The 72,089-nt window shown below is 34.7% G+C and overlaps 2 protein-coding genes across 2 annotated transcripts; both read left to right on the forward strand.

Moving 5' to 3' along the window:
• Positions 1-7,450: 7,450 nt before the first annotated feature.
• On the forward strand, positions 7,451-27,549 carry LOC131851051 (uncharacterized). Its single transcript, XM_059201474.1, has 2 exons — positions 7,451-8,354; positions 27,405-27,549. The coding sequence occupies exons 1-2, from the start codon at positions 7,462-7,464 to the stop codon at positions 27,547-27,549; spliced, it is 1,038 nt and encodes a 345-aa protein (XP_059057457.1). The 5' UTR covers positions 7,451-7,461.
• A 32,492-nt stretch (positions 27,550-60,041) lies between these two features.
• Positions 60,042-63,986, forward strand: LOC131851087 (circadian clock-controlled protein daywake-like). The gene is made up of 5 exons (XM_059201516.1): positions 60,042-60,126; positions 60,625-60,844; positions 61,564-61,694; positions 62,508-62,663; positions 63,504-63,986. The coding sequence occupies exons 1-5, from the start codon at positions 60,072-60,074 to the stop codon at positions 63,656-63,658; spliced, it is 717 nt and encodes a 238-aa protein (XP_059057499.1). The 5' UTR covers positions 60,042-60,071; the 3' UTR covers positions 63,659-63,986.
• The last annotated feature ends 8,103 nt before the right edge of the window (positions 63,987-72,089 follow it).

The following is a 72,089-nucleotide window of genomic DNA, read 5'->3' on the forward strand; positions in this document are numbered from 1 at the left end:
TATATTACTGTAAAGTTTCATAAATATCTGTTCAGTAGTTTTTGCGTGAAAGAGTAACAAACATCCATCAATTCTCACAAACTTTCGTGTTTATAATATTAGTAAGATTTCGAATATTTACCCAATTTTTGTGAGTGAACAACTTACAAAGTATAAAATAAATTAGTCAAAATCAAATTTTATATATAATGTAGCTTGTAATTAATTAAGGAATTTAACCAAAGAAATATATAGAATATATATAATAAATACATAGAAATATATATGTAAATCAAATAGTTCCTCTTCATACCTTTATATATAAAAATTACGTGTCTCGTTTGTCCGCGATTAACTCCTAAACTACTGAACCAATTGCAAAATTGATTTGCACATTGTGTGCAATTTGATCCAACTTGAAAGATAGGATAGCTTACATCTCAATTTATAGTCGCAATATTATTTTATTCAAGAACCTTAGACACAGCAACGGGTGGCCAGGTCTGATAGTTATTAGTATAGTTTCTAGATTTATGAATAGAATAGAATAGAATAGAAAAACATTTATTCAAATAAACTTACAATACACTTACACTACTTATAAACCTAAACTTAAGCAGTTTTGTGAAACTTGTGTGTTGCTCTTTTAAATAATCCTTGTAAGTTCACATTTTACAAGTCGAAACGTGTGAATACCAACTACCAACCAATATTAACAGACCGATACTAACAATCATTTAAATACAAATGTTTCTACCGTGCGGAACCGAACCCATGACCATTGAAAGCAAGGCGGTGTGCTAAACTTCTAGACCACTGAGGTCTTGAGTACTTATATGTAAAATTTAAATTTAGAATACCAGGTATATGGAAAATAAAACAGATACTTCTATATGGAATACACAATATTGTGATTTATATTTGTTTCTTTAAAAATATTTGTCCAAGGCTTAGATAATCATTTATACAGAAAGAGGAGTTCAAAACTTTTAATTGTATTTATTGAAGTATCGAAGTCTCTTTCACGCCCAAAATTTTATTATAATTTTTATTTATGTCACTGTGAAATTTCTAAGTTTTTCTCTTTATACATTGTACGTTATGTTTTGACAATAAATATGCTTACAATATATAGAGATATATGTAAATACATATATACTTTTCAAATTCAAAAATTCAAAATATTTTATTCATGTATGTCTATTACAGACTCTTATGATATGTTAAATCTACCGTCAGTTCGGAATGATTTCGAGATGAGAAGAACTGAAAAAAACTCAGCTCGTATTTTTTTAAATTAAACATTGTACATATTTACAATAACACAGATTCATTTAAATTCAAATTTGGGAGAATTGAGTGACCACCAGCATATGCTATCGCAAAAAAACAAAAAATCTAATCAGTGTTCGCAACCTGAACAGACCGGTACAAGCAGCACCTGTTCACGAGTATGACGGATGAGCCAGCCATCATTGCACTAATTTTTGGTATTGCAATATATATTAGAGGGAGCACATCGACCGGCCCACCACACCGCCACAAGTTTGAACTTTATAGCGAGCATGACTGTTTCAAGTTACTCCACTACGTCATTTATATTATTTACAGCATAAACTGTACCACAGTTTTCACCCATTACAATATTTAAATTACAACATTTCATTACTAAATTTACAATAAGTTTCTTTAGTGTTACTATCTTATTACTAATATTATAAACACGAAATTTTGTGAGTATGGATCCATTACAGTAATGTAGCCTGAAAAGTTTCACCAAAATGCGTTAAGTGTTTTTTGCGTGAAAAATTACATACATCAGAGTAACATATAGGCTATAAATTTCACGCGAATAAAACCGCAAGCACAGCTAGTATTATATATATATATACTTCGTGTGGTCGTGAGTTTGACTTCTCACACAGTATGAAGATTTGTATTCATGACTATGAGTAAATAGTGTATTCATATTTGTATCGGTCTGGATGTTTTCTATGTATATTATGTATATATGTACAGAAAACTTATGTATCTAAGTATTTTTATAACTTGTCTAGTACCATAACACCAATTTTTTTTTAGCTTAGGATTAGGCGCTGTGTGAATTGGCCAGGGTTATTATTAATATTAAAGTTACATCAATAATTCTGAAGAAACCTAATTTTTCTAAAACAAAAGCATCATTGTCTTAAATCGAAAACTTTTTTAATATTATATATATTCTTTATTGCACAGATAATAAAAAGATATTATAATTTAGAGACAATGTGAGCAAAGGTGGACTTATCCCTAGAAGAGATCTCTTCCAGTCAACCTAAAACAGTGGGATATATGGTACTGAGTGGGTAATAATTGGTGCAAACAAAAAAAAAATATTTATATAATATTTTTACTTTAATTTAATATCTTAAATACCCTGAGTAGTAATAGTAATCTTTACTTGACTAAAAAAAAAACTAATACAATTGGCGTTTATAGTAAAACTAGCTTTTGCTTATTCTTTATTGCACTTAAATACATTTGTAAGTATATTAATTACAACTTATATTAACAAACAAATTTGTCCGCTTGAGGTTGAATTTATCAAAATCCTTTCTTAGGGGATGCCTACGTCATAGTAGCTTTATGCATGCAAGTCTCAGCCCGATTGGTTTAAAATTGACAAAGTTTCATAAAAACTTTCATCCCCTATTTTATCCCTTTGGGGGTAGAATTAATAAAAATCCTTTCTTAGCAGATGCCTACGTCATAACATCTACCTGCATGCCAAATTTCAGCCCGATCCGTCCAGTGGTTTGGGCTGTGCGTTGATAGATCACTATGTCAGTCACCTTTGAGTTATATATATTTAGATTTTAAAGTTGTAAACGAGATAAAACGGTCTATAACTCAGAGGGCGCAGTTAGTCCACCCTTTACCTATTCTGTTATAGCCTTTACTAGTATACTCGTTTAGGTAGTTATATGATACATTAGCTATTCCCGCAACTTCGCCCGCGTGGACTTTAACTTTAGTTTTTGAAATAAAAAGTAATAATGTAATAAGGAGTAACTTAGGGAAGTTACTCCTTATTACATCAGCTACATGCCGAAAAAAGTCCCATCAAAATAGGTCCAGCCATTTCAGAGATTAGCCGGAACGAACAGGCAGATAGACAAGAATTGTAAAAAATGTTATTTTGGTGTATGTACCGTATTTATATTCATATGCATGTAGTACAAAACGTATATTTCAATATTACAAACAGACACTCCAATTTTATTTACATATATGCAAAATATCAATATATCTTTACTTTTACATTGCAAAAAGTGCCCATATATCACAAACAGACAGACAATCCGTCCTGTTCAGTTTAATAGCGGACCATTACAAAAACGAGGGCGTTATAAATTACTGAAATGTATACCATATACCACAAACACGTTCATATCTATTACAATAGCACCTAAACTGAGTTTGAAGCGTCAAAAAAATTGAATGAACGTAAAAATTTTTATGAATGAACAATCGAATGGGAGACATTCCGGCGTCGGTTGTTCAGTCACTTGAAGGTGATTTTTTTTCGGTACGCACTTTTGTCCGGTTGGGTGATAAGTCGATGTTATTATGTTAGGTTGGCCATTGTTATTTAGTAGTAGTGGTAGCGAAATTTCTTTCATTATGTTTGGATTGGATATTGGTTTTTTATGAATGATACGATATTTATTGCAGTGTAGGCGTTTATTAGTTTTGCGTGTATAATAATACTTTTTTTCTATAATAATAACCTATTAATAATAACCTGGTCTATTCAGGTTGTGAACACTGATTAAATTTTTTATTCTTTGCGATAGCATATGCTGGTGGTCACTCTATTCTCCCAAATTTGAATTTTAATAACTGTATTTATCATAAACATTTTCCACTATTATTTGAAAAAAATACGGGCTGAGTTTCTTGTCAGTTCTTCTCATCTCGATATCATTCCGAACTGACGGTAGATTTGACATATCATAAGAGTCTGTAATAGACCTACATGAATAAAGATATTTTTGAATTTGAATTTGAATTAATAATAGGTCGGGTAATCTAAAATAAAAGTAGCCTAAGTTACTCCTTATTAACATCAGCTACCTGCTAAAAGTTCCGTCAAAATCGGTCCAGCCATTTCATGCCACAAAGTCGCGGGAACAGCTAGTCAGTACATAAAAATTGAAATATTATATGAGTTATAGCACTCATAACATAAACTCTGTTTGGCTCGAACTAGATGGCGTTGCGTGAATTATCAAGGCGTATTATTATTATTATATACTTAGGATACCCTAAAAAAAGAAACATCAAAACTGGACGGTGTGAAAAGCATTGCATGGTTGCCCGTCTGGATGCTGATTTTAAATAGGGGTTGCACTTACGGTGCCGCCCCCTTCGTTCACAGAGACTGTTTGTGACACCACTTAAATTATATATGAGCGATAGTCGATAAACATTAGTTGTTAATAACATTGCTATAAAATACACTTATTTTTTATGTTATTGATAGAAGCTGTTTACTGGACCTCTAAGGGTAGGATCTGTCTTTTTTATTATTTTTTTATATTTTTAAGTATTTATTATATTATATAAAAAATTAAAAAAGTTATTTTTTTTATTATTTTCATACATTTTTTTCAATTTCTTGGATGAAGAAGGATTGTTCACCCCTAATTTTTTTTTATTGCTTGGACTAAAGTAAAAAATACTTTTTTATAATGTGACATTAAAAACATATCGGTTCAACCCTAAATTTTCACCTATCTACCATAAATCCTTATTTTTTAATAGCGATGTTTATTTACATGGCAAAACGCCACTTGCAAAACTTGTAAAAACCCTCAATAAAATGAACATATGCACTATAACTACTTATAACATTTGTGTCACAAAGTACAACGGTTTAAATCAATTAAATGCGACGTGACCACAGTCGTGAGTGCACTTGGGAATTCACGGATGCACTGGTAACCACACAGTAACCTCTTGAATTAATATTGTCAATTGCATCCACTTGTTTTGGATGATGCAATTCGTAGTCACATATGTCAGTTGTGATTAGAAGAGTCCTGGGATCGATTTTTAATACAATAATAGGTAACAAACTAATCTGTTTAAAAAATTAAAGTGGATGACCTATGCTGATATGACCACAGTTGTGAGTGTACTTGGGAATTCACGAATGCACTGGTAATACACGAATTCACGAATGCATTGGTAATACACGAATTCACGAATGCACTGGTAATACACGAATTCACGAATGCTCTGGTAAACCACACAGTAATGGTAGTTTTGTATTGTCAATAGCGTACACTTGTTTTGAATGATGCAATTCGTAGTCACATATGTCAGTTGTGATTAGAAGAGTCCTGGGATCGATTTTTGACACTATAATAGGTAACAAACTAATCTGTTTAAAAAATTAAAGTGGATGACCTATGCTGATATAACCACAGTTGTGAGTGTACTTGGGAATTCACGAATGCACTGGTAATACACGAATTCACGAATGCACTGGTAACCACACAGTAATCTCTTGAATTAATATTGTCAATTGCATCCACTTGTTTTGGATGATGCAATTCGTAGTCACATATGTCAGTTGTGATTAGAAGAGTCCTGGGATCGATTTTTGACACAATAATAGGTAACAAACTAATCTGTTTAAAAAATTAAAGTGGATGACCTATGCTGATATAACCACAGTTGTGAGTGTACTTGGGAATTCACGAATGCACTGGTAATACACGAATTCACGAATGCACTGGTAACCACACAGTAATCTCTTGAATTAATATTGTCAATTGCATCCACTTGTTTTGGATGATGCAATTCGTAGTCACATATGTCAGTTGTGATTAGAAGAGTCCTGGGATCGATTTTTGACACAATAATAGGTAACAAACTAATCTGTTTAAAAAATTAAAGTGGATGACCTATGCTGATATAACCACAGTTGTGAGTGTACTTGGGAATTCACGAATGCACTGGTAATACACGAATTCACGAATGCACTGGTAACCACACAGTAATCTCTTGAATTAATATTGTCAATTGCATCCACTTGTTTTGGATGATGCAATTCGTAGTCACATATGTCAGTTGTGATTAGAAGAGTCCTGGGATCGATTTTTGACACAATAATAGGTAACAAACTAATCTGTTTAAAAAATTAAAGTGGATGACCTATGCTGATATAACCACAGTTGTGAGTGTACTTGGGAATTCACGAATGCACTGGTAATACACGAATTCACGAATGCACTGGTAAACCACACAGTAATGGTAGTTTTGTATTGTCAATAGCATACACTTGTTTTGAATGATGCAATTTGTATTCACATATGTCAGTTGTGACTATTTTTATGAATTGATAATGAAATGGTACACACGCCAGCGCTGTCAGTTTACGCTGGCGGAGCACCGGAGGATGATAAGATGAGTATGAGGTCAGGTCAGTTAGTCCATCATGGTAAATTGACTAGTAATTTCTTTTCAAGATTTTCTTGAGAGACTACAGCATGGGGATTCCAAGAAGGGTATAGGTTTTTTAAGAGTCGGCAACGCGCACGTGACAACCCTGGTGTTTTAGGTGTCTATAGGCTACGGTAACCATTTACTATCAGATGGGCCGTATGCTTGATTGCCACCACAGTAGTATAAAAAAAATTGTTACGATGGTTTCCAGGGGAAACCACGTACATTGTTATGAATAGGATTATAAGTCCACATTACTATCCTTACATCCTTCCCCCTGTCTGTGACGATTAGAAAAACCGAGTCGTAGGTTCAATTTATGACACAATAATAAGTAACAAAGTAATCTGTTTAAAAAGTTAAAGAATAGAATAGAATAAAAAATCATTTATTTAAATAAACTTAATTTAAGCACTTTTGAATAGACATAACAATTTGTTTTTTATCTACCATTCGTTCGGAAAGTTGTCTCATCACAAGAAGAACAAGCAAGAAACTTGTGTGTTGCTCTTTTAAATAATCCTTGTAAGTTTACATTTACAAGTCGAAACGTGTGTATACAAACTAGCAACCAGCACAATTTTTTTGGGTCAAATATAAAATCAAATATATAATATATAAAATGCATTATATAATCTGTGTATACAGCATTCTTATCTTCCGAATGCATTAATGAGGACTATTGTTGTACCCATAGCAAAGAATAAGACTGGCGATCTCTCAAATAAAGAGAACTATAGACCCATATCGTTGGCTACTATTGCTGCGAAGGTGCTTGACGGTGTTCTTGAGAGACGAGTAGGCAAATATTTTAATATACACGATGCGCAGTTCGGTTTTCAGCCAGGACTGTCGACGGAGACGGCTATTATGGCGCTCAAGGACACGGTCAAGTATTATACTGATAGAAGTACACCTGTCTATGCAGTTTTCTTAGATCTTTCCAGGGCGTTTGACCTGGTTAATTATGATATATTATGGTCAAAAATGCATCGCCAAGCTGTACCTTGTCAGCTGGTTGATTTATTTAAGTATTGGTATGATCATCAAGTTAACCAGGTCAAATGGTCGGGTTCGTTCTCGGAAGAGTATAGGTTGAGGTGTGGGGTGAGACAGGGGGGACTGTCTTCTCCTGCACTCTTCAGTTTATATGTGAATGACCTGATTGATGGGCTTAGCAGTGCCAGGATCGGATGCTCCATACATGGAAACATGATTAACAGTATAAGTTACGCGGACGATATGGTGCTGCTGAGTCCATCGATTAGTGCACTTCGTCGACTGCTGAAGACGTGTGAAGAATATGCGGAGTCACATGGCCTCCGATACAATGTTAAAAAGAGCGAGGTCATGATATTTCATGGCAAAAATAGCACACAGAGAAGTATGCCGGCGGTATGTCTTTATGGCACACCATTGAATCGGGTGTCGCGGTTTAAATACCTGGGTCACATTGTATCGGGGGACTTGAATGATGACTATGACATAGAGAGGGAACGAAGAGCGTTGTCGGTCCGATGTAATATGCTGGCCCGTAGGTTTGCACGGTGTAATAACGACGTGAAGACAACGTTGTTTAAAGCGTATTGTCAGTCGTTTTACACGTGCGGCCTATGGTTTGGGTATACGCAGAGGGCATACAACGCTCTTCGTATACAGTATAATAATGGGTTTAGGATGTTGTTGGGGCTCCCTCGGTTCTGTAGCGCATCAGAGATGTTTGCAGCAGCGCGGGTAGATGGATTTGAAGCCATAATGCGTAAAAGAGCTGCATCACTGATGTCTAGAATTCGGGGGAGCTCAAACAGCATCCTAAAAACTGTTGCTAGTATACCTGATTGTCCGCTCCAGAGGCACTGGATAACGTTGCATTGTGGACCCAGTGCTTCTGGACGTGGATACAGGTATATGAATTAAATTTATCTACGTATATGTATATTATAAGTTACTAACATAGTTTTATAAGTTTTTTACTAACACTATATGGATGTAATTCCGAATTAAATAAATAAATAAAATAAAAAATAAATAAATATGCAATAAGATTAAATCAGTCGTAGTGATAAGAGCAGACCAGTCCCTACAAGCAGCACTCGTTCACGAGTATGACGGATGAGCCAGTCATCACTGCGCTCGACTATATTTTGGGGAGCCCAATGATCCGGTGAGTCATAAAGTGTGATCACCTATGTGATGGTAGGTATGGTAAGGGTCGACGGCTAGCGGTTCACCTAACAACAAACAGGATCTATAATTATAGATATGGTTCAAAAGTGTTTAAAATTAAGTTTATTTGATTCAATGACTTTCTATTCCATTCTATTCTATTCTGCAGAATGTAATTTCAATAACGTATCTCATACCTCTTACACAGATAAGGTGTATCATTAAATAGTATAAAATAAAGTCGCTGTCGCTGTCTGTCCGTCCCTATGTATGCTTAAATCTTTAAAACTACGCAACGAATTTCGAAGCGATTTTTTTAATAGATAGAGTGATTCTAGAGGAAGGTTTATATATATAATACATGTACACCCGGGCAAGTAGCTAGTAGCATAATATACTACAATATATTACAGATTACTACTTACAATGTCTACCTCTGTTGCCATTCATTTTATTCTTGTTATATACAGCTTTGGAGTGGAGTCCTAAAATACCAAAATATTTTCTAAACATTCATATATCTAGTTATGAAAATGGCACTAAGTGAAGTCGAATTATGGCACATGTCAACGGAAAGAGTAATTTTATTTGTTAACAACAATTTTTTTGTTGCCAGAAAAAATAATCTCATATTTTTGTCACGTATAACGGTAAATAGGTTTTAGGGTTCCAGACCATAAATTTGTACCGAGCAGTATAATATATGAAAGAGTAATTAAAAAAATAAAATCAATCACGGCAATTTTATCTCGTTGAAGACCACATTGAAAAAAAATAATAATAATAATCGCAGGACAATTCACACAGCGCCATCTAGACCCAAGTTAAGCTAGCTAAAGCTTGTGTTATGGGTCCTAGACAACTGATACAAATACATAGATATATTTTTTTTTTCGTAAATACATACATATTATACATAGAAAATACCCAGACCGATACAAACAATCGTACTCATGAATACAAATGTTTGTGCCGTGCGAGGAATCGAACCCGCGACCATCGGTCGTAAAGCGGTAGATTAGACCGATAGACCACCGAGGTCGTCAAAAAAAAAATACATTTACGTACGCTGTCTCGTGTGTGGTGGTTACCACTGAAAATCAGCGCTGTGGTATAACTATACTGCAGTATAAATGCTGAGTGAGAGTCACATTCAGCGTTACTAGTATGTTTTAGCTTTTAAGTTGTACAGTAAAAAGAATACTGTAATGCTGAATAAAGTCTTTATTATTACTGTTATTTTATATACATACTAGCTGTCCAGCCAAACGTTGTTTGCCTTAAAATAAAAAAAAAATTAGGGGTGGACTACCCCTAACATTTAGGGATGAAAAATAGATGTTGGCCGATTCTCAGACCTACTCAATACGCTCACAAAATTTCATGAGAATCGGTCAAGCCGTTTCGGAGGAGTATGGGAACGAAAACTGTGACAAGAGAATTTTATATATAAGATCTGCAACATGTTTGCTAAGACTTTTTGGTATAATTCCTGTGGATGACAAAATTATGGGTACTATGTGGATGGTGTGTGCTTTCCATTGTTTTTTAATTCTATTGCTAGAATACAGAATACTTTGTTGATTTTTCATTGACAGTGCTTTGTATATTGTGTGTGTTTGGGATGGCTATATCTTGACCCAAGTTAAGCTAGCTAAAGCTTGTGTTATGTGTACTAGATAACTGATACATATACATAGATATTTTTTTTGTAAGTACATACATATTATATATAGAAAACACCCAGATCGATACAAAGAATCATACTCATGAATACAAATCTTTGTGCCGTGCGAGGAATCGAACCCGCGATCATCGGAAGTAAGGCGGTGTGCTAAATCGCAAGACCATCGAATCCATCAAAATATTCTTCCCATGATCCCGTTCATTTAGACCCTTACCATCTTTTTTAAACAGTTTATATAAATTACCCAGACGATTATCATAAATACAAATATTTGTACCGTGCAAGGAATCGAACCCGCAACCATCGGTAGTAAGGCGATGTGCTACCGCTAGACCAGTGAGGCCGTCAATTACATAAAGATATCAAAACGGATATCATAAAACGCAGACAATACGATGGAAAAGAATACACTACCTACAACCTTAGAAGCGAGCATTAGCAAATACAACGCTAGAGGGCAATTTCTTGCTCCATTTCAAATTTACGAGCTTAACGCAAACATCCGCTCATCTCAATAGATGTTACCCTATTTATATTACTATCAATTCATAATTCTGTTTAATTTTCTCACAGAGAATACCAAAAATGGCTCAGTTATCACCGTAGTGGATGGAGCCAGCAAAATAGCGGTTTCTATAGCGATTTTATAAGTGGCAGCGATTTGTCTGATGTGCCACGTATGATTAAAATCATTTATTTCCTTAATTTTTTTAATTACACTTTCTCTGTTACATATAAAAAGAATTTTAATAATGTTATCTATAGAAAGTAAATTAACAACCTCTATATTTTGATATTCGACGACCTCGGTGATCTAGCGGTCTAGCACACCGCTTTACGACCGATGGTCGCGGGTTCCACAAACATTTGCATTCATGAGTATGATTGTTTGTATCGGTCTGGGTATTTTCTATGTATAATATGTATGTATTTACAAAAAAAAATCTATGTATTTGTGTCAGTTGTCTAGTACCCATAACACAAGCTTCAGCTAGCTTAACTTGGGTCTAGATGGCGCTGTGTGAATTGTCATGGGATTATTATTATTATTATTATATTCCTGTGTAAGAAAATTGACAGTTTATTAGTTATTTGACAGTAAATACATACATATTCAGGCTTTTTTATTATTCTGTTAAACCTTTAACTAACTAAATTGTTAAAGGTTTTGAAATTGTTAATAATTTCATTTTACGACAAATTTTCCAATTTACAACTGTTTAAATGTGTACAAATCAATAATTTTTACTCAAAAGTCGACTAATAGCTCTGATGAGTTTATTTGCAATTATAAAGTAAAAGTGCAAACATTATGCTTTTATTACTATTATACAGAAGATAAACTGCGGATCTATGCATTAACAAAAAGAATCATTTACCATTTATAAGTTATATTATTATAAGTGGACGTTTATTATATCATAGTTTTCCGAAATTAATTATGTGAGAATGAAAAACCAACTGAGAAATCCATAATACTACCCGTATTATGAATTTCTCAGTTGGTTTTTATGGTGATTGTAATAAAATTAGGTAATTGTGGATAAATTAAATTAATTTGCTTCTGTATATTGTGAAAGATCATATGAAATGAAAAAAAAGGAGAACATTAAAAAGTATCTGGGAACTAAAACTGTGACACGAGAATTTTATATATGAAAATCTCGTGTCACAGTTTTAGTTCCCATACTCCTCCGAAACGGCTTGACCGATTCTCATGAAATTTTGTGAGCGTATTGAGTAGGTCTGAGAAACGGTCAACATCTATTTTTTATCCCCATAAATGTAGTAGGTAGTCCACCCATAATTTTTTTTTTTATTTTAAGGCAAAACAACGTTTGCCGGGACAGCTAGTATGGTTATAAAAAGTATAAGTATATAAGGTAATAAATTTAAAGTCAATAAATTTCATTCAAATTCAAATTCAACAATCATTTATTCATGTAGGACATTTTAGCCGCTTATGAACGTCAAGTTTTTACATTATATTTTTTTTCCCCTACCGTCCAATTCGGTATATAGATCCAATTGATTGTTAGTTGTAAACCAGTGCAAGAGACGCCGCAAATCACTATTTACATCGTCATAATGATTAGTCATTCTATTAACTTTAAAAATCAATGAAGTAAAAAATCTTTAAAAATAATTCTATCTTTCTTTATCTATATCCGCTCGTTTCCTGGCCCTCGACTTAAATATGACAGCTATATTTCAGCTTAACATTTCAATCGCGCCTCAGTTTATATTTCGGATATAATATCCTTCGTATTATTACTACTGTGTATTTAAAATATGTTAAACACAGTAAAATATTGCTCCGCAAACATAGGGATTACATTTCGGTGCTGCTACAAGGTTCAATCCAGTTTTGAAAGTTTAATAAGGGTTAAAAATTACATGTTAAATGGTTTATCTTCATATTGTTTGCTTTATGGATTTATTGTAAGGGACATAAATGTATAGTGTATTTTTGTGAGTTACTAGCTGTTACCGCGACTTTGTCCGTGTGTGATTTAACTTTATTTTTCTAAAATAAAAATAGGCTATGTTACTCCTTATTACATCAGCTACCTACCAAAAAAAGTCCCGTGAAAATCGGTCCAGCCATTTCAGAGATTAGCCGGAACAAACAAACCGACAGACAGACAAAAATTGTAAAAAATGTTATTTTGGTATATGTACCGCATATATATTCATATGGATGTAGTAAAAAACGGTTATTTCAATATTACAAACATACACTCCAATTTTATTTATGTGTATAAATGTATAGATGTAGTAAAATTAACCTTACTAATAGTATAAACGTAATAGTTTCTGAGTAGAATGGATAGATGTTTTGTTACTCTTTCACGTACAAACTACAGAACGAATTTTGATGAAACTTTACAGTAATATAGCTTATACATCAGAATAACATATGGACCATAAATTTTGTGCGGGTGAAACATGCAGGCGCAGTTAGTATAATAATAATTCAAATTCAAAAATCATTTATTCATGTAGGCCATTTTATCCGCTTATGAAGGTTAAAATTTGTTATATTATAATTTTAATTTTTTCCCTACCGTCCAGTTCGGTATATAGATCCAATTGAGATGAACTGGCAAGAAACTCAATTCAATTACTTTTTTTTTAATCCGAAATTAAATTTGTTTATTTACAATGTATATAATAACCTTACATAATTAATACTTCACATAGCACGTCTTTTGTTATGCTGAGGTTGATGAGAGAGAAGAAGGGTTAAGCTTTTTAAGGGTCAGGTTAGGATTGAGTAAAACAACATTTGCATGATGACTAGGACCCTCGCAGCAAATTGAACAAACATATGGCAAACTTAGGCCTATGAACAACATTAATCAGCAGATTCTGCCAAACTGAAGAGGAAACGCCACTACACATCCTATGTGGTTATATCCCACTTATGCAGAAACGTAATAAAGAAATAGCTTCTTTGGAAAGTTTACACTCTATCGTGAGGAGATAAAAACCATCGCTCCTAAGAATATCCTTCAATTCTTGTCCCTGACGGGTCTAGGTAGCGAACTCTGAAAAAGAGCGAGCATAATAGATCTATGTAGGTCGCAGTCGCAGTGCTACTGGTCCAAGCACCAAAAAATTGCCCAAACAACCTAATAAAAAAAAAGTGTCAGGTCACGTGATATCTGGATTTTCAGGCTTCCATAGGTTACGGTAATCATTTACCTTCAAATAGGTTGTATATATTTGAAACCTTATGATAGTGCATTAAGGTACATTGTAGTTTGATAGTACAGACTACTACATAGGATAGTTAAAAAAATATGCCTTACAGAACAAGCTATTATTTACTGGAGGTAGTCTGTAAAAATCTTCTACGTGGGTACTTCAGCCTCACCTATTTTAATCAAGGAGCTTGCTTTCAAAGCAATATTTCAGTTATAGGGCCAGACTAGGCAGTAATAATTTTTTTATTAAATTTAGTACCAAGCTAAAGCAGAGCTAGTGGGCACTCCAGACTCGTCATTGCAAATATTTGTACCGTGCGAGGAATCGAACCCGCGACCATCAGTAATACGGTAATCGTGTACTATCAAATAGGTAGTGTGCTTCGGGCCCAACAATACCCTATGATAGTGCATTAAGGTACATTGTAGTCTCTTTTGTTATCAATATGAAGAAAATTGCAAGCAGTCACGAACGAATCGTATTGTTGGTCGGATCAATTTAGTAAATGAACTCTTTTAGGGATATTAAACGTAATGTGATGATAAAAGAAAGTAGTAGTGTGTTAGATTTAAAATTTTTCTTGTAAAAGATCCAGACGAATGAAGACAATAATAATATTAAGACAATTCACACAGCGCCATCTAGACCCGAGTTAAGCTAGCTAAAGCCTGTGTTATCGGTACTAGATAACTGATATAAAGACAGATATTTTTTCCTAAATACATACATAGAAAATACCCAGATCGATACAAACAATCATACTCATGAAATGTTTTTACCCCTTAAGGAATCGAATCCGGAACCATCGAAAATATCAGTGTGCTAAACCGCTAGACCGCCGAGTTCGATTCCCAAGTCATCCCAATAACTTTAGAGTCAGTCGACATTTGTCAATGAGGAATCGAACCAGAGACCATCGGAAGCAAAACAGTGTACTAAACCGTTCGATCGCGGATTCCCAAAACATCGCATTAATTTTAGAGTCAGTCGACATTTGTCAATGAGGAATCGAACCAGAGACCATCGGAAGCAAAACAGTGTACTAAACCGTTGGATCGCGGATTCCCAAAACATCGCAATAATTTTAGAGTCAGTCGACATTTGTCAATGAGGAATCGAATCAGAGACTATTGATAGCAAAACAGTGTACTAAACTGTTCGATTGCCGATTCCCAAGTCATCCCAATAATTTTAGATTCAGTCGACATTTGTCAATGAGAAATCGAATCAGAGACCATCGGTAGTAACGCAGTGTACTAAACCGTTCGATCCCCGATTCCCAAATCATCCCAATAATTTTAGAGTTTTGTCAATGAGGAATCGAACCAGAGACCATCGGAAGCAAAACAATAAATATTTTAGTCAGTCGGCATTTGTCAATAGCAAACATACATTCTATTGTGATCTACAATGCGCCACACTCGTTTAGCTAATCGTGAACACGGGAAGGATTGTACTTTTTTGCCGGCCCTGTTTTACGTGATACGAATCTTGATTGTCCAAAAAACATTTCTGCCAACACACTTTTATGTGAAAAGGTTGCTTTAAAAATACCCGCGTTGGGTATAGTATATCTGTTTGGAACAATTACATCTATTTGTGTGTTACATGATATTTTTTTAATGGTTAAATATGGAATGGTACTCTCGACTGTTCTCCTACAGTGAACATTCTACTATAACGAGTTTTTACTGCGATTTCGCTGTATCAAATTGCAATAGGAGCTTAAGAATTTATATATGCAAATAATATATACATCATTATATAGTATAAAATAAATTCGCTGTCGCTGTCTGTCCTTCCCTATGTATGCTTAAAGCTTTAAAACTACGCAACGGATTTAGAAACGATTTTTTTAATAGATAGAGTGATTCAAGAGGAAGGTTTATATGTATATGTACACCCGAGCGAAGCCGGGGCGAGTACTTAATCTTATATATAAAATTCTCGTATAACAATGTTAGTTACCATACTCCTCCCAAACGGCTTGATCAATTTTTATGAAATTTTATATGCATATTCAGTTGGTTTGAGAATCGGGTACTATCTATTTTTCATGCCCCTAAGTGATGGGTTGATCACCTCTAACATTATTTTTTTATTTTTTGGGCAAATTTTTTTATTATGTGTCATTAAAAAATACATACAATCCTAATTTTTCACCTATCTCCACCCTTATTTTTTATAGCTTTATTAATTTATATGGCAAAACATATAACGTTTGCCGGGACAGCTAGTAAAATATAAATCATCATTGCCTTGCCTTTATCCCATTATTTGTGGTCGGCGCAGTATGTCATTCTCTTCCACTGCTCTCTATCGGTCGTCATATCTGAACATACTCTTCTTTTATTCATATCATCTTTCACACAATCCATCCATCTTTTCTTAGGGCGTCCCCTCCCTTTACATCCAGTAGTAAAATATAAATATAATAGTAATATAGCCAGTAAATATATATTATAGAAACTACACTTTAATATTATTTTCCATACAATTCCATATTGTCATTGTTCAATCTAAACTAAAGCGTGCTGTTCTTCCATCAATAATTCAGTAATTACTATATGATTGACAAATTCCATTATCTGTCAAGCTAAACATACCATTAGAGGATAATTGTCAGTCCGACACACGACCACAATGGTACTGATCTGATTTTGGGGACAATTCCCGTTTTTAGGGAAACCGAATAGCTAAATAATGGGGATTTATTGCACTTTTAGGGCGGTTTTTTGTGTGGATTAATAAAATCTCTTCATTGTGAATTTATTCCATTTAGATTTAAGTTATTTATAATCATTTATTATTGAAAAAAATAAGAGTAATCAGTTTTTTTTACAGTGAAATGACATCTAGTTATTAATTACTGGCTACTCGCCCCGGCTTCGCCCGGGTGTACATGTATTATATATATGAACCTTCCTCTTGAATCACTCTATCTACTAAAATAAACCGCTTCAAAATGCGTTGCGTGGTTTTAAAGATTTAAGCATACATAGGGACGGACAGATAGCGATAGCGACTTTGTTTTATACTATTTAATGATTATAAAGTGGTAAAGTTTGTGTGTTCGTTTACTCGGGATAATCTCCGGTTCTGGTGATACGATCTTAAAAATTCTTTCACTGTTAGAAAGGTACATTATTCCCAAGTATTATAGAGTATATAACATCACGCTACGACCAATAGGAGCCGAACAGTAAAGTAAAATGTGGCAAAAAATATAAATTCTGAGCGCTTCCGTTGTATTCGCTGCGTAAATGGTTAAAGTTGCGTAAATAATATGTATATATATGTACAATATGATTATATATGTACAATTGACGACTTCGGTGGTCTAGTGGTCTAGCACACCGCTTTATGACCGATGGTCGCGGGTTCGATTCCTCGCACGCTACCAACATTCATGAGTATGATTGCTTGTATCGGTCTGTGTGTTTTCTATGTATAATACGTATGTATTTACAAAAAAAAAATATCTATATATATGTATCACTTATCTAGTACTCATAACACAGGCTCTAGCTAGCTTAACTTGGGTCTAGATGGCGCTGTGTGAATTGTCCTGAGATTATTATTATTATTAATATGCTGAAGTAACCAAAAGATATACTAGAATATTCTTTAAATAAATTTAAAATATCTATTAAATCATATTATTTACTAAACGATTACTTAAATGACAAACGAGCATTGCAATATTTGTTCATACAAGAGATTTTCATTGAATGTTAGACATAAACATATTTCTAAGTATGCAATGAAAATAAACTGAAAATTGGATTTAAAAATAGCCTGAATTAAATAAATAAAATAAAAACAATAAATTAAAAAAAGTAAGAACCTTTATTCGAAGTTAGTCAATAAATTATCTAAGCTTATATAAGTTATTATTAATATATAATTTTTATTATAATTCTAGATTTATATCTAAAACATATTTAATAAAACTATTTAGTTTGCTTTTTATTATTATATAACCTTATCTAATTATCTAGCGTATATTGAATGCGTCTATATAATTTAGCTCTTAGGCATACATAGTGTTGGATTACAATCCAGTTTTGTACCGAACTACACGCTCCTAATTATATTATTATATTGACTGTAATCTGTTTTGTATGCTAATAAATAAATAAATAAATAAATAAATAAATAAGTTCTTAGACGACCTCGATGGTCTAGCGGTCTAGTCTACCGCTTTACGACCGATGGTCGCGGGTTCGATTCCTCGCACGGCACAAACATTTGTATTCATGAGTATGATTGTTTGTATCGGTCTGGGTATTTTCTATGTATAATATGTATGTATTTACGAAAAAAAAAATATCTATGTATTTGTATCAGTTGTCTAGGACCCATAACACAAGCTTTAGCTAGCTTAACTTGGGTCTAGATGGCGCTGTGTGAATTGTCCTGAGATTATTATTATTATTATTATTATAGTTCTTTTGTCATGTTGCATCATGGAGGAATCAAAACTTATTTAAAAAATATTTAGTATGCATTGTAGGTATCCTAGGATTGTATTATATTATGTAAATAGTAATTAGGTATTTTGTATAGTACAGGTACAGTCATCCTCGTAAACAGGGTAGATTAAAATAGAAATAGAAATAATCTTTATTCAAATTAACTTAATATAAGCACTTTTGAACAGTCAAGTTCTTTGATTCTACAGCTAAAAAAAAAGAAATCAAAAAAGGAATTCTATTGACTTTCTTGCCAGTTCTTCTCAATTGCATCTGTATACTGAACTGGACGGTAGGATAAATAAAACTTTACGTTCATAAGTGGCTGAAATGTTCTTCATAAATGAACGATATTTAATTGGATCTACGAAGATATATATATATATATATAGATAGATAGATAGATATATATAGATACATATAGGACCTTGTGCTCGCCGCTGTTTCAGATTTCGCTAACATTCCAATTGATATACTTTCTATTTCATATTAAATTGGTCTCTAATTAGAATTAAATTAAAATTCACTTATATTTTATTTCTAACTTAGCGGTTCCCGCGACTTGTTCGCGTGTAATTTTACTTTATTTTTCTAAAATAATAGTAGCCTAAATTAGCTACCTGCCAAAAAAAGTCCCATCAAAATCGGTCCAGCCATTTCATGATAGACAGACAAAAATTGTAAAAAATGGTATTTTGGTGTATGTACCGTATTTATATTCATATGCATGTAGTAAAAAACAGTTATTTCAATATTATAAACAGACACTCCAATTTTATTCATATGTATAGATTATCTGTGGTATAATTATGTAATTTATCAGTGTTTATATTATATAATTTAATTTTATACGATACAACAGTGTCTTTTGTGAGAGAATAACAAATATAAATTCATCTATCCACCCTAAGAAACATCCAGGATTATAATATTCTATAATTTATATATATATATAAATATAAAAAAGTTACGTTTGTCTATTTCTTCTTACTAATCTCCGAAAAGGCTGAAAAGATTTTGACGCGACTTTCACTAACAAATAGCTTCATTACATAGTACAAAACAAAGTCGCTGTCGCCGTCTGTCCCTATGTATGATTAAATCTTTAAAACTACGCAACAGATTTTGATGCGTTTTTTTTAATAGATAGAGTTATGCAAGAGGAAGGATTATGTGTATAATACATGTACACCCATGCAAAGTCGGGGTAACCACCCTAGCTAGTTAATTATATAATAATAATAATAATAATAATGTACACTTTCATATACATTTGGTGAAGGGTTGTTATTTTAAAATTACAAACAGACTTTTCAATTTTTATTTATATGTATATACTAGCTGACCCCGCAAATGTTGTTTACATATAAATAAAAATCGCTATTAAAAAATAGGGGTTGGTGATAGAAGGGGGAAAATTTTGGGTTCTATGTATAAATTCTTAATGACACATTATAAAAGAATAATAAGAAAATTTTGTACTAAAAAAAATGTTAGGAGTGGACAACTTTTATCACTTGAGAGTATGAAAAATAGTAGCCAATTCTCAGACCTGAGAGACCTGAATATGCATATAAATTTTCATAAAAATCCGTCAAGCCGTTTTGGAGGAGTATGGTAACTAACATTGTGACACGAGAATTTTATATGTTTTTATATATAAGATTACTACAGTAATAAATACAGTTAGATAACTGATAAATAAGACATATAGTTTTATCTAACTTTGTCTGTCTATTTGTATCAAACTTTAACATACACATTAAGACCTAGATACCACCCTAATGGGAGTTTAATGATTCTAGTTGGAGGCCTTATGTCCAGTTGGAATGCAATTGGAAATTATTTGTAACCATCTTGGAATTTATTAGTTAATATAGATAGATAGATAGATAGATAGATAGATATATCGTATCCCTAAAATATGGTCGAGCGCAGTGATGGCTGGCTCATCTGTCATACTCGTGAACGGGTGCTGCTTGTAGGGACTGGTCTGCTCTAATCACTATGACTGATTTCCTCTTATTAATTGTTTAACCAGTTGGTTATATATTCAATATTTTTTCTATTTGAGTATTTAATTGAATTAGTGCTAATTGGTGGATTGTATTCACGCACTTAAACTTAAAAATGTAAAGTAATAATAAAATTATTTAAAAGAGCAGCACGCAAGTTTCTTGCTCGTACTTCTTGTGATGAGACAGCTTTCCGAACGAGCGGTAGATTAAAAAAATGTAATGACTATTCAAAAGTGCTTCAATGTAAGTTTGGATGAATAAATGATTTTCTATTCTATTCTATTCTATTCGTTTATTTAATTACTAGCTACTCACTCCGGCTTCACACGGGTGTACATGTATTATATATATAAACTTTCCTCTTGAATCACTCTATCTATTAAAAAACCGCTTCGAAAACCGTTGCGTAGTTCTAAAGATTTAAGCATACATAGGGACGGACAGACAGCGACAGCGACTGTGTTTTATACTATGTAATGATTAAGCTACAAACCTACAATTTATTTCTTTCAAACAGCTTAATATTTTAAATAAGTGTATGTTTTATGAAACATGGTGTCATGTTTCATAAAACATACACTAAATGACAATTGGTCAATTAGATTATTCATTTTATTTGTTTTAGTGAAAAATATGTCTATTACATACATAAATTAAATACACACTTGTAAATATAAGTAAAATATAAATTATAAGTTTATATATAAATTTTACATAGATCACTCACTCACGCACACACATACACACAGACGCACACACATACATGCTCAATGAACTCCACGTTTAAACTTAAAACTAGATGTATAACTAATTTATATGAAGCGGAGACCTGGTCTCTAAGGTACTGGCTATGGCTTAGTTTGGGCTCCAGATTTCCCACAAATTATATTTGTGATTTTTATTGTTCGCATTTATATAATATAACTGGAATTATGTAATTTGTAGCGATGAAATAAAATTTATTTATTATTATAATCTATTTTAATACAGCAACCCTATATTTATCAATATCTCATCATCATCATCATCATCACAGCCCAGAAGATGTCCACTGCTGGACATAGGCCTCCCCCAAAGATCTCCACGACGATCGGTCCTGCGCTGCTCGTATCCAATGCCTTCCAGCGATCTTGACCAGATCGTCGGTCCACCTTGCTGGAGGCCGTCTTCCGGTCCGTGGTCGCCACTCGAGGACTTTACTGCCCCAACGTCCATCTGTCCTACGAGCTATGTGCCCCGCCCATTGCCACTTCAGAGTCGCAATTCTTCGGGCTATGTCGGTCACTCTGGTTCTTCTGCGTATCTCCTCATTTCTGATTCGATCATCAGAGTAACTCCGAGCATAGCCCTCTCCATTGCCCTCTGAGTAACTCTGAGCTTGTTGATGGAGCCCATAGTTATCGACCACATCTCTGTTCCGTAAGTCATCACTGGCAACACACATTGGACGTAAATGTGTGTGTATTATCAATATCTACTAATACACATTAGTAATTTTGTGTTAATTTGGACGTTTTTTCTGAGTCTTTTTCATTGATTATCTGTTAATCGACCTAAATAAACCGGAGTCCCGTTTTCAGTGGCAAGAAACTCAATTGAATGACTTTTTATTAAAGCTTTAAAAAAGAGTTCCTAAAAGTAATTCAAGTGACTTTCGTAAGCGGCTAAAATGTCCTACAGGAATAAATGATTTTTAATTTGAATTTGAATTTGAGTCGAAGAATAAATGGTCACATCTAAATATATATAACTCAAAGGTGATTGACATAGTGATCTATCAACGCACAGCCCAAACCACTGGACGGGTCGGGCTGAAATTTGGAATGCAGGTAGATGTTATGACGTAGGCATCCGCTAAAAACGGATTTTGATAAATTCCACCCCTAAGGGGATAAAATAGGCGATGGGGATTGTTAGTAATGTGGATTTATATCCTCATTGTTAGCAATGTACCATGTCAGGTTGACCTCCACGCGGTTCCCCCTGGAAACCATTGTGATAAATTCCAGATGAATTTATCACTAGGGGCTAACTGACCTGACCTCGTTCTCATCTTATCATAATCCACTGGAGCCCCACCAGCGTAAACCGTTAGCGCAGGCGGGTGCACCATTACATTATCATCCACAAAAAAAAAAGTTACATGGGCGTTACGAAACAACATTAATTCAATTCAGCAGCATATTAGAGAGGGACCAAATACAAATGTGGCCTTAAATAGAACAAACTTAATACTAAATGTTTTACTTTGAACCGAAAAGTTAATCTCCAGCCACGAGGCCGATATTAGAGAACTTACCACAAATCAAACATCCACCATTTTGCCACTATACTGGCATCCGAATTTCAATATCACGATAATAATATCTTAATCGCCGATCACAATTCAATCAATATTTGTTTTTACTACACACACAATTAAGTTCAAATTCACATGCCACAATATGCTATTTTACAACGTTCTTGTATCATAGAAATATATTTTGATATGTTTCAGAAATACAACGATGTTACTGACTACTTTTGCAATGCAATATGCGTTTTATAATATCGGTTCAAGGTTTGTAATCGAACGGAGTAACTGGTGAACTTTGATATCCTACGGAGAATTCATTTGTTGTAGTTAACGTTTCAAACTTGAAAGCAAAACTATGTAAATCAGCTTTTGATTCGTAACAATATTTATAAGTAACACATATAATATAACTTTTACGTTATTCGTTCATTTTATTTTGGATGCTTATTTAAACTTGTTTTCAGTTGGAAATAGTTTTGTTATTGCAGATATATAGGTACTATCATTGTAATAATCTCTACATCTACACTTATAAATAAAATTGGAGTGTCTGCTTGTAATATTGAAATAACCGTTTTTTACTACATGCATATGAATATAAATACGGTACATACATCTATATAACATTTTTGTCTATCTGTCTGTCGGTCTCTTTGTTCCGGCTAATCTCTAAAATGGCTGGACCTATTTTGACGGGACTTTTTTAGCAGGTAGCTGATGTAATAAGGAGTAACTTAGGCTACTTTTATTTTAGAAACAAATCTTTCTCTTTTAGAAAAATAAAGTTATATTACATGCGGACGAAGTCGCGGGAACAGCAACTTCAGGCTACTGATGGGCCCAGTGGGCTGTAGTGTGCTGGTTATCACCTCACCACTGTGGTGTTATATATGATGTGATAATGTGATGTGGTCTACGTAAGTAGTGAAATAATTGTACTATTTATTGTACCCGCGACTTGATCCGCGTGGAGTTTAACTTTATATTTCTAAAATAAAAGTAGCGTCAAAATCAGTCCAGCCATTTCAGAGATTAGCCAGTAGGCAGGTAGCTGATGTACCTGCCAATAAAAGTCCCGTGAAAATGTAGTAAACAACGGCTATTTCAATATTACAAACAGACACTCAACTTTTCTTTATATGTATAGACAAATCTTAAGAATATTATAAACGCGACAATTTGTAAGTATGTATGTTTGTTACTCTTACACGCAAAAACTACTGAACGGATTTCGATGACACTACAGTAATATAACATGATAATTCATTGCATTACGTAGTTATATATCATTTTCTATTTAGTTTGCTTTTTATTATTATATAACCTTATCTAATTATCTAGCGTATATTGAATGCGTCTATATAATTTAGCTCTTAGGCATACATAGTGTTGGATTACAATCCAGTTTTGTACCGAACTACACGCTCCTATTATATTATTATATTGACTGTAATCTGTTTTGTATGCTAATAAATAAATAAATAAATATAGCTTATGCATCAGAATAAGGAATGAAGAAGTGCTTGAGAGGATTAAAGAAAAGAGACAGATCATAGATATTATTGAGAATAGGCGGGGAAAAATGTTGGGGCACTTGATACGACACGACGAACTAATTAACAACATTATAGAAGGAAAAATAGATGGAAAGAGAGGTAGGGGAAGACCAAGACGCAGCTATATCAAGCAAGTTAAAGAAAAAGCTGGAGTCGTGTCGTATCAACAGCTAAAGGGACTGATAGAAGATCGTGGAAGGTGGCGGGAGCTCCACCGACAAGAGCACAGCTCTTAAATTATGAATGAATGAATGCATCAGAATAACACATTGATATTTATATAATGATATTTGACGCGGCTGAAGTGGTGGGTACGACTAGTAAATAAATAAATAAATGATAACGTGATATCAGTAGTTCTTGAATATAGAGGACAGTTATTGTAACCATCAGATGAGTTAGCTCGTTTGTCTTACCAACTATAAAAAAAATGAGTGTAGGTTCCTAAACTAAGGACTTTTAAATTAAAAGGTTTTTTGGACTGTAAGTTAAATGTAATGGTTGAAATATAAAAAATATAGAGAATGATCGGATATTGTGCGCGTGTAGTATTCGGTGGTGAGATCAGAAGTGAGGGCCGGTCGGGCCGGTGCATCCCCGCACCCCCTTCGACCCGCGCCCCGCAGCACGGCTCGCGGACTCCAGTCCGGCGACCCGACGATATCCGAAAAATAAGCAAAATAAAAAATTCCAATACATTGAAGGACTAATATATAATTACATTGAAAGCATTCCATTCATTTTATCGAAATAAGATCAGCAAACAGAACTTGAATCTGCGAGTCATTTGGTACAGGAAATTGAATTGATAAACTGATATTTTGTTCAGAAATGTTTTAACATTGTTACGTAGTTTGACAGCCTCGGTGGTCTAGTGGTTTAGCATACCGATCATATCCGATCGCGGGTTCGATTCCTCGCACGGTACAAACATACGTATTCATGAGTATGAATTGTATCTGTCTGGGTGTTTTCAATGTTAAAATATGTATTTATTTACAAAATAAATGCATCCATGTTTTTTTATATAAGTTGTCTAGTACCTATAACACAAGCTCTGCTTAACTTGGGACTAGATGGCGTTGTGTGAATTGTCCTGAGATATTATTATATAGTACTGGTAGAGCTCACTATACCATGGGAAACGAATATATATAAAGATAACATCATCATCATTGCCTTGCCTTTATCCCATTATTTGTGGTCGTCGCAGTATGTCATTCTCTTCCACTGCTCTCTATCGGTCGTCATATCTGTACATACTCTTCTTTTATTCATATCATCTTTCACACAATCCATCCATCTTTTCTTAGGGCGCCCCTCCCTTTCCATCCATCCACATTCATATTATACACTTTCCATAAGACATGATCCTCGTTCCTCCGCATAACATGCCCATACCAGCTCAACCTACTATTACTTCGGGGGGTCGATATTGCTAGCAATGTACCATATCAGATTGACCTCCACGCGATTCCCCCTGGAAACCATCATGTTAAATTCCTCGTGAATTTGTCACGATGGGCTAACTGACCTGACCTCATGCTCATCTTATCATCCTCCACTGGTGCCCCGCCAGCTTAAATCGTTAGAGCAGGCGGGTGTACAATTCCATTATCATCATTAAAAAACCTATTACCTCGCAACTTATCTATAACTGGCACAACTTTCAAACCTCAAACAAACCTAAAGGTAACGTAATAAAAACAAATACAGCTAAAAAGAATCCATTTATCGTATCTCCTCAGTTTCAAGACACTCTCCTTGATGTGAAGCCAAATCTCGAGGTCCTTGGCGTTGATATATCCAGTGACGTTCAGTTTTGCGGTCATTTGGAGGACAAGGCTAAAATAGCCTCAAAAAAGCTTGATGTGCTCAGTAGAGTGAGACGGTATTTAACGGCGGCCTATCGCTTATAATTATACAAGGCGCAGATCCGGCCGCATATGGAATACTGTTCTCATCTCTGGGCGGGAGCACCACAATACCAGCTACTTCCATTTGACCGCATTCAGAACCGAGCAGCCAGAATCATTGGTAATCAACGTCTATGTGACAGACTCGACCCATTGGCTTTGCGGCAAGATATTGCATCTCTGTGCATTTTCTACCGCACATATCATGGGGAGTGTTCTGAGGAGTTGTTCGGATTAATATCAGCTGCTGAGTTTCACCACCGTACCACCCGCCAGAAACTGAAATACCATCCTGATCATCTGGATGAATGGCGGTCTTCCACAGTGCGGTTTTCTAGAAACTTTTTGCGCCGCACAAAAAAAAAATATTACTAAAAACGAATTAACTAAAACTGACTATATGATTAAGATTACAAGCGAAATTTCTCTATAAACTTCTAAAAAATCTCGGCCTGTCTAGAACTGCAGTAAGTTATATACTAGAACTAAAGTATCTAAAGCTGCACTGAATTTAAAACGTATATGTATTCTCATAATTCATTCACAAGCTCATATAAAATAATAAGAGCCGAGTTTCCTCTCAGTTCTTACCTTGGAAGCACTCCGTACTAACGGTAGATTTGATATATTATATGAGTCTGTAATGGACCTATTACAGTCTCCTGTAATATGTCAATAGAGATATTTTGGTTTTGAAAAAAGAAAGAAGTTCTATACATTTTATTCTTTTTTCAAAACAAAAATCTCTCTCTCTCTCTCTCTTGTAATTTCTTTTCTATAAAAGAGGATATAAGAGAGATACCACGAGAGTAAGCATTTCACAATACGCAGTCACCACGTCCTATCAATTGAATCGTCAGCATGTTTGCCAGTCCAATTACATAAAAAAAAGCCTATAAAGATAAAAAAAAAAAAAATGGGTTTATGTACATAGGCCGTGTTTACATCGACACGTCGCGCGTTGAAATGGGAATATAAATATTTAACACTCGCCCAGGCGATGCGGGTTACCGACGTGTCATTACACGGGTGTAAGTGATGGCAGAAATTCTTAGGGATGTATTTACACGAATAATTTAATTGATGTAAATTTTTAATCTAACAGGAATAGCAAACGACCTGATGGACAGCTGATAATACTCTCCCTGATGCTATCTCACAGGAATGGCAAACAACCTGATGGCCAGCTCTTAGTAAATTCCATGATGCTATCTCGCAGGAATAGCAACCAACTTGACGGATACCTTTAGTATTCTCCCTGATTATATTTCGCAGGAATAGCAAACAACCTGGTGGACAGCTCTTAGTACTCTACCTGATGCTATCTCGCAGAAATAGGAAACAACCTGATGGCCACCTTTTAGTAATTTTCCATGATGCTATCTCGCAGGAATAGCGAACAACCTGATGGGCAACTCTTAGTACTCTTCTTGACGCTATCTGGCAGGCCTAAATTGTTAGACCAAATTGTGAGGTGTTTTTTTTCTGTTTTTTTTTTAATTCCTCCCACTCCCCCTGGTGAGATCCCCCAATTTCACGTGAGATTTTTCAAAATGTGGGTTTCTTACGTAAACGTGTTGGAATGTTATTGTAAAAAGAAAAAAAAATTGCTTTTATTTACGACTATTTAAGACTAGTGAACAATATTGTTGAAATTTATAAGTGTAATAAGATTGCATGATATTCCGAGACCCCTCCTTTCTTCAACGTAAGATTAGATGAGATTTGACTCGACCCCCCTCCCCCCCTTAAACACCTCACGTAATTTATGGACGCCCCCTAATCATCTACATAAAGTATTACAAAATAAATATACTATTGTTCATAAAATGTATACTAATAAAAATATACTTTAGTGGAGGCTTAATATAAACAAAAACACCTTTATTTTGTCCGTTTGTTTTAGTTGTTCCAGCGTAAACATCGTTTGTCTCTGCTTCGGGCGATCTGTGGGCCATTAAACTAGCGGAAATTTATATTACTGAGAATTTTTATACCTAAGAAGTTTATTCTCACAGAACAAAGAAGTGTTTATTCTCATTATTACAACATATAATGATATGTTGTAATAATGAGAATAAACACTTCATAAACCATCATAAACCATCTAGATCGTCCATTGACGGCTTAGTTTAGTTTAGATGGTCGTGGGTTCGATTCCTCGCTTCATACAACCATTTGTATTCATGAGTATTTATTTATATCGGTCTAGGTGTTTTCTATGTATGTTATGTCTATATTGACAGAAAAAAATAAAATTATTTATTCCTATCAGTTATCTAGTACCCATAACACAAGCTCTGCTTAGTTCGAGACTGAATAGTGCTCTGTGAATTGTCCTGAGAATATCTCAGGATTCTCATTTTTATTATTATTTCTTCTCACAAACATGGCAACAAATACATTTATTCATTTTGAGTGATAAAAGACAAAATATATATTACTAGCTGTTCGAAGTATCTTAAAGAACTAAAAATTATTTTGTTCGTCTTAATTTATTCGTTCCATTATATCCTGCATCATCCCTTATTTTATCCACATTTTTTCTCTTCTACTATCTATTGCAATCAATATCTGCCTTTTTTCTTTCAGCCTGTACAATACTTCTTCATTTCTTACTTCTCACTTCTATCTTTCCTTCTAATTCTTAGCTAATTCTTTCCATCCTTCTTCAGCACCACATTTCAAAAGCTTCCAGTTTGTCCTTTTCTTTTTGAGTTAATGTCCACGTTTCACATGCATACAAAGCTATACTCCAGATATATTTCTTAATAAATCGTTTCAGTGAGTTCTTGGATATCTTAGCACGTAAAAGGTATTTTTTGTCATTAAATACTTTATTTGCCATGGCTATTCTTGTTGTAATATCCGTGGTACATCTGGAGTCGCTGGTGATTAAACTGCCTAAATATTTGAATGAGTCTACCTGATATAAATATATAGACATACATAATATTATTTCTAATATATCCTATACTCAATCTACACTGCTTTTACGGTAGAAGTACAAGTGTTTTCTGTAGAACAAATAATAATGAAAATTAACTTATAACACTTTTGCCAAACTCGGTGGTCTAGCGATTTACCACACCTCTTTACGTCTGATGATCACAGGTTCGATTCCTCGCACAATACAAACATTTGTATTCTTGAATATGTTTGTTTGTATCGGTCTGGGTGTTTTCTATATGTATTAAGTATAAAATAAATAGTAATTGTAAATATTTCTCGTGTTTTTAATGGCCACTCGAGTCGCTAAGCTCGAGCCTTAATGACGTTTGTTTTTGCAATAATTTAAAACAATCTCCGTATTCTAATGAACCGGTGTTGCTATAAACATCTCAGTATTTTAATTCTGGGCTTAGTTCAGGTCTTTACTATCTCAAAGAGGTAGATAGATAGATAAATCCTTTGTTCATATCTAAAATAAAAGGTAATTTAACAAATTTTGTCTCCATCTATTTGTCGACCGCACACTGAAACAGCAGGACCGATTTTGATGAGATGCACTCGCAAATGGCTAATGTTATTAACAGTAATAGCTCCTTTTCTTTTAGAAGTCCTATTTATTTTATTAATATAAAAGATAAATTTCACACGGACGTATTGCAGGTAACAGCTAATATACAAATAAACCTTCCTCTAGAATCACTCTATCTATTAAAAAAACTGCTTCAAAATCCGTTGCGTAGTTTTAAAGATTTAATCATAGATAGGGACTGTCTGTCCTTATTCATGTTTGAATCTTTAAAGCGACAGCGACTTTATTTTATACTATGTAGGTAACGATACATATTTTCATAATTACATATATGTTATACATAACATTATATTAAAGTTGCCGGGACAACTAATATACGTTTATTTCTATTCTTCTTCAGTTTAGAAAACCATTTATTTTCTAATTACAGTGTCCTCAAATTCTCACAGACAAATAAGTCTTTATTTTCACGCACACTCTGTAGCCAGCACAGATCGCCCGAAGCAGAGACAAATATAAAATACATAAACACTTATATCTCGAGTATATATTTCCGAACACCGCTGTAACACCAATTCACATGAGAAGTATATATATATTTACATAAGATTATATGATATAGGGTTATTTTATTAGTATACTAACTTTTGCTCGCGGCTTCGATCGCGTTAATTTATCCCTTAGGGGTGGAATCAAAATTATCAAAATCCTTTCTTAGGAGATGCCTACGTCATACTACTATGTAGCTTTGTGCATGCAAAGTCTCAGCCCGATCGGTTTAAAATTGACAAAGTTTCATCCCCTATTTTATCGCCTTGGGGGTAGAATTAATCAAAATCCTTTCTTAGCGGACGCCTACGTCAGAACGTCTACCTGAATGCCAAATTTCAGCCCGACCCGGCCAGTGGTTTGGGCTGTGCGTTGATAGTCAGTCACCTTTGAGTTATATACATATATTTAGTTAATAAAAATAACCCTTTTTCAGTAGGAAACAAAAGGTATATGAGATACCTTTTTTTTAAATCCACTGCCCACATAAATATCTATTTGCCCAATGGTTGACTGGGAGAAAATACCTCATGGTGTTAAATCCGCCATATGCATATCTATTTGTGTATTTGTGCATTAAAGATTTAATACTTTTACAGCTCGGTCCTTTTGACTCGGTTCATAGACGTGCTATGAGAATTGTCGATGATCGCAATGTCTCTAGTAATATCGAATCGCTTAGTTTGAGGCGCGACTTCGCTTCCCTTTGTATGTTCTACCGATTATACAACGGACTGTGTTCTGAGGAATTGTTCGACATGATTCCTACGGCCACCTTTTACCATCGGACCGCTCGCCATCGACAGGGAATTCATTCCCATACGCTGGAACCTAAGTGGTCTCGGACAGTGCGGTTTCAGAGGAACTTCCACCCGCGTACACTTAGGTTGTGGAATGAAATTCCTGCCGAGGTTTTCTCACGAGACTACAGCACGGGGTTTTTCAAGAAGGGTATATTAAGGTTTCTTAAGGGTCGGCAACGCGCACGTGACACCCCTGGTGTTTCAGGCGTCCATAGACTACGTTAACTATTTTACCATCAGATGGGCCGTATGCTGGTTTGCCACCATAGTAGTAAAAAAAAATACCTGACCGTAAGTGTAATACAGTACACATAACATGATATTTGAAAGTACGTATATAAATGATATACATAGAAAACACCCAATTTGGGCACACGCAGGAGCTATTATGCGCGGTATGATGTGGTTGAGGTCGTCGTCTTCGCCGATGAGGACGGTGTCGTGTATTTGTGAAAGTGTGGTCGAGATAGACATTTCCATAGGCTACAGTAACCGTTTACCATCAGATGGACTATATGCTTATTTGCAGATGTCGTAATATATATATAAAACGATGGACCCGCCACCCCGGTGAATCCATAGAACTAGGAAATTAGTCTCTCTCTCGTAATTGTGTAGAAACCTGTACATTTTTCGTACAATAAACTTGTTTGTTAAACTGAATACGTATACCAGTCACGTTTCCATTCGAGATACAATTAAAGTAACGATTTGCTCCCGGTTACTTAAGTGCGTTACTTAGCAACTTTCCAACTTAATTGTACTCAACTTGCCGCCCAACTCTAGTGGAAATCCTTTTGTTAACTCTTACCACGATAAAGGACTAATGCAAACCATATTATATTTTGTATATAATACTATGTATAACAGAAAACCTTTCAGTAGGTTGATTTGGTTAAAATTGAAATAAGGTAGTGAAATTACTGGATTATAGTATTATAGTATAGTGTCCTTAGTGTAAGAAGCACTAATAAATGATAGCAACTTAGGCTTTGAAGCCGGCTACCGCAAGGGAAACCCCAAGTAGCGCCCGTGACTTGTGACACGGGTGTAGGTTTAAAAGGCTCTTTTAGAATGCATTAACACTCACCTTCACTACTTGCAGCTTCCCCCCAGGCCCTACTAAGAACGGGATAAACCCATTTCTAATACAATTCACTTTAGTATCCAAAACACAACCGGCACGCTCTGCGCTCGTCGACTGAATGCCATGGCTCACCCAACGAAAGAGGATTATTCAACTACCGACCTCCGTATTTATAGACCGAAGTCAGTGTAGTAGGAAGAGAATCGAGGGTAACGGATATCTTATGACAAATAACTTAGTTCGGTCTATAAATACAAGATGGCGCTATTTACAATATTTGTAATAATCTTTACATTGGGTACTTCATTAGTACTATATACAAACTACCTTTTTTTTTAAATCATTTTATAATATCGGATTTTTCTGCAATATTGATGTGAATTCTAACATTAGAAATAATAATAATAACTCTGGACTGTTAACACAGCGGCATCTAGTCCCACGGTAATCAGAGCTTCAGGTGTGGGGACTAGACAACTGATATACTTTTTTGTAAATATATACATAATATACATAGAAAACATCCAGAGCAGTACAAACAATCATACTCATGAATACTAGTGTTTGCACCGTGTGAGGAATCGAACCTGCGACCATCGAAATGAAAGCTGTATGCTAAACCGTTAGACCCTTAGTCCTTAGGAATGGTTATGCATGAGAGTTAACACTTTGTACTTTGCTTTCTTCATGTACTAGTATATAGGCGACGGTTACCACTTACCATCAGGTGGGCTGCAAGTTGAATGGTAAACAGGTTGTTTGGCTATCAACCTTACCATTCAACTTACTGAAAGCAATCATCTAGTATACTATTTTAAAATGGACGGTAGGGAAAAAATATTATACAGACAGTCCTCGTACTTACTGCATGTTTTTTTTAATGGATGATAATGGAATGGTGCAACTGCCTGCGCTAACGGATTACGCTGGTGGGGCACCAGTGAACAATGATACGATGAGCATGAGATCAGGTCATAACTGACTTGACCTCATGGTCAACTTCGTTTGCGTTTCATTTCCCCATTTTTGGCAATATTTTTCATTGCAGTTCCGCTCCTATTGGTCGTAGTCGTAGGTTTTATGGTATATTACATTATACCATAAAGCCTTCCTCAACAAATGAACTATCCAACACAAAAATAATTTTTCAATTCGAATGGTTCGAATTGAAAAATTATTTTTGTGTTCCTGAGATTAACGCTCTCAACCAAACAAACAAACTCTTTAGCTTTATAATATTAGTATAGATGTGTACAAAACCCGAAAGTTTATATACTTTAATCACTCAAAAGGAGTAAGCGTACTCTAGAAATACTCAGCAAGCCAGCAAATAGTTCAATTGCGTCTTGCCCACGGACGTGACTCGGATACAAGGCAGCTGTACATCACTGTTGTATCGACCAATAGCATGTACTGTATTATTGGATATATGCTAACAACTAGCTTTTGCCCGCGGCTTTGCTCGCGTTAATTTAACCCCTTAGGGGTGGAATTTATCAAAATCCTTTCTTAGAGGATGCCTACGTCATAGTAGCTTTATGCATGCAAGTCTCAACCCGATCGGTTTAAAATTGACTAAGTTTTATACAATCTTTCATCCCCTATTTTATCCCTTTGGGGGTAGAATTAATAAAAGTCCTTTCTTAGCAGATGCCTACGTCTCAACATCTACCTGCATGTCAAATTTCAGCCCGATCCGTCCAGTGGTTTGAGCTGTGCGTTGATAGATCACTATGTCAGTCAGTCACCTTTGAGTTATATATATTTTTAGATGGTTTTGGTGAGAGGTTTTGTTTGTAATGTGAGAGTTTTGTTTGTAATTTGAGTTCCATAGTCACCTGGAAGATAAGGTAAAGCTGGCGTCCAAGAAGCTCGGTGTGCTCAGTAGAGCGAGGCGGTACTTCACTGCGAACCAGAGACTTCTCTTATATAAGTCACAGGTTCGGCCGCACATGGAGTACTGCTCTCATCTTTGGGCGGGGGACCTGGATACCAGCTCGGTGCTTTTAATTCGGTTCAGAGACGTGCTATGAGAATTGTCGATGATCCCAATCTCTCTGGCGGTATCGAGCCACTTAGTTTAAGACGAGACTTCGCCTCGCTTTGTGTGTTCTACCGATTATACAACGGACTGTGTTCTGAGAAATTGTTCGACATGATGCCAACGGCCACCTTTTACCACCGCACCGCTCGCCATCGACAGGGAATTTATCCAAACACGCTGGAACCTAAGTGGTCCCTAACAGTGCGGTTTCAGAGGAGCTTCCTCCCGCGTACACTTAGATTGTTGAATAAACTTCCTGCCGAGGTTTTCCCACGAGACTACAGCATGGGGTTTTTCAAGAAGAGTATAATAAGGTTTCTTAAGGGTCTTAAGATATCGGGAATAGAGTGGTTATGAAGTGGGCGGCGGGAATCGGTCCCTTGTCTCCTTTTTTCAGTCTGGCACAACACCTGTCGCCGAACTTCTGGTGGAACAATTCCTGAGAGTGGATACAGCATGTTTAGGGGTATTAGTTTGAGGCAGTCTGTTATTATAGATGTCTCATCGAGAGCAATGTCAACCTCTTTCGCGTAGATATACATTACAACACATAACTAGTGCATGTAAATCAATAACAATTTAATTATAAAACAGACATGACCAGGTTGCTGCAATAGTATATTAATATTTAGCCACTGAATATCAGTTAATCACCGAAAACATAGCCTGCTAATCGAGTACTATCTGCGGAGTAGTATAGTACTCGACTCTCATAGTTACAGGTTGTATTGGGACAGAACTTTAATAACAGACAAAACTATACACCACAACAGACCAGATATAACACTACATGATAAGAAAAATAAAATAGTTTATCTTATATATATTGCAATACCAAAAATTAGTGCAATGATGGCTGGCTCATCCGTCATACCCGTGAACGGGTGCTGCTTGTGGGGACTGGTCTGTTCAGGTTGCGAACACTTAGATTTTTTATTTTTTGCAGTAGCATATGCTAGTGGTTACTCTATTCTCCCAAATTTGAATTTAAATGAATGATGTAAACATGTACAACATTTATTTAAAAAAAAATACGAGCTGAGTTTCTTGTCAATTCTTCTCATCTCGATATCATTCCGAACTGACGGTAGATTTGACATATCATAAGAGTCTGTAATAGACCTACATGAAGATATTTGATTTTTTAAAAAAAAAAACACATATTATCTTCTATCAACATACAAAAAAAATTGCTAAGTATACTGATTTGGCAATAGAACTAAAAATACAATGGCAGGTAGAAACAGTGAATATTCTCCCAATTATTATCTCGTCCACAGGTGTCATCCCAGCATCCCTACACAATAGCCTCAAGAAACAAGACCGTCTGTTACCTCGCAACTTGTCTAGCTATTACGTAATCTATACATATAAATAAAATTGGACTGTCTGTTTGTAATATTGAAATAACCATTTTTTACTACATGAATACAAATATAAATACGGTACATACACCGAAATAACATTTTTTACAATTTTTGTCTATCTGTCTGTCTGTCAGTTTGTTCCTGCTAATCTTTGAAATGACTAGACCGATTTTGATGGGGCTTTTTTTTATTTCATTACTTGTATTTTAGAAAAATAATGTTAAATTCCACGCGGACGAAGTCGCGGGTACAGCTAGTAAGTAATGAAAAGAAAGTAATAGTAAAATAATTGTAATTGTAATTGTAAATGTTGTTTCTTTGTTTACAGAAAACGAGTAAACTATATTACTAGCTACTCGCCCCGGCTTCGCGCGGGTGTACATGTATTACACATATAAATCTTCCTCTAGAATCACTCTATTTGTCAAAAAAAAACCGCTTTAAAATCCACTGCGTGTATTAAAGATTTAAGCATACATAGAGACGGACAGACAGCGATGATGATGACGATGATGATGATGATGATAAATGATTTTATAAATGAAACCGGAAACTATCGTTATATGTACATATATATCATCATCGCAGCCTGGAAGACGTCCACTACTGGACATAGGCCTCCCCCAAAGATCTCCTCGACGATGGGTTCTGCGCTGCTCGCGTCCAATCCCTTCCAACGATCTTGACCAGATCGTCGGTCCACCTTGCTGGAGGCCTTCCCACACTCGAGGACTTTACTGCCCCAACGGCCATCTGTCCTACGAGCTATGTGCCCTGCCCATTGCCACTTCAGAGTCGCAATTCTTCAGGCTATGTCGGTCACTCTAGTTCTTCTGCGGATCTCCTCATTTCTGATTCGTTCACGCAGAGTAACTCCGAGTATAGCCCTCTCCATTGCCCTCTGAGTGACTCTGAGCTTGTTGATGGGGCTCATAGTTAGCGACCACGTCTCTGTGCCGTAAATCATCACTGGCAACACACATTGGTCGTAGACCTTCGTCTTGTATATAACATATATATATAAATGAAAATTATTAATGGATGATAGCTCACTGTGTACAGTATCTTATTTACACGAGATACATCAACACAGATGAACCAACCCGTTCACTGTCGCCGCTCCATCCGCCCACTTGATTGATGACCCGGCGGGGATTAGTGCTGCGCAATTATCGATTGAGTTTTTTTGGGTCAAGTTGCGGATTTGGTCTTGGATGTTATAATTACTTATGAACTCGTAATATCATATTGTTATTGTAAGTTATAGTATTTCTTATATTGTATTATTTTAATAACATGTATGTGATATGTTTTACTATCTTATATTGACAGCCTCGGTGGTCTAGTGGTTTAGCACACTGCTTTAATAACCGATGGTCGCGGGTTCGATTCCTCGCACTGTACAAACATTTGTATTCATGAGTATGATTGTTTATATCGCTCTTGGTGTTTTCTATGTACGATATGTATTTATTTACAAAAACAAAAAATGTCCATGTATCCATAACACAAGCTCTGCTTAGCTTGATACTAGATGCTGCTTTGTAAATTGTCCTGACATATTATTATTATTATAATTGAACTCATCTATATATGTTTATTTTGTGAGTTTTAAAGCAAGTCAAGTTTATGAGTAGAGTTAAGTTGGGGATTTGGTCTTGTATGTTATAATTACGTATGAATTAGTATATCATATTGTTACTGTATATGTAATGTTATATATGTAATGTTATTGTATCTTACATATATGTTTATTTATTCTTTTAAAGTGTTAATTTATATAGAATATAAAATAGATCTTTCTAGTTTGTTTAATTTTAACGATGTTTAAATCTTAGTTACTACATCACTTTGAAAAAACGGTTTAAAATGATGGCCTTGGTAGCCCAGCGGTTTCGATCCCTCGCACAGTTTAAACATTTTATATTCATGAGTATGATTGTTTGCATTGGTCTGGGTAATTTATATTATTTACGATAATATATGTACATCACAATAGACCAGACATAACATTACACGACAAAATCAATAAAAAAGTATATCTTGCAGATATAGCTATCCCAAACACATACAATATACAAAGCACAGTCAATTAAAAACTAAGAAAGTACACAGATCTAGCAATAGAATTAAAAAAACAATGGAAAGCACACACCATCCACATAGTACCCATAGTTTTGTCATCCACAGGAATTATACTAAAAAGTCGGAACAAATATCTAGACACGTTGCAGATCCCCTCCTCTACAATAGAACTATTACAGGAAGCCGTCATTCTCAACACATGCCGAATAAGAAAATTTCTTTCTTCATCACATAACTCATCCATGCTTTGCTAAGGCCCGCGTGTTTGAATATATTACCCCCGTAAAAAGGGAGATATATATATATATATATATATGTATATATATATAATAATAATAATAATAATACATGTTTAAAACCTCATCAAAGGGAGATATAAATATATGTATATAAAAACAATAATAATAATAATAATCTTAGGACAGTTCACACACCGTCATCTAGACCCAAGTTAAGCTAGCTAAAGCTTGTGTTATGGGTGCTAGATTACTGATAGAAATATATAGATATTTTTTTCGTAAATACATACATAATATACATAGAATACACCCAGACCGATACAAACAATCATACTCATGAATACAAATGTTTGTGCTGTGCGAGGAATCGAACCCGTGACCATCGGATGTAAAGCGGTGTACTAGACCGCTAGACCACCGAGGTCGTCGAACAATAAGATAAACGATAAAATATATATCTACTTATATATATTAGTTGCCAAGAAAATTGATACATAAAACTGGCTGTGCTTAGCTTGGGACTAGATGACGCTATGTGAGCTAACCTGGAATATATAAAATATATTAAAAAAAATCCAAGCTAAGCTGAGCTTGTGTTATGCGTTGACAATAGCTTAGTTTGGGCAAAGATGGCGCTGTGTGAATTTAAAAAAAAATCTAACAACTAAATTGTTCAAAATTTCATACAAATATAGCAGATGTTAAGCAACATATTGGATAATCAACACCGTAATTTACACGTTCAAAGTCACAGTATACAGCTAGTTAAGAAATAGCTTGGTATGATCAATCATATTCAAATCGATGTTACCATTTATTAAAACGCACAACACGCACTAGAGTACTACGGTGTGTTATGACGAATCCTTGCCATTAATATAAATGCGAAAATAATTCTATATTCACGCTATATTGCATGGCAATAGTTGTTCATGCACGGGATTCTCATTTCATATTAGTCATAGACACCTATATAAATATACATTGTAAATAAACTGGCTTTGAAAAAAATTCAATTGAGTTTCTTGCCAGTTCTTCTCAATTAGATCTATACACTAAACTGAAGGTGGAAACAAATCTATACATATAAATAAAATTGGAGTGTCTGTTTGTAATATTGAAATAACAGTCTTTTACTACATGCATATGAATATAAATATGGTACATACACCAAAATAACATTTTTTTCAATTTTCTGTGTGTCTGTCTGTCTGTTTGTTCCGGCTAATCTCTAAAATGGTTGGACCGATTGTGACTGGAGTTTTTTTGGCAGATAGCTGATGTAATAAGGAGTAACTTAGGCTACTTTTATTATAGAAAAATAAAGTTAAATTCCACGCGGACGAAGTCGCGAGTACAGCTAGTACTTAATGTACATAGAAACGCCCAGTTTAATTTAAACGATATTAATGATCTATATATAATTGTAAAATTATAAGTTAACATTGAGAATCGTTAATAACATCGTTATATAATTAAGGGACAGGACGATCTAAATTTCAACAAAATGTCGACACTTAATAAACGTAACTAAATAAAGTAAGAATGGTCTCTTGAGAGTTTCATTAAACTCTGTTGACTACTCCCGAATTAACCGTTAGTACCTACTAGGGTTCCCAATAGGGTTTGAACTTCGGACTTCTTTATCATCTTCGTCATTGTGGTGCTCACCTGTTTCTTTCTTCCACGTGTTTACTCCCCGGCGTCTTTTCGGGGAATATTTATTAATTTCAGTGTTCTCAATAGGGTTTGAATTTTGGTCTTCTTCATCATCTTCGTCATTGTGGTGTTTACTTGTTTCTTATTTAAGTCTTCTTATATCTCCTAGTTTCTTACTGTTTCACGTGTTTACTCCGCGGCGTCTTTCCGGGGAATATTTATTAATTTCAGTGTTCTCAATAGGGTTTGAACTTTGGTCTTCTTTATCATCTTCGTCATTGTGGTGTTCAGTTGTTTCTTATTTAAGTCTTCTTATATCTCCTAGTTTCTTACAGTTCATATTGGCACGTTAGCCACATCTCCACGTGTTTATTCCGGGGCGTCTTTCCGGGGAATATTTATTAATTTCAGGGTTCTCAATAGGGTTTGAACTTCAGTCTTCTTTATCATCTTCGTCATTGGAGTTATCACTTATTTCTTATATAAGTCTTCTTATATCTCCTAGTGCATTTGTTATTATCGCTATTGTATCGACTCTTTAACCACATGTCCACCAGTTTATTCCGTGGCGTTATTGCGGGAAATATAATTTTAGGGTTCTCGATAGGATTTGAACTTTGGTCTTCTTTATCATCTTCGTCGTTGTAGTGTTCACTTATTTCTTTAAGTCTTCTTGTATCTCCTACTATATTTGTTATTATCACCATAATATCGACTCGTTGACCACATCTCCATGTGTTTACTTCGCGGCATCTTTGCGAAGAATTTATGGTCAAAGAGCACATCGTAGCTGTTAACAATCGACAACCACACAAATCAGCCGCCGATCATCTACTGAACGCTGGAACAAATCACTGGATTGAACTACATGCGCCTAAGGTCCTCTCTACTGATCGCCACTATTATCCACGAATGGTCCGGGAGCGATTGAAATTAATAAAATCCCAATTTCAACAGAGAGGGTGGCTTAAAATTATCATCTGCGTGGAATCCAGTCATAAATAAATTCAAGCAAAGTTCAGTAGCATCAATAGTCAATAAGTTTACGGATACAATTGCTGTCACCTATCTACATTGACATCGCTGTTACTCCAGTCAGTTCATGACTACGGCTAATCCAACCTAGTCGAAACGTCGAGAGAGGTAAATACCTTTATTTGCCATAAAATTAGTTCATGTTAGGACCCGGTTAATGATATAAATGATCTGTTAAGTAATTTTTGAATGAAAGCGTATCAAATATACAACATTCAACAACAAAAATACATAAATAAAAAAATTAAAGTTTATAATGTTAGTAAGATTCTCTTCGTTTCTAAATATTACACGCCCATACTTAAAACAGACAATAACTTTTCAACTTCTCCGACACTGGAGACAGCGTCAGTTTATGAAAATAGTTTCATACTTGCTCTGAAGTTTTCATTCTTTATCTTGTCATGTTACGTCGCTCTACGGAAATTTATTAGTAAATTTTTAACTGGCACCGACATTTTGTATACTTTCAAGGTTTTAAATTTTGTACACATTTTATTAGGCCACGACTTCGTTTGCGTCGAATTTCACTTTATACTTTCCTTAAATAACAAAATTTCTATAATAAAAGTAGGTGAATTTACTCCTTATTATCAAAAACAGTCCATCCGTTACAAAATTTTTAAGAATTTGCAGACAGACAGAGAGAGAGACAAAACATTAAATTTTTTTTATATAAGTACCGTATATGCTTTCATTTAGTGAAAAGTTCTTAATTTAAAATTACAAACAGACGCTACAATTTTATTTACTTCTATAGCTACCTATATATATATATATAATATTTTGTGAGCATTTACAATACTGAAACAATAATTCAAACTATTAAGGACCTATTTACGACATATATAGCTTCTTCGTTTCAGACAAAAAAAAAATTTAAATTAAAAAAAAACAATAATAATTTCTGGCAACCCTACTATTTATAGAGAAGACAACGCGACGGTAAATTCATTATGAGTCGGCAGTTACCTCGGGAAACAGATAAGGCATGTTTTATTAGTAATTATTCACCCCCTCGTTGAGATAGGAATTTTATTTGTACACAATAATTGTCACAACAGGACTAAACTGAATAATTGTTGACAGCCTCAGTGGTCTAGCGGTTTAAGCAGACCGCTTTACTTCCGATCATCGCGGGTTCGATTCCTCGCACGGTGCAAAGTTTTCTATTCATCAGTATGATTGTTTGTATTAGTCTGGGTGTTTTCTATGTATATTATGTATATATTTACAAAAATAAAATCAAAATTTTTATATATAAGTTGTCTAGTAACAATAGCACAAGCTCTAGCTAGCTTAACTTGGGTCTAGATGGCGCTATGTGAATTGTCCTGAAATTATTATTATTATAAAAAAACGTATATGTATAGGCGACTTATCGCTACATCAAGTTTGCCATCACTCATACATTACGTACCGTATATACTGTCATATACATTCGTTTAATAAAAAAAAATACATTTTTCAGAATTAGAAGCTAGAATTGCCTCATTTTATATAAGTCAAGAAGCTGTTCTTCGTCCGCGTGGGATTTAACTTTATATACTAAAATAATAGATTTTTTTCCAAAATAAAAGTAGCCTATTTTTTTTTTTTTATTGGGTTGTTTGGGCTATTGTCAGATGTGTAGCACCTGTAGCACTGCGACCTACATAGATCTATTGTGCTCGCTCTTTTCAGAGTTCGCTACCTAGACCCGTCAGGGACAAGAATTGAAGGATATTCTTAGGAGCGATCGTTTTATCTCCTCGGGAAAGAGTGTAAACTTTCCAAAGGAGATATTTCGTTTATGCATGAGTGGGCTACAACCACATAGGATGTGAAGCGGCGTTTCCTCTTCAGTTTAAAGTAGCCTAAGTTACTCCTCACCTACCTACCAAAAAACGTCCCGTCAAAATCGGTCCATTTCAGAGATTAGCTGGAACAAACAGACAGATAGACAAAAATTTAAAAAAATGTTATTTCGTATGTACCGTATTTATATTCATATGCATGTAGTAAAAAAGGTTATTTCAATATATCAACAGACACTCCAATTTTATTAATATGTATAGAAGATTAAATTAACCACACCGGCGCCGTCTTAATCATTATCTAAATACTTTTAAAATGATATATAATACATCTGTGTAAATTTAAAAAGTTACATGGAAAAATAAATTTAAAAACTTTAAATGCTTGTCTACAAGACAAAACAAAAATGTATATTTTAAATACAGCCTTTTCTATTTAATCGACGATATAAGTTGCAATACTATATATGATTAAAAACTACTGAACAGCAGAACTTGCACACGTTGAAGTATGAACGAACGTAATGTCACAATTTCAATATAGTAGTTGGACAGTTATAATTGGAATATTGTTAATTTATTATGTAGTTTTAATTAAGACATTGTTAATTTCATATTAAATATTTTGTAAAATTAAATTTGAGTTTAAAATCATATAGGTTTTTTATGCCAAGTGGATGTGACCGTAATTACATTTAGTGAAAAGCTGTTAATTTGACACAAACAGACAATAAATAGTTAAATTTTGCCTGTACAAATAAAAAAAATATAGAATATTATTAAAGTTCCTGTGTCTAAAATTAAAAGTTTTAATATTTACGACTGTCAAACTTAGTGTATGTAACAGTCTTCTAATAGGGATTGATATGATCCTATAACTATGACTGATTTATTTTGTTTTTATAAACTGGCAATTTGTAGTCAGATAAATTTAAAAAAAAAATTCCGAAAATGTAGTTTCATCTATTTAAAAGAGCAACACACAAGTATATAGTACAACATTTGCATTCAGATAAGATTTTGAAAAATGTAAATCTGAACACCATTTATTTAAAAGAGAATTTATTTTGCTTGTGATACGACTTCTTCTTGACAAAAAGTTCCGCCCCCTCCGATCGATCCCCCGTCCAATCCAAACGGGGATCGAAATTACGACGGCCTGAGCCGAGGGTCGAATTCCTAGCGCTGCCTTCAGACTAAAGTCATATCCGTCAGGCGGGAGTTGGCCTTCAACCGCTCCATAAGTCTTTCCGCGGGTTTGGAGTGCCATCTGCACTCGCCCCCTATCGTCCGGTGAAGCTGTAAAGGCCAGCTGCGGCCAACAGCATTAGAGTAGTCCGAAAAACAAAACGTTTCGAATGAGTGATAGAATATTTTTAAGTATTATTAATATTATTAGCTTTCTCCACTCATTCTTATACCAAATTACTCATTAACTATATATATATATATATATATATATATATATACCAAACTGTGGGAGTACAATTGCATAACTTTCATCCAAACTTTTTACTTCACTTTCAATTTCTACCGCATATATCATGGGGAGCGTTCTGAGGAATTGTTCGGGTTAATACCAGCTGCTGAGTTTCACCACCGTACCACCCGCCAGAAACTGAAATACCATCCCGATCATATGGATGAATGGTGGTCACACACAACCACATTGTGTAATCACCTTCCAGCAATGGTATTTCCGAACCGATACGATATTGAAGCCTTCAAGAAAAGAGCATATTCCCTTTTAAAAGGCCGACAACGTACTTGCAATTCCCTGCTGCAGGTGCTCATGTGCAGAGGAGACGCATGCTCGTTTGTCCCCTGTGTTATAAAAAAACTTTTTTATCATATACAATTATACATACATATTCATTATGTTTGTTTGTTCACATTTAACTACCCTGATAGCTTAAGTGTGTCAATTGACCCGTATACAGTTATCCGATATCAGCAAATGTCGACGACCGGTCAACGCGTGACCCAATAACCTAACCGCTGTGGGGCGAGTCCTTTTACGATTTTATACCTGAAGGTTTATGGTAGCATATGGTTTAAGTGGTGGCTTAATATAGGGGTGCTGAACTATTTGTATTGTTAACTAGGTATTACAGGCTAGGCTTACAATTGTAAGCCTATATGTTATTATGATGTATAAGCTATATTACTGAATGAATCTTTATTCGAAGTTGGTCAATAATATCAAAGAATAGAATAGAATAGAATAGAAATAATCTTTATTCAAAATAAACTTAATATAAGCACTTTTGAATAGTCAAGTTTTTTTATTCTATCGCTTATTCGGAATTCATTTCATTCATCATCATCACAAGAAGAATAAGCAAGAAATTTGTGTGTTGCTCTTTTAAATAATTATTGAATTACTTATATTTAATTAATAACAAGGATTAGGCATGCGACAATCAACATAGAAACCGCTACGCACTTAATCTCTGTTCAATCAGATAACATTGTCAGCGCTATGAATTTTAAGTTAGATATTTTCTACAAAAACATTATTTTCATTTATAAATTTTTCAATTTTATAATAAGCTTTTTTTACAAAGAACATATTTTATGACACGTTTGAATTTTTTTCCTGGCAAATTGACTACAGACTCTGGGAGTTTGTTGTAAAACCTTACGCATTTTCCATAAAACGAATTACTGACTTTCGTCAAACGGCACTTAGGTAAAACTAGTTTGTTGACATTACGTAAGCTTTTATTAGTGTAATCACCCACTTTTTTAAAACTGTTAATGTTTTTCCTGGCATACATAATATTTTCGTAGAAGGTCGACTAGTTCTGTGGTTTGGTTGGCGAGTTGATAACAGAAGGAGAATAGTAATGGAAGATTTTATAAATGAAGATGTATATAATATAATAAAATAATAATAACTTATTAAATCAGTCATAAGCAAGTGAAACTATTTGACATTTTGACAATATACTTTTTAGTAAATGTATCTGTTAGAGGGCTATGCTCGGAGTTACTCTGCGTGATCGAATCAGAAATTAGGAGATCCGCAGAAGAACCAGAGTGACCGACATAGCCCGAAGAATTGCGACTCTGAAGTGGCAATGGGCAGGGCACATAGCTCGTAGGACAGATGGCCGTTGGGGCAGTAAAATCCTCGAGTGGCGACCATGGACCGGAAGACGCAGCGTGGGAAGGCCTCCAGCAAGGTCCCACCCACCCACGATCTGGTCAAGATCGCTGGAAGGCATTGGATGCGAGCAGCGCAGGACCGATCGTCTTGGAGATGTTTGGGGGAGGCCTATGTCCAGCAGTGGACGTCTTCCGAGCTGCGATGATGATGATGGTGACGAAATGTATCTGTTATATGGCTAGTTAATGCAAGGAGGTTGGTAGCCTACATTTCTTCTGTCATATTGCATCATGGAGGAATCAAAACTTATTTAAAAATATTTAGTATGCATTGTAGGTATCCTAGGACCGTATTATACTATGCAAATAGTAATTAGGTAAGTATTTTGTATAGTACAGGTACAGTCAGTCTCGTAATCATAGTAGATAGAAATAGAAATAATCTTTAATAAAATAAACACAGTATAAACACTTTTGAATGGTCATAACATTTTTTTTAATCTATCGCTTCGCAATACTGTCTCATTACAAGAAGAACAAGCAAGAAACTTGTGTGTTGCCCTTTTAAATAATCCTTGTAAGTTTAAATTTTACAATTCGAAACGTGTGAATACAAACTACCAACCAGCACTAATTATATATATTATATACCGAGCAGCCAGAATCATTGGTAATCAACGTCTATGTGACAGACTCGACCTTGGCTTTGCGGCGTGATATTGCATCTCTAAGGAATTGTTCCGATTAATACCAGTTGCTGAGTTTCACCACCGTACCACCCGCCAGAAACTGAAATACCATCCTGATCATCTGGATGAATGGAGGTCTTCCACAGTGCGGTTTTCTAGAAACTTTTTGCCACGCACAACCACATTATGGAATCACCTTCTAGCAATGGTATTTCCGAACTGATACGATATTGAAACTTTCAAGAAAAGACCTTATTCCTTTTTAAAAGGCCGACAACGTACTTGCAATTCCCCTGGTGTTGCGGGTGCTCATGGGCGGCGGTAATCACTTACCATCAGGTGAGCCGCATGCTCGTTTGTCCCCTCTGTTATAAAAAAAAAATATTATTTATGTTTTTTACCTAGTATTTAATATATAAGTATATATATGTTATTGTCATTCTTGTTCTGTTTTACTTCTGTACATATAATTATATTACTTCTTTCTAAAAACCGTGTATACATAATTATATTTACCAGCCCAATATATATACAGTCCTTCGTTCACAACACTAATATATATATTATTCATACATATACATATATTGGATACGAACAAGACGAAACATAGATATATTTAATTTCATTTATTCGTAACAATTTACATTGTGTTGAATTTTATTATATATTATAATTTTAATTAATTAATTATATGTCTAAACTAAATACATGACTATTAAGGAAAAATGTCAATTTGATAATAATCAATTGTGATGTTGATGATGATGATGAAATTATGATGAATTGTGATTGTGATGTTATTACACTTATTTTATAATTAATTAATTGTATAATAACACTTCTTTAATAAAAAATCCTTTAGTTTGCGTTTAAAATCATCCGCATATAATAAACTTTTTAAATCTATAGGCAACTTATTACAAGGAGAGATAGTGATGAGTAAATTTTGATATACATAGTATCATCATCATCATCATCATCTGCTGGACATAGGCCTCTCCCAAGGTACGCCACTGGGTACGATCTTCAGCCTTTCTCATCCATTACTACCCGCAACCCTACGTATGTCCTCGCTCCACCTAGGATACATAGTATAAGAATCACTAATTATGATGACGACTTAGGCTTTGAAGTTGGCTACTGGTGGAGAAACCTCAAGTAGCGCCCGTGACTTGTGACACGGGTGTAGGTTTAAAAGGCCCTTTTAGAATGTATTAACACTCACCTTCATTACTTGCAGCTTCCCCCCAGGCCCAACTAAGTCCGCGATAAACCCGTCTCCAATACAATTCTCTTAAGTATCCGAAATACAACCGGCACGTTCTGTAGTTGTCGATTGAATGCCGTGGCTTATTCAACGAAAAAGAATTATTCAATTTTTTTTTCGGACTACTCTAATGCTGTTAGCCGCAGCTTGGCCTTTACAGCTTCACCGGACGTTAGGGGGCTAGTGCAGATGGCACTCCAGATCCGCGTAAGGACTTATAAAGCGGTTGAAGGCCAGCTCCTGCCTGACGGATACGACTTTAGTCTGAGGGCACCACTAGGGGTTCGAACCTCGGCTCAGGCCGTCGTAATTTCGATCCCCATTTGAATTGGATGGGGGATCGATCGTAGGGGCGGGTGGAGCGCCCGGGCGCGCGCAGGCGCCCAGTTGATTGCGCGATATGGTGTGTTGGGGGTCGTCGTCTTCGCCGGCGAGGACAGTGTCGTGTGTGTGTGTAAAAGTGTGGTCGGGGTGGAACGGGTGAGCCCTTGGGGAGGTTGACTGCCGTAATTATTCAACTACCGACCTCCGTGTTTGTAGACCGAAGTCAGTTTAATAGGGAGAGAAGCGGGGGTAACGAATATCTTATAACAAACAACTTAGTTCGGTCTAAATACTAGATGGCGCTATTTACAATATTTATAATAATCTAAATATATATAACTTAAAGGTGACTGAGATAGTGATCTATCAACGCACTGGACGGATTGAGCTGAAATTTGGCATGCAGGTAGATGCTATAACGTAGGCATCCGCTAAGAAAGGATTTTGATTAATTCTACCTCCAAGGGGATAAAACAGGAGATGAAACTTTGTATGAAACTTTGTCAATTTTAAACCGATCGGGCTGAGACTTTGCATGCATAAAGCTACAATGACGTAGGTATCTCCTAAGAAAGGATTTTGATAAATTCCACTCCTAAGGGGATAAATTAACGCGAGCGAAGCCGCAGGCAAAAGCTAGTCTTTACTAAACACAAACTACCTTCTTCTAATACCTTTTTAAAATATCGGATTTTTCTACAATACTGATGTGAACCCTAACAATAGTATATAGTAGAATATTAAACATTATATGTAGTATAGATATTAATGAAGTGGACTGTACCTGAGAGTCTACGCGATCTAATTAACATAATTAGAGATGTGATCCGCTTAAAACTTTAATGCTGATTTTTCAAATTACGTATCTCAATGCCTTGCGTAATGAGATAAAGTTTTGGACACTGAAATATTTTGCGCTCATAATATTAAATTTTTCTGCATTTATATTAAACGTGGAATTATTATGAAAATACCCGTCTGCGACATGACATTAATTATGAAAGAGTATAAGGTCACAATAAAAGTGGTCCTTATATTTATAATATTTCACTACCTATCTACACTTCTTGCTATAAGTCTGCTATCATTCGGATACGAGACTTATAGCAAGAAGTATAGTATAGGAGAGTGGTACAATAAAAGAAATATATCTGTTCTTATTTTTTTTTTTAGGGTTGATAATGGAATGGTGCACCTGCCTGCGCTAACGATTTCCGCTGGCGGGGCACCAGTGGAGGATGATAGGATGAGCATGCGGTCAGGTCAGTTAGCCCATCGTGCAAATTCACCAGGAATTTAACACGATGGTTTCCAGGGGGAACCGCGTGGAGGTCGACCTGACATGGTACATTGCTAGCAATGGGGTTATCAATCCACATTATTAACAATCCCCTTCCCCCCTATCTGTTCTTATTGAACACTCGTGTTGAGAGCGCCACTAATTCTACTATGTGTTACAGATTCGCATTAAAAAATAGCCTATGTCCTTTCTCAGGGTCTAGATTGTCTGTGTACCAAACTTAATTTAAATCGGTTCAGTACTTTTGGAGTGAAAGCGAGACAGACAGACAGTTTTTTACGCATCTATAATATTAGTAAGGATGTAAGGATTATAAGTGCTTATATTATTATAACGGTCTCTGTGATCTAACGGTAACGCGTGAGTGTTATCACGGGCGTCACATGATAACGTGATGTCCATAGTGCTGTTCATGTATCGATTCGACGACCTCGGTGGTCTAGCGGCCTAGAACACCGCTTTACGACCGATGATCGCGGGTTCGATTCCTCGCACGGCACAAATATTTATATTTATGAGTATGATTGTTTGTATCGGTCTGACTGTTTTCTATGTATAATATGTATGTATTTACAAAAAAATATCTATGTATATGTATCAGTTATCTAGTACCCATAACACAAGCTTTAGCCAGCTTAACTTGGGTCTAGATGGCGCTGTGTGAATTGTCAAATAAAAAAAATGTATATATACGACAGTTACCACTTACCATCAAATGAACCGTCAGAAAGCGACGATTGCCGTTACCGCTTAATTTCATTCATTAGCCATTCACAGGCCTGTTTGCTATTGAAACTAGCATAGGATATAGAAATAATCTGTATTCAAATAAACTTAATATAAGCACTTTTGAACAGTCACATTGTTTATTCTACCGCTCATTAGGAATGCAGACTCACACGATCTTGACCAGAACGTCGGTCCATCCATCCATCCATCTTGTCCAGGCTTTCCCGTCCGCGGTCCCCACTCGAGGACTGAATCCATTATGCTATATTAAAGAAGTAATTTATTCATGTTTACTGCCCCTGCGGTCAACTATTATACCTAAAATATCAGAGATGTTTAAATCCATTTGGCTATATTAAAGAAGTAATTTATTCATGTTTACTGCCCCTGCGGTCAACTATTATACCTAAAATATCAGAGATGTTTAAATCCATTTGGCTATATTAAAGAAGTAATTTATTCATATTTACTGCCCCTGGGGTCAACTATTATACCTAAAATATCAGAGATATTTAAATCCATTCGGCTATATTAAAGAAGTAATTTATTCATGTTTACTGCCCCTGGGGTCAACTATTATACCTAAAATATCAGAGATGTTTAAATCCATTCGGCTATATTAAAGAAGTAATTTATTCATGCAGTACGCTCGGACGACGTCGGGCCATTAACATGGTTGGTGCATTGTGACTCGCTTGCATTCGGCTTAAAACTTTAATGATGACCCCGAGATTCTGTTGCTGAATGCGAAATATAATCTAGTTCACTGTAGTTCAGATGCAACCACTTTCATCTGTGTAACTCGTTGTGGTGAATAAATTTACTCGTCCTTTTATTAAACGAAGAGCTGCAGTGAAGGGTCTTATTTGAGTTTGTGTTATGTTAATTCATGGTTTTTGGAACATTTGACTGTAGTGCAGTATGGAAGTTCAATAAAATATATTCCAATTATATTAATAAGTGAAGTGAAAACTTTGTACCCCTTTTTAAGAAAAATGCGCGTACAAATTTACTATACTTCCATACAATCTTTCACTTCCATTAAATTCAACCCCTTAAAACCCTTTTTTACTTTATTTATATTCAAGGAATAGATCAAAAAATAATTTTCAACTTTTTAGCTTAAAAAATGACGATACTTCCATAGAACCTTTCATATCCCTCTTCAACCTCTTACAACCCTTTTTTCTTTATTTATATGTAATCAATAGGCTAAAAATAAGTTTCAAGCCTCTAGCTATAAAAACGACGATACTTCTATACAACCTTTCATCTCCGTTTTCAACCCCTTACAACCCTTTTTCACGTTAGAAAGTAAGTTATGTCATTTGTCAGGATCTATGCTAACAAATTCTATTTAAATCAATTCAGTAGATTTGCGTGTAAGCGATTCAGACAGATAGACAGACTTTCGTATTTATGATATTGGTAAGGAAGTAAGGGGTGTTAGATTCTGTGGTTTAATTGAGAATAGATTAATATTATTTGTCTATAGTCTTACTGAATGTGAAACAGAATGAAACATAACTATATTATAACTAGCTGTCCCGGCAAACGTTGTTTTACCTTAAAATAAAAAAAAAAATTAGGGGTGGACTACCCCTAACATTTAGGGGGATGAAAAATAGATGTTAGCCGATTCTCAGACTTACGCAATACGCTCACAAAATTTCATGAGAATCGGTCAAGCCGTTTCGGAGGAGTATGGGAACGAAAACTGTGACACGAGAATTTTATATATAAGATATACATGTAATGCGTATGACTGAAGGTCATATATTAAGGAAGGTGTTACATCTGAATGTGGATGGTTATAAGGGCAGACACGAGACACGAGAATTTTATATATAAGATAAATTATGAAATTTCGATCACTAGTTATAATTATTTGAGAATCGTATTATGAACTGCCAAAGTAATAAATAGATGAATAACCCTAGACAATCAAGACAGCGCCATCTAGTGCCATGGCAGAGCTTGTGTTATGGGTATTAAAGTAAAAAAGTAAAGCACAGAGGCCGACAAAGAGACTATACATCTATGTTCCTAGGTATCCAACTACAATGAAATTCATTCATTTTGATTCTAGCGTCTGCGAAGGCTCGACCGATGTCACGTTAGAAAGGATGCGAACAAACGGACATCTCATGTAAATAAAATAGGCCATGGTAATGAGTCACTCTGTATTCAGATTGCGAGTCTGTGCTCCTTGTTTAATCCGTATCAAGTGGAGTGTTTAAATTCACCTGGTTTTGTTCTGGGAATCCTAATTAAAAGGTGATGAAGGTACGTTGAGTGCTGGTCGGTTTACTCAGAAATGAGAGAGATGAATTGAGATCTAATAATATTAATATCTCAGGATAACTTACAGCGACATCTATCTCTAAGCTAAGCAGAGTTTATGTTATGTACTACACAAATGATATAAATACATTGAATCGTTTTTTTTTATTGATACATTATATGCAGAGTCAACAACGAGATCAGTATAATCACCTTCCCTTATAGTTCTAATATCTACACTAATGCCTTTGACGTGTAGAAATTGATACAAAAGGAAAAGAACAAACTGGAAGCTTTTGTAATGTGGTGCAGGAGAAAGATGGAAAGATAAAATAAGAAACAAAGAAGTACTGCAAAAGATTAGAGAAAAGAGACAGACTATGATCTGCCTTTTTCTCTAATCCTAATCTTGAAAATAGGCGGGGGAACATGTCGAGGCAGTTGATACGACACGATGAACTATGAATAATAGTGTCCAAAGAAAAAAGAAGGAAAGAGAGGAAGGCGAAGATCAAGACAGTTACAGGCAGATGAAGGAAAAACTTGGAGTCAATATACTAACAATTAAAGAGATTAATGGAAGATCGTGGGAAATGGCATGAGCTTCACCGACAGGAACCCGGCTCCTTATCTAAATATATATAACTCAAAGGTGACTGACATAGTGATCTATCAAAGCACAGCCCAAACCATGATCCGGATCGGGCTGAAATTTTGGCATGCAGGTAGATGTTATGACCTAGGTATCCGCTAAGAAAGGATTTTGATTAAGGGGATAAAATGGGGGATGAAAGTTTGTATGAAACTTTGTCAATTTTAAACCGATCGGGCTGAGACTTTGCATGCATAAAGCTACTAATGACGTAGGCATTCCCTAAGAAAGGATTTTGATAAATACACCCCTAAGGGGATTAATTAACGCGAGCGAAGCCGCGAGCAAAAGCTAGTGAATAATATTATTAAAGGACAAATAGAAGGAACTAGAAGAAGAGGAAGATCAAAACACAGTTATATCAAGCGGATCTAGGAAAAGTTGTAGTCATGATATACCAACAATTAAAGAGTTTTAATGGAAAATGGCAAGAGCTCCACCGACAAGAATGTTACATATAAATTACGAATGAATGAACGAGAGTGAGACATGGACTCGGATGACGTTGTACAAATCTGCCTATGTAACTTTACTTTTAATTTATTGAATTTTCCTGTGTGATTTTATACAGAATTAAGAAAACATTGTAATGAAAATCAACCTAATTGACTACATACAGACAATGTAACGATGTAACCAACCCACGCATCGTGTGTAATCAAATAACACTCAAAACGTTTTCGTCTGTAATTATCATTGTAAATTATACCATTACATTCGTTCGTGTGTAACGGTACGGTCTTAATGCACACATTGTATATGTACGGTTTATTATCTTTAAAATGGAAATGGGTAATAAATCCAACAATGAAACACTGTAGGAAAGTAGTATTCTTTACCCACGCAGACTTTGTAGGGACTATCAGTGGTAGACTCTAAAAAGTCGTCTCGTGGGTACCTCAGTCTCACCTATTTCTGCGGCTAAACAGCTTGCTTTGTAAGCTGATCTAGATATCGCAGTGAAATTATAGGTACCTCGTCTTAACGTTATACTCGTGAACGGGTGCTGCTTGTGGGGACTGGTCTGTTCAGGTTGCGAACACTGATTAGATTTTTTGTTTTTGTAATAGCGTATGCTGGTGGTCACTCTATTCTTCCAAATTTGAATTTAAATGTATTATAATTTATCTGTAAGCTCAGAGTCACTCAGAGGGCAATGCTCGGAGTTACTCTGCGTGATCGAATCAGAAATGAGGAGATCCGCAGAAGAACCAGAGTGACCGCCATAGCCCGAAGAATTGCGACTCTGAAGTGGCAATGGGCAGGGCACATAGCTCGTAGGACAGATGGCGTTGGGGCAGTAAAGTCCTCGAGTGGCGACCACGGACCGGAAGACGCAGCATGGGAAGGCCTCCAGCAAGGTGGACCGACGATCTGGTCAAGATCGCTGGAAGGCATTGGATGCGAGCAGTGCAGGACCGATCGTCGTGGAGATCTTTGGGGGAGGCCTATGTCCAGCAGTGGACGTCTTCCGGTCTGCGATGATGATGATGATGATGATAATTTATCTGTATTATTGTAAATGTGTACAACATTTATTTAAAAAAAGAATACGAGCTGAGATTCTTGTTAGTTCTTCTCATCTCGAATTCATTCCGAACTGATGGTAGATGTGACATATCACAAGAGTCTGTAATAGACCTACATGAATATAGATATTTTGAATTTGAATTTGAATAAAATTACGATGTATCTAGTAGTCTTCAGTACTATCTCTATTTAGAGACCTTGCGTCTTTGCCGTAAATATTTACGTTCCTATCTACTCGGTTTACTCTAAATTCAAATTTAAATATTTATGTTTATAAGTAGGCCCTTACTGACACTTTCAGAAGTCAATATTAATAAAATACAAATAAATGATATCTCTACAAATTTAGAAGAAAGTCATTTCTTAGCATAATTAGCGATGTATAACACATTCTGCACAACATTAAAGTTATGTAATATGTGCTTTTACTATATTATGACACTAAATATAGATGTATTTTTTATATTCTGCAAATATTATAATGTTAAATATATAAAAAAACGTGTCACCATCAAATAAAAATTACAAAAGACACTTCTTGCACATTTGAAATTTTATTCATAATCTTGGTTTTTAAGAATGAGTTTATAAGAATGAACTAATGAGTTTTTCTGTCATTCTAAACGAAATTGTTTAGAGAAAATCTGACTAATATGATACGTGGATTTTTTTTTATCATTACGCGCTTACTTTCCTTAGACCATTAAGTTTTGCGTTTAGTTTTAGAATTCTTTATTTTTTTCTTCTACCTTTCACCTTCTCCACGAAAATATTATATTAAATCGACGACGACCTCGGTGGTCTAACACTATGTTCTTTATAATTATAATCGTTTTTATAATCTTGCGTCTAGCACGCCGCTTTACGATCGATGGTCGTGGGTTCGATTCCTTGCACGGCACAAACATTTGCATTCATAAGTATGATTGTTTGTATCGGTCTAGGTGTTTTCTATGTATAATTTGTATGTATTTACGAAAAAAACGATCTATGTATTTGTGTCAGTTGTCTAGTACCCATAACACAAGCTTTAGCTAGCTTAACTTGGGTCTAGATGGCGCTGTGTGAATTGTCCTGAGATTATTATTATTATGATATTAAGTGTCTTATCAACAACAAACAAAATTTATTATTCTTCTTGTAATGAGTCTGCGTTACGCACAAAAAATCTCTTGCACATTTTTATAAAAGCTTGGATTTTAATACAAATTTTCTATAGACAGTACTGCTTTTAGCGAAAAACATTTTTTTTTGTTGCTACGTGTAATTAATTCTAAACAACTTCTCACTGATATGAAACGTTGAATATTTTCAAAAGTGCTTATATTAAGTTTATTTGAATAAATATTATTTCTTCTGCTGATAATGTAGTCCCAGTTAATTATACTAATTGGGTAACCCTCAAACTCAATGACATCATAACAAAGATCATTCAGACCCAGACAACAAGGGTATTTAGAAAAGTTCGGTCCCAAATAGAGCCAATGAGCTCCAAACTTTATATCGATAGGTACAATTGACTGCAGCTTGTGTTGATTATTAACTTTCCGTAAACATTTCAACAATATTACAAGTGTTTATTAAGTAAAATCTACATATATATAACTCAAAGGTGACTGACGTAGTGATCTATCAACGCACAGCCCAAACCACTGGACGGATCGGGCTGAAATTTGGCATGCAGGTAGATGTTATGACGTAGGCATCCGCTAAGAAAGGATTTTGATAAATTCCATCCCTAAGGAGATAAAATAGGTGATGAAAGTATTGTAAAGCCGCAGAAAACTATACCTAATACTTTTTAACGCGAACGAAGCCGCGGGCAAAAGCTAGTTATTTATAAAACAAATATATATACATATCTATACATATAAATAAAATTGGAGTGTCTGTTTGTAATATTGAAATAACCGTTTTTTACTACACGCATATGAATATAAATATGGTACATACACCAAAATAACATTTTTTACAATTTTTGTCTGTCTGTCTGTCGGTCTGTTTGTCCCGGCTAATCTCTGAAATGGCTGAACCGATTATGCCAGCATTTTTTTAGTAGTTAACTGATGTTATAAGGAGTAACTTAGGCTACTTTTATTTTAGAAAAGTTAAATTCGACGCGGACGAAGTCGCAGGTGCAGCTAGTATTACATATACATATATATATGTCTGAGTACCATCTGCACTCGTCCCCTATCGTTCGGTGAAGCTGTAAACGCCAAAGGCATTAGAATAGTTCGAATAAAAAGAACACTGTTTCGTGTAAAGACTGAATAATTTATATATCCATATCAAATCTAAATTAAAATATAGTTTCCAAAACATTTTGTTTAACAGCAGTGTTGTGTCTCATTAGGTCAATAAAATATGACGACCTCGGGTCATATTTTATTGACCTAATGAGACACAACACTGCTGTTAAACAAAATGTTTTGTATAAAATTAGATAATGATTTTATATTGTTTTGTTTAATTCAGTTACCATTAGCATGTGTGAGACCACATATATTCACTGCGGAAACCTGACAACCACAATTGGAATTAATACTATCTTAATAAACATATACTTATTTATATATATGTATAGCTATATATACGATATCGGTGGTGTAGCGGTCTGGCACACCGCTTCACGTCTGATGGTCGCGGGTTCGATTCCTCGCACGGCATAAACATTTATATTCATGAGTATGATTGTTTGTATCGGTCTGGGTGTTTTCTATGTATAATATGTATGTATTTACGAAAAAAAATATCTATGTATTTGTATCAGTTGTCTAGTACCCATAACACAAGGTTTGGCTAGCCTAACTTGGGTCTAGATGGCGCTGTGTGAATTGATGATCCTGAGATTATTATCATTATTTTTTCCCAAAAATTCTCATCTCCTTAAGGAGAGGAGATGGCAACATACCCCCGGCAGAAGCACAGTCGGCCGGGGTTCAGGGCCCCAGGGAGAGAAACCGGCGTACAATGCGGGCAGAATCTAAGAGCACCGCTTTCTGCATCCTTCCCGGGAGTGAGCCGCCTCGGAATCCCAACCGTCTGAGATGTTGTTCCAGACTGGTTGGGATAAGACCGTTCACCGACATATTATTATTATTATTATTATATATAATTTTCTACAAAGATCATCACTATAAAATGATTAAAGGTTAGTGCTGAAGTAAAAGAATATGTAATTGCAAATGCTTATGGTTTGTATTCAAAGTGCTCGTAAACAGGTGCCGTAAAAATATTTTACGACGTTAATATCCGAATATAGTACTCACTAAGAGTAAATCTATATTTTGCAACACTTACTGTCTTTTATATCTATACATATAAATTAAATTGTAGTGTCTGTTTGTAATATTGAAATAACCGTTTTTTACTACATGCGTATGAATATAAATACGGTACATACACTAAAATAAAAATAACATTTTTTACATTTTGTCTCTGTCTGTCTGTTTGTTCCGGCTAATCTCTGAAATGACTGGACCGATTTTGACGGGAGTTTTATTGGCAGGTAGCTGATGTAATAAGGAGTAACTTAAGATACTTTTATTTTAGAAAATATCTCTAATTAACTTTTTTGTTAATTTCCACGCGGACGAAGTTGCAGGTACAACTAGTATTACATATAGGTATAAATTTGTTACAAAACTATATGTTTTTTCACTGATCTAACTCAACGGCTCATCAGAAAATGTATGAACTTATTACTAATATTATATATGCGAATGGCATACATGTAGGTATTATGACGTAGGCATCAGCTAAGAAAGGATTTTGATTAATTCTACCCCCAAGGGGACAAAATAGGGGATGAAAGTTTGTATTAAACTTTGTCAATTTTAAACCGATCGAGCTGAGACTTTGCATGCATAAAGCTACTATGACGTATGCATACCCTAAGAAAGAATTTTGATAAATTCCACCCCTAAAAGGGGATAAATTAACGCGAGCTAAGCCGCGGGCAAAAGCTAGTCTACTATATATAACATAAAAAAACGGTTTTTTCCACAGACAGATATATATAAAAAATACAACAATTTATATATTTTTTTAATTTAATAACAATAGAAAAAAATTATAATAGTAAATATTAGAGGTAATTTCAACAAATGTTTTTATTTTCAATGTCTGTCTGGCGAAAGTCAAGGACGCCATATACCTAAAATGTTGGAACAAAAATATGTTTTTGGTAGCACATTTTAATATATATTTCCATATACATATTTCCACTGCGATGACGTATATCACTTTGGGAAGGTTAATGTTTGCTGACCTATCACCCACTACAGCTAAAATGTTCGTAGCGTACAATTAAGTTGGAAAAAACTACAACTTACCTGTTGTTATGTCAAAATTTTCTACGAAACTGCTATCACAGTTGAAGATTTTTACTTTTATAATTTTTTGCTCTTATTATTTATATACATACTGGCTGTGCCCGCGATTTCGTCCGCGTGTTATAGTGACCTTGACCGAATGAAGAAAAAGTATTCTATAATCTAATCCAAAAAACCCAAATAAAATATTTTCATCGTTCTAGCTTTCATCCCTTATTTCATTTATTACGTAATATTTTTACAAATTTTGAATGTCATATTTATTTATATTTAATCAAAAGCTTAAAAATAAGTTTCAACCTTCTAGCTTTAAAAGTGACAATATTTCCATACAAACAGTCATCTTCCTTTTCAACCCCTTACAACCCTTTTTTCGCATTAAAAAGTAGCCTATGCCCTTTCTCACGATCTAGACTATTTGTGTACCAAATTTCAGTTAAATCGGTTCAGTAGTTTTGGCGCGAAAATGAGGCAGACAGACAGACAGACAGAGTTACTTTCGTATTTATAATATTAGTAAGGATAAAGGTAGTCCGTTTTCCAGGAAGAAAACTATTTAATAAAAAAATTGCAACATGTCCCGGATTCGCACAATTACATTTTTAATTTCTCAGCACATACATACAAACTTTCCTCGTGAATGACTATCTATTGCTGAAAATTGCATTAAAATCCGTTGAGTATCATACAGACGGCGACTTTATTTTTTCTGTGTAAAGAAATTACTTAGTAGCTCATAATTTTGTGAGCCATTTATAGTAATATAATATATATATATATATATATATATATATATACTTAAATTAAAAAATATGATAAATTCTTTATTACAAGAACATAATGTTAACTTCATTAATGTATAATAGTTGTTGTAGTTACTATTTTTTTTTAAATAAAAAACCAAAAAAAAACTTGCTTATATATATCTATGCCAAGTTTCTCAACTCTTTCTTCAAACAATAAAAAAATCTCAAATCTGTGCAAAAAGAAGAAAAGATAACTTTCTTCTATCATCGTAACAAATTCCGCGATCTTGTATTAATTTTAATTTTAACAAATAAAATTATACATACATAACACCATCCAGTCATAAACTAGCAGATCTTATATTGAATCTGTACAACTAATACAAAAAAAAAATATGTAGATACAAACAATATCCTATAAGAATAATAATGTCGACTTTGACTTTGAACCTGGGACCGTCGGAAGTTCGTACAGCTAAACTGCTAAATTACCGAGGTTGTCGTTACCTTGTATGTATGAGTAATACTTATTATGAATAGGTATGGCAACTAACGTCACAATCTTTGGTACATATAAACATCCGAAATGTTGGTGATCCTTCATTATCTAGTTAACTTTAGGACAAGTATTAGTTTTTAATTTGTGTAAGGACATCAAAATGTTACGGTTTATTTCATTTTTGGCCATTATATATAGTGTTAACTGTGCTTCAGGTAAGATTGTGTGATTTAAAAATATTGTATTCTATTCTCTTCTACTCTATTCTAAACATGAAACAACCCAACTAATAAAACCATTAAAACCTGAAGAGAGTCCGTTTACTTACATATTTACCACTAGCTGTGCCCGTCCGCGTGAAACTTAACTTTATTTTTCTAAAATAAAGGATTGTTTCTAAAATAAAAGTAGCCTAAGTTACTCCTTATTACATCAGCTACCTGCTAATAAAAGTACCTTCAAAATCGGTCCAGCCATTTTAGAGACAGCTTTCCGATCGAGCGGTAGATAAAAGGCCGAATTTTGTTATTATTATTCAAATTAAGTTTATTTGAATAAATGATTTTCTATTCTATTCTATTGGATTCGTAACGAAAACAAAATAAATTGAACAATCCACAATAGGCAAATACTGCTGAAGTAGCAAAACTCTTCTATGAAAAACCGGATGGGTAGAAATCAGCATTGCTAAAAATTCTTCTTCTCTTCTTCAGCACCATTCATCAAGCCCTGCAAAAGTTCTGACAATGCTTGTCTACTCGCGTCTGCACAAGCAGCTCTGCCAATTGTAGCAGCTGGTATACCTGAACTTGGAGTTAAACCTTTGGACCCGCTGCATATTCCATTAGTAAAAAGCAATACAGCTGGATTAGAAGTCACCTTCTCGGATAATGTTGTAACCGGATTGAAAGGATGCAAAATAGAGGCTATTAAGTAAGTATTATTGTAAATACGTGTGATTCTTTTTTTACGGATGATAATGGAATGGTCCACCTGCTTGTGCTAACGGTTTACGCTGGCTGAGCATCAGTGCAGGATAAGATGAATATGAGGTCGGATCAGTTAGTACATCGTGACAAATTCACTAGGAATTTATCACGATGGTTTCAGGGTGAACCGCGTGCAGGCCTGACAATCTGACATGGTACATTGCTAGTAATGGGGTGATGAGTCCACATTACTAACAATCCTCTTCTCCGAAAAATCATGATCTAATGATCTTTAGTCGTTGTGATTCAGCATAAATGTATCGTATAATCCTTATTCCATTTAATAATTAAGTAAAAAAAGAAACTAGGAGAAAAAAGGTAAAATATATTTTACAAGAGAATGAAAATTTGAAACAAAATTCTGTAATAGAACCAATGCAGACAAAAATATCCACTAAGAATAGATTTTCTAAATTGTCAGAACGAGATGTATCAGTATTAACATGCGGAGCTACAGTATCAACACAATGATTACAGTGATTCATTCATCTATCTGTGTACATACCCCTATTCCATTCGATAATTGAAGAAGAATATTCACATCACCTTATTTTATCTAAAAAAAAACGCACTAGTAAACTAGGAGGAGAAAGGTAAAATAAATTTTACATAGACAGACAGACAGATTCTTACAAGTCTTATATTGATATTAATTGTTTTCAGAAATGACCTTGCCAAAAACAAACAAGTCATTGCCATGCGGTGTAGCACGGAATGGCGGGGCAATTACCAGATGGATGGACAGATGATAGTTCTACCGGTGAAAGGAGAAGGAAAATGTGTTCTAACTGTCCGTGAGTATACTTAATATAGTTTATATTAACATCAATTCTTCTATTTAACTTAACAACATCAGTTTATTAGAGCTAGTTAGTCGTATCCAGCAGGCTAAAAAATTAAATAGTTTTGAACTGAAAATTAATTTTATAAAAACTACATTCTTATTAACTAAAACTACTCGTATATCTAAAATAGTTGTGACACCAATCAATGTTTGAACGTATGTATCTCAGAACTCGTAACGCAAACTACAGTTGCCACAGAAACATAGTCAGCGTTTTACAGGTTTAATATGAAATTCACAATATTCCAATTAAAACTGTCCAACTACTATATTGAAATTGTGACATTGCGACCTCGTTCATTCTTCGGCCCGTGGAAGTTCTGCTCTTCAGCACTTTTCAATAGGGCTGTGCACTGTATATATAACAAGTTAGATTTAATAAAAAAAAATTCCCAACATTATCGTTAATAAGCGACATGACTATTGTAATCACATCAGATGGTCGAAGAAATTTGACAACTGTCAATTTTGAACTATACGCAAAATCAGTAACTTATTATACAATTACATTTTTGTAGTTTATATGCAATTGTAAAATATTGTACAGTATAATGGCATGTTAGTAAGATAAAAAAATGTATCAGAGTTTCTTGTTAATTCAGCTCAACTTAAGTAGTTAGCCGAACCAGAAAATACAAGTGACGAGATAAAAGAAAATATATTATGTATAAGTGACAAAGATATTCTAAATAAACAAATTGTTTTAACGTTGACTTTGATGATGCTGTCTTCTTACAAGTTCTTATTTTATTTAAATTTGCAGAGGATTTGGTTGTTAAAACAACCAGTGATCTGACGACTGTACAAGGCGAAGACGGAAAACCACACTGGCATATTGCTAAATGGAAACATGCTTATGAAGTCAAGACTAACGCGAAATTCCAATTAGATAACTTGTTCAATGGGAATAAAGTTCTTGGTGAGTGGTTATTAAAATGTTGACTCGAATTAGTAATTGATTGAATCCAATAGAATTAATTTACAAATTGAGATTATTGAATAGATTCTAATAGAAGTCTTTACCCTACCTACTAAAGACTAAATTTCTACGAAATTGAAAGAACTACTCCGAAAAGTATTATTCTTTTTGTACGACTCTGAATGATATAGCGACTTGTAGTACATGGCAGAGAAAATAGCGCACACCTTTATGCGTTACCATATTATTTTAAGTCCAAAGTAGTACCTAGGAATTTTACTCATCAACGTATCAAACCATTTCTTTTTTAAGGTATTCATCTAGTTGACTTTGTCTACAAAATCAGTAATTAAAGTATGTCTGTATATATATATATATATATATATATATATATATATATGTCTTTTTGCACAACTGAGGAGCTGATTGGGACTTAATGAAATTTAAAGCAAGCACTATTGTGTCAAGAAAATAGACGTGCTGTAGTTTTTATCCAAAAAATAAGATCAAGTAGGTAACAGCTAGAATCCAGTACGAAAAACTTACCCTTAAACTCAAAAAAATGAGACCATTATGCCAGTATTATCTTTAAAAAAATATCAAATCCATTTATAAATGAGATAAACAAATACTTATTAAATAATAATTTTGTTTTTTTCTACCTCATGTACGCTCCGTACATGAGGTAGAAAAAAACAAAATAAAGAAATGGAGGTAACTATATGTGCCTCAAAAGTGAATAGACAACTAACTCAGTATAAAGCTACCGATAAATCTATAGCGCAAATTTCCATATTATCTTTGATCATTTAAATGTCTAATTGTACCTTATTTTTGCAGCGGACCCAGTGATAAACTTCATGAATTCTAACTGGCAAGTGGTGATGAAAGAAATGGCTGGTCCCTCAATTTATGCTACAATAGAAGCTGTCATTGATGCTGTTGAAGCTATATATAAAGCTGTTCCAGCTGAAGAACTGTTTATTAGTGAATAAATTTTACAATTTGATTTTAATGGAGATTTATAAGTCTGGTAATCTTTTATTAGCACCATACCCGCAAGTATACTGGTATGGTACTAGTTTAAGACAACGAAACTGGATCACTACATGGATCGATTAAGGACTATGTGATTTAGCAGTGTAATAATTTTTTGCTTCTAAAACACCTGCTAGCTCTAGTCAATTAAGATGCTGAGGACTATCGAGTTTTGTATGGTTTGTTTGTTGAAATATATTACATATATTTGCTCAATTATCAAATATGTCTTTATTATTACCTGCCCTCTCTATTCTACCAAAGTTATTATTATCACAGTTGGCTTTATTAGCGTCTGCAGGTCTTTCCGAATGGTTCCCATTCTCTATGACTCTGCTTTTCATAGATAGATATAACTAGACTTATAAATTACAATATTTTACTTTTTTAATATAATAGTAAAATGCCCCTTTTTAATATGTATTTACTTAAAACAACTTTTATTTAAAAGAGCAACACACAATTTTCTTGCTCATTCTTCTTGTGATGAGTCTGCGTTCCGATTGAGTGGTAGAATAAAAAAATATGACTATTCAAAAGTGCTTACACTATGTTTATTTGAACATATATTATTTCTATTTCTATAAATAGTTGATGTACAAGAGCTACAATATCCTGCATAAACAGACGTTATTATAGTCTTTGAGACTAATATGTTTATTTGAAATACATATAGGTGGATAAACAAATAAAGCCGCTGGCGAAAATAACTTGAAACTTACACAATCGTACTACTAAATCTGATTTGCGCGCTTTATGACTGCCGCAAAATGTCTTGACATAAAGATAAGCATGGATGCATTATATATATGCATATAAGTACATATATAGTACATATATATATAAATACTTCATGTTGTTGTAATTTCTATTACGTGACTGTAAGTATTTTTCCAACATAACTATCAATTAATGTTATATAGGTTTATATAAATAGCTAGCTGTTCCCGCGACTTCGTCCGCGTGGAATTTAACTTTATTTTTCTAAAATAAAAGTAGCCTAAAGAACTAAAAATTATTTTGTTCGTTCGTTCCATTGGGTACTGATAGGTTCAGACTAATACATTTACATCCTGCATCATCCCTTATTTTATCCCCATGGGGGTTGAATTTTTCAAAATCCTATTTAAGCGAATATCTTCATCATAGTAGCTACAATCTTTAATTTCAGTTCAATCAGTCGAAAATCTAAGAAGATTTATACAAACTTTCATCCCCTATTTTATCCCCTTGGGGGTAGAATTAATCAAAATCCTTTCTTAGCGGATGCTTACGCCATAACATCTACCTGCATGCCAAATTTCAGCCCGATCCGTCCAGTGGTTTGGAACGTGCGTTGATAGATCACTACGTCAGTCACCTTTGAGTTATATATATTTAGATACATATAGATATAGATTAGAAACAAGGACCCGAGAGGATTTCTTAAATACGGCCTTAGTTGTCTAGTAGTTTAGCACACCGCATTATATCCAGGTCGCAGGTTCGATTCTTCGCAATATAAACGTTTGTATTCATGAGTATAATTGTTTGAATCAGTCTGGATGTTTATGTATATTATGTATGTTTTTATGAATTCAAATTAAAAAATCATTTATTCATGTAGGACATTTTAGCCGCTTATGAACGTCAAGTTTTTACATTATATTTTTTTTCCCTACCGTCCAGTTCGGTATATAGATCCAATTGAGAAGAACTGGCAAGAAACTCAATTGATTTTTTTTTTTAATCCAGTATATTTACAATTCATAGTTATTTATATAGGTGTCTATGTCTAATATTTAATGTAAATACCGTAATTGAAAAAACAAATGCGTTTAAGTATTTCTATCAGTAGTATAATACCTATCCATAATACAAGCTCTGCTTAGGTTGTGACTAGATGGCGCTGTGTGAATTGTCGAAGGTAAATGATTGACCACGCTCTTCCATATACGTATTTTTAAAAATATTAAATTCAAAGCAACTATAAACTTTTTATTGACGACCTCGGTGGTCTAGCGGTCAAGCACACCGCTTTACGACCGATGGTCGCGGGTTCGATTCCTCGCACGGCACAAACATATGTATTCATGAGTATGATTGTTTGTATCGGTCTGGGTGTTTTCTATGTATAATATGTATGTATTTACAAAAATATATATATATGTATATGTATCAGTTATCTAGTACCCATAACACAAGCTCTAGCTAGCTTAACTTGTGTCTAGATGGTGCTGTGTGAATTGTCCTGAGATTATTATTATTGTAAAACGAAATTTATTTTCTAATCGATAAGATATTTTATAGTGATTCCATATATATTTAGTTTAAATATTAATGTGACTGAACTGAAGTAACATATTGATAGTTTGTTATCCTTATGAAATCATAGTAAACGGTGTATAGTAAATGAACCCTTTCAAAATGTGTTATCGAATCCCCAATCCAGTCCTATCCTTTATTATTACCATACCGTATCTTCCACCTCGATATGCTAAAGTATAATTTCATAACTGACGTTTTGACTCCACTCGCTAAGCCGAGAATACAGGGCCGGATTTAGGTTTGGTTATTTGACTAATTAAGGTCGCAGGTTCGATTCCTCGCACGATGCAAACTTTTGTATTCACGTACGATGTACGTATAATGTTGAGTTTGTATTGATCTGGGTGTTTTTTTATGTATATTATGTCGGTATTTACATAAACAGTTTTTTACTTAGTACCCTTAATACAATCTTTTCTTAACTTGGGAGTAGATGGCGCTGTTTGAATGATCCAGGGGTTATTGTTATTACAAGGATAATTTTAAGATACATTTTATTTGTACCCATTTTTCTAGTAGCTGTATATTGATTTTTAACTACATTTCTTTGCTAAAATCATTTTTTGATTTTAGCAAAGAAATGTAGTTAAAAGTTTAGCGGTCAAGAGTGATTGTCCTTCAACTGTAATACATATTTAATTTCGGATTATTAAGGCACAATATAGTAGAGCTCCGGAATGGGAACCCATGGGCGGTACATGTTAACGAAGATTTGTAATGCTTTATGACTAGGCAACGGTAGCCACTTACCACCAGGTGGACTACAACTTGTTTCTTCATTTGTTCATTCATTCATTTGTTATTTCATTCATTCGTTTACTCATTCATTCCTTCTTTCATTCAATCTTTCATTTATTTATATGCTTTGAATAGGTTACATATTCTTAGAAATGAATAAACAGTTTCCTTAGTCTACATTCTACACTTTAATATGCAAACTTAGATTAATATTCGTGTTAAATTCATAAATTAACAACTATTAATAATTAGCTGTGCCCACGGTTGTGTAAATGTGTAAATTGGACTCATCATCATCATCATCATCGCAGCCCGGAAGACGTCCACTGCTGGACATAGGCCTCCCCCAAAGATCTCCACGACGATCGGTCCTGCGCTGCTCGCATCCAATGCCTTCCAGCGATCTTGACCAGATCGTCGGTCCACCTTGCTGGAGGCCTTCCCACGCTGCGTCTTCCGGTCCGTGGTCGCCACTCGAGGACTTTACTGCCCTAAGTACTCAAGTCTCTGCAATTAGTCTCTTTTTTGGGCCGTTGTGCGTATAGAGCCAGACTACTGAAGTAGCCAGCCAAGCTCCTCCCAAAAGCGCAGAAGTCTCCTAGTGTCTTCACAGGCTTCACGGAGCGACCTCACCGTTCCGAGGATTTGTTTTCGTTGTGTGGCCACTGCAAGCACTCCAGGATTACGTGAGCAGACGTTTCGTCTGTGGCCGCGGATTCACCCGCGTTAAATTTCAATATAAAATATAGCCTATGTGTTATTCTGATGCATAAGCTATATTACTGTAAGATTTCATCAAAACCCATTCAGTAGCTTGGTGTGCTCAGTAGAGTGAGCCGTTATTTCACGGCGGCCCATCGCTGGCAATTATACAAGGCGCAGATCCGGCCACATATGGAATACTGTTCTCATCTCTGGGCCGGAGCACCACAATACCAGCTACTTCCATTTGACCGCATTCAGAACCGAGCAGCCAGAATCATTGGTAATCAACGTCTATGTGACAGATTCGACCCATTGGCTTTGCGGCGAGATATTGCATCTCTGTGCATTTTCTACCGCATATATCACGGGGAGTGTTCTGAGGAATTGTTCGGATTAATACCAGCTGCTGAGTTTCACCACCGTACCACCCGCCAGAAACTGAAATACCATCCTGATCATCTGGATGAATGGCGGTCTTCCACAGTACGGTTTTCTAGAAACTTTTTGCCTCGCACAACCACATTGTGGAATCACCTTCCAGCAATGGTATTTCCGAACCGATACGATATTGAAACCTTCAAGAAAAGAGCTTATTCCTTTTTAAAAGGCCGACAACGTACTTGCAATTCCCCTGGTGTTGCGGGTGCTCATGGGCGGCGGTAATCACTTACCATCAGGTGAGCCGCATGCTCGTTTGTCCCCTGTGTTATAAAAAAAAAAGTAGTTTTTACGTGAAAGAGTAATAAACAAACTCACGAATTTTCGCATTTATATTATATATATCAAGATTAGATAAAAAGATATTATATATTACTAGCTGACCCGGCAAACGTTGTTTTGCCATATAAATTAATAACGCTATAAAAAAATAGGGGTTGATTATAGAAGAGTGAAAATTTAGGATTGTATGTATTTTTGTATGTTGTATCATAAAAAAATAGAAACTAAACATTTTTTGTAAAAAATAAAAAATAAATTTAGGGGTGGACTACCCCTAACATTTAGAGGGATGAAAAATAGATGTTGGCCGATTCTCAGACCTACTCAATACGCTCACAAAATTTCATGAGAATCGGTCAAGCCGTTTCGGAGGGGTAAGGGAGCGAAAACTGTGACAAGAGAATTTTATATATAAGAAGATAATTATTACATATTATATATTAAGATTCATATTATTCATAATTATTCCAATACCTTATGATAAAATGTCGATATAAAAGAATATGTTCTAATAAGCGACAAATATTGCATTATATTATATTATTATTTCATATATCGTTTATTAACCAATGTAAAAAACTTCTTTACATATATTGCAAGTCATAACACACAGTAATTAATATTTATATAAATTAAATCCAATTACAATTACATTAATAAATAAAATTACATTAATTAAAAATACGTACACAATTTAAGTAATAACACAATATGTTTCGTAGTCATAATTACGACATAATTATATTTAGGTCTGAATACTCTATTATATTATAAAAAGGATGTTTTTCAAAAAAGATTTTATAACTGAATTGTTTTGGGGATAATTCTCTTACTTGCATAGCTAGTTTATTATACATTTTGATTTTTATACTAATGCCTTGTTTAAAAGTTTTACCAAGTCTACTTGACTAGACTTGGAAATCTCTTCATTGGGCACTGAAATATGTAAAAACTACACTTCGTATATTATATTTACCTGTACACTGTTGTTATATATACCTTATTTCATTACCTTCTAGATTCATTTTTGAGAAAATGCATCGTAATCTAATTTAACATGAAGATAGATAAATATAGGCAAATATATTGACTATATGATTTTGATTTTTATACTAATGCCTTGTTTAAAAGTTTTACCAAGTCTACTTGACTAGACTTGGAAATCTCTTCATTGGGCACTGAAATATATAAAAACTACACTTCGTATATTATATTTACCTGTACACTGTTGTTATATATACCTTATTTCATTACCTTCTAGATTCATTTTTGAGAAAAAGGATCGTAATCTAATTTAACATGAAGATAGTTAAATATAGGCAAATATATTGACTACCTGTCTACTTGACTAGACTTGGTAAAACTTTTAAACAAGGCATTAGTATAAAAATCAACAACATACAACTTATTGTACTGAATTCGTCCCTGGCACCGCACCGGCGTCGTCCCATTTCGTACAAGCACCAGATCGTCGCATCAAATTATATTTTTACCTTCCTCCCTGCGATGTCGACCTTTCATTCTTTTCTATGATTACGATTTCCCATAGAACCTGGCATGTGATATAAGAATAGAATAGAAAATCATTTATTCAAATAAACTTACATTGAAGCACTTTTGAATAGTCATTACATTTTTTTAATCTACCGCTCGTTCGGAAAGCTGTCTCATCACAAGAAGTACGAGCAAGAAACTTGCGTGTTGCTCTTTTAAATAATTTTATTATTAGTTTACATTTTTAAGTTTAAGTGTGTGAATAAAAACCACCAAATAGCACTAATTCAATAAAATACTGAAATAGAAAAAATATTGAATATATAACCAACTGGTTGAACAATTAATGAGAGGAAATCAGTCATAGTGATTAGAGCAGACAAGTCTCTACAGCAGGACCCGTTCACGAGTATGACGGATGAGCCAGCCATCACTGCGCTCTTAAACGCTCTATAAACTTACATGAACACCAATGACATAGATTTTTATGTATGTTCTCTTTTAATCTGTAGATTTCAAAAAATTGCTGTACTTTAGGAATGTAACCGTTAGCGCTTAACGTTACTATGGAGGCGGGAAATGAGTTTAACATTTGTATTTATATGGATTGACGACCTCGGTGGTCTAGCGGTCTAGCACACCGCTTTACGTCCGATGGTCGCGGGTTCGATTCCTCGCACGGCACAAACATTTATATTCATGAGTATGATTGTTTGTATCGGTCTGGGTGTTTTCTATGTATAATATATGTATGTATTTACGAAAGAAAATTATCTATGTATTTGTATCAGTTGTCTAGTACCCATAACACAAGCTTTAGCTAGCTTAACTTGGGTCTAGATGGCGCTGTGTGAATTGTCTTGAGATTATTATTACAGGCGGTCCTCGACTTACGTCGTTTCGATTTACGTCGTTTCAAGTTACGTCAAACAATGTTTTGACACTATTCCTCAAGCATACGTCATTTGTTTCGATTTCCGGCATATCGGAGAATTCACTTGTCGCAAGGTCAATGTCCGTGAGGGGCGCGGGCGGGGCGCGGTGTCGTCTCGTGCGGGGAATACCCCGCAAATGTCGCTGATTTTGTTTAGTACATTCAGGGACAACGGACAATCAAGACGTAATAAATTAGTTTTTTTGCATCTTTGACTGTTTTTGTGTTTACATACATATTTAAGTGAATTTTAAACAATGCCACCTAAACAAGACAGTAATAATAAAGTGAAGAAGAGAGTAAGAAAGTCAATTACAATGGAGGTTAAATCTAAGATTTTAAAACTCAAAGATCGCGGTTATTCGACTTCATCTATTGGACGAGAACTTAATTTATCACGCACGACGGTACAAACAATATTGAAAGATAAAGAAAAACTCTTAACAGCTCTTCCTTCCGTCTCTTCAAACAGCACTATTATACGCAAAAGGAATGCTTTAATTTATGAAATGGAAAAACTGTTGTACAATTGGATTCAAGATCAAACTCAGCGACGGGTTCCTCTAAGTTTGGCTATTATACAAAATAAGGCGCTGAGTATCATCAACACACTGCAAAATAAACGTGGCGAGAATAATAGTGACGAAACAAAATGTTTTTCTGCCAGTCGCGGATGGTTCATGCGCTTTAAAACGAGATATTCGTTACATAACATTCGAGTGCAAGGAGAAGCTGCTAGTGCCGATCATGTGGCTGCTCAGAGTTTTCCTGGAATATTAAAGGAAATTATCGAAAGTGGAGACTATTCGCCTAAACAAATTTTTAACGTGGACGAAACTGGTTTGTTTTGGAAAAAAATGCCCTCTCGTACTTTTATATCACAGGAAGAAAAGTCTATGCCTGGATTTAAAGCGGCTAAAGATCGTTTGACGTTGTTATTGGGTTCGAATGTTGAAGGTAATCTTAAATTGAAACCCCTTTTAGTTTATAGGTCTGAAAATAAAAAAAAAAAATATTGCTACTTCATGGGATGAGGTGACACCCAACAATTTAAAAGGAGTGTGGAAAAAGTTATGCCCATTTTTTTTTGAGCCATCTGAAAGTTCTACATCTACAGATCAACCAAATGTCGATGAGATCACAACTGACATTGTTCATTTGGCTAACCGTTTGCCTGACATTGCAGTTACTACTGATGATATTGATGATCTGTTAAGCTCACATTCGCAAGAACTGACTGATGAAGATCTTATTGAATTGGAGGCAAGGAGAGGAGGAGTACAAAAGGAAGCACTCGAGTCACAAGAAATAGCTTCTTCTATTAGTGACTCTGAAAAAGAACTTACACTAAAAAAACTTTCCGTAGCCTTTGCAAATTTGAAGAATGCCATGAAAATTTTTGAAGAAAATGATCCTAATTTTGAGAGAAGTTTTAACGTTAATAACAAAATTTGTGCAGCCTATCACTGTTACCAAGATCTGTATGATAG

Source organism: Achroia grisella, unplaced genomic scaffold, assembly GCF_030625045.1.
Source record: "Achroia grisella isolate CSIRO2021 unplaced genomic scaffold, CSIRO_AGI_Agris_v1 utg780, whole genome shotgun sequence".
Classification (NCBI taxonomy): Eukaryota; Metazoa; Arthropoda; class Insecta; order Lepidoptera; family Pyralidae; genus Achroia; species Achroia grisella.

Coding starts and splice junctions, on each gene's coding strand:
- LOC131851051 (XM_059201474.1), top strand. CDS start 7,462: ATGCATCGCCAAGCTGTACCTTGTCAGCTGGTTGATTTATTTAAGTAT. Junction 8,355..27,404: donor ATAACGTTGCATTGTGGACC/CAGTGCTTCTGG, acceptor TTAATCTAACAG/GAATAGCAAACGACCTGATG.
- LOC131851087 (XM_059201516.1), top strand. CDS start 60,072: ATGTTACGGTTTATTTCATTTTTGGCCATTATATATAGTGTTAACTGT. Junction 60,127..60,624: donor TAGTGTTAACTGTGCTTCAG/GTAAGATTGTGT, acceptor TCTCTTCTTCAG/CACCATTCATCAAGCCCTGC. Junction 62,664..63,503: donor CAATGGGAATAAAGTTCTTG/GTGAGTGGTTAT, acceptor TTATTTTTGCAG/CGGACCCAGTGATAAACTTC.